Below are 72,089 nucleotides of genomic sequence, written 5' to 3' on the forward strand. Positions count from 1 at the left end.
AATGGTCAGCATTTTGGGGGGAAGCTGGGACACACCAGTCAGGCTATGAGTCTTAAAACATTTACCAAAGCTCAGCTTCAGAATGCATAAAGAAGTATATAAGAATATGGGAATAGAGCGAAGGAGAGAATTGTAAGGAAGATTTATGAGAACACAGATGCCACTATATTTTCTGTGGGAAATCAAAATAAGATAACGAGAAAAGAAGAAGGGAATTCCATTTGATTTCAACTTTATCTGAATTTCAGAGATTTTGTTCATTGTGATAAATAAAAATTAATAATATCCTAACCATAATCCTAGAAAATGGTAATTTCCTTCAAAACATCAGGCATTACAGATTTTAGTCTTATTGGTTGACCTCATCAGCTGGTGAAAATAGATATCTATGAACTCTAAGGAGTGCAAATTCTGTACTACAACCTGCCACGAAAAACAAATTCAATTTTTCAAAGATGCAGCTACCATTCATGAAATAAGTTGCTTGCTGTACCACATTTTAGCAAGAATTATAGATAGAAATGACATTTTGAAATTGGTCATTTATCTATGACGTGAAATGTTTCTTTTTTTTTTTTAAGAGGAAGCTGTACAATCTGTACAAACTATAATCTTAAAATACTCAGAGAAAATTATGACACTAGTGGGTAACACATGAAATATTGTTTCTGATGATTGTTTCTGATGTTTCTGATGATTGTTTCTGATGATTTTATTTCTTGGTGCTATTCCTATTTTTAGTGAATGGCTCAATAAAGGCAGGTTGCAAACAGTGTTCATTCATTCATTCATTCAGGCAGTCATTCATTCAATCATTCAATCATTCATTCATTCATCTTAACAACAACATCCATTACTGAGAGTGTGAGAAATGTAATGAACGGAAGAAAAATCATGTAACAAACACATGTAAAAAGCTGTCTTTTTATAGCACTACAGAAGACTGTAGACATGACAATAAAAGTAAATCTTGATTATTATAATCACTAGGTGATGCGTGACTCATTACGACAGTCATCCGAGGGTCTCTTATGAGGCTGTGAGTGTCTGAAACCCCTCATGTATTCACACACTGTGTCATCAGTTATGGATGTGTGCACGCAAACCACACACCACTACACATATTTAATGACATTAGATTATGTTTTGAATCAGTGGGATAAAGATTTTTGTTTTATTGCATAAACCATCGGTGACTCACAGTGGAGCACAAACAAATAATGCTATAAAGAGAGCATGTTGGTGCCTATGGCAATGAACTATGGTTAAATACATCTGTTTATATTGAAAATTCAGTTAATTATAGGATTGGGAACTCCTTCAAATAACTGTGTACATATTATGGACATTAGATACCCCATCAATTTTGAAGTTGAATATTTAAAAGATAAAAGATTCTCGTTGTGTAAACCTGTCATTCTGAATTCCTGAATGGTGGTGAAAAGTATTTCTGTTGTTTCATGTTTATTTCACAGTCTCCTTGTAAAATAAACACTTTTTTAGTTTGCTCCCTGACATGTTAATATAAGTAACAGACATTTTTTAAATTCTGTATATCTTGCTGTAGAATTTTTTATATTTATTTTTTTGCTGTATTCCTTCACCTGCTTTTTAATAAGTTCTTCAACTTAATGAGAATGATTTGAGCAGCAGCTATGAAAGCAAGAGTAAATTTTATGTGTATCAAAGTATCCGTGAGACATGCTTATCATTACAGGACATAAGCAAAAAGCTGCAGACAGAGAGTGCATCCTGTGAAATGATGCATCAGCATGGAGATGACACAGTGAACATTAGGTTGACCACCACGAGGCCTACTGTGCCACCTGCTTCCTTCTTACCCTGTGGCACCTAACAGATGCTGCGGGGGCCAAAATGCTGCAGAGCATGGGTCACAATGAGCAGATTTAAAGTGAAAAAAATATTTACTGACAAACCTTTTAGAGTTCAACTTTTTGAACCAAGCACATTTTTAAAAAAATTTGAAAATACAATATATTTTCACTGAAATTTGGATGAGAAATTTGATCCTACTCTCAGTTACATGCAAGGGATTTAGCAAGGAATCAATTGGTAGTTACCTAGGTGTAAGGCAAATAAAATGGTTAGCAGTAAATAACTGCAATATTTCACAGAGGTGCTACAGTATGTTTGCTGTTTCCCTATAGTTTCCAACTTTTTTTTTTCTTAAACCTAACTAAATCTTGAGTCTCTTTGATGTAGCTACATCAGGATATATAAAGTTTATAAAATCTAAAAGAAACAAAGGTACAGAAATGTTAGTAAAACAGTATTCTAACAAAATCTGTGCTGTCAATTAATGATAGCAAACTCCAAATGGAGCAAATGTGTATTTTTCAACAAAACTATTTCTTTAACTTGGTGACGTGTGTTTTAAGTTTCATTCCAAAATTGCACTCCACTAGTGATTCATGATAGGAAGAAGAGATGAGGACAAACAATAATTAAAATGGTTTATACTGAAATTATAACCTTCTTTAGTACCCAAGTGGATGCCTTAGTATTATTATTCATATTAGTTAATTTCCCTGATGGAACCTCCTGAAGGGATGAATAAACTCCTACTCTACTCTCTCTAGTTTAACTTTAAGGAATGAGCTCATTCATTTGTGAAATATTCAATGTCTGCTTATTCCAACTAATCGCTGTACTTCACATGTGGTCCTGTTAGCTTGTTTCCTACGATCGTAGAATAACTTCTCTTGCTACTTCCAAGCTTTTCCCTGAGTTTAATCATGTTACATAGTGAATGATACTCAGCAGGTAGCAGTGCAAGTGGAAGCACTTAGTCTGAGTGCTTTGACTGAGAAATCACAAGCTCACCATGCATCATCCCCTCCTTACAATCAGAGTTAAACCTGATTAGAGATGATTGGTGAGATTGGTTAGGAAGCACCGGTGAGAAAGAGCCTCCCAAGCTCCTCTCTTCCCTGTCAGCAATAGTTTCTAATTAACCCACGAGAACCTCGTTGTGTGTGTGTGTGTGTGTGTGTGTGTGTGTGCGTGCGTGCGTGCGTGCGTGCGTGCGTGCGTGCGTGCGTATGTGCGTGTGTGCCTGTGTGTGTGTGTGTCTCAGGCCATTAGGGAGGGCTCTGAGGCTGGTTCGAGCTGAGACTTTACTGAACTCTTCTTCGTGGCTGGGTAAATGCACTGCACTAAGCAGGATTTAGTTTGCATTTATTATTCTTCATGCACCGTGTCTAGTCCAAGGAAAAGCTTTGTTTGTTTGTTTCCCTTTTGTTTGACAGTAATTAAGGCTAAGCAGACTATGTTCAGATGACAAAATTTGTAAAAGAGCTCTGAGTATGTTCATGTGGGAGAACAACAGAGAGGACTGTCAGACAAGGTTTATTCATGGTTCAGCTTTTCCACTTTTGTGTCAAATATCTAGGCCAGAGTTGGTCTTCCAATACCTGGTATACAGCTGACACCAAATGCTTCAAATAGTAATGATCACTAAGTTGGCCGTGGATGGCTCCCTTTCCACTCTTACTCAAAGAACAATACTCATTATTAAAGACTATCTCTAGACAAGCTTTGAAGCCCATAGCAATACTTTGATGGAAATCCGATATATTCTTTTGCACTGTCAGACAGTGACATAATTGTCACTGTCTGACAGTGAATCGGTGACAATATGTCACAGCTTTGAAGCGGTGATGTATTGTGATTGTCAGTATTCATGTGTTCGTCCAGCCGTTTGTCTGTTTGTTTGTTCGTTCGTTCCAAATATCTTCACAACCGTTGCAGAGAGAAAGATTAAACAAAAAACACATTACTTGGGCAGCAAAGGGGATGAAAGTGAGATGATACCCTTGACGTTGAGAAACCTAGGTCAAGGTCCATGAAAGTAGGTCAGACCACTAGCTTTGATCATTGACAAATGCAAGTAGGTCAGGGTAAAATTTTGAATTCAGGGGTGTCGCGGGATGTTGCAGTCTGTGACTGCCTTGTTTAAACTGCAATGCAATGCTAGATAAATAATTTCTGAGTACAGCCTGAATGTCAAGCATGCCATTATTTACAGAATGTGCTGTGTAGCTAATTTTAAACAGCAGAGCATCATGGGCAATGAAAGCACGGCGTAGGATCTCCAACTGTAACATGAAACAGACTTGCATTGATAAGGCAAACTCCATTGAGTTGTGTCACCATTTGGAAAGTATTGTGGGTGACCAAAAATAAATAGTATTTCTACACCTAAATCTAAAATATAGTTATAAACTGTAATAAAATAAAATACAGTATGTAGAAGCTGCTACCAAGTTTCCGGTGCAATCATGATAAAAGTGCTCTTAGGTTACGTGTTCCAGAAACAAGCAAGAGTTTAGCATGATAGCTTCTGTGAGATAGTCTACTATAGTACAGTACCAATCCTTAGTCTGTCAGTCATCTTCAGATTACCACCGCTATATCTGCCACAGCGGGTCGCGGGGAGCCGGAGCATAGGGCGTGAGGAGGGGGACACTCCGGGCATGATGCCAGTGCACCGTGGCCAATCCTTAGTATTTTGTTCTAAAATAAGGCATGCATGTGTTCAGTTTACAAGACTTGCTTTTTTTTTTTGCCTTTTTTAGTTTGTAAATAATATTGTTGCCCTGACATTTGCATTAAATGTTAAATGGACTGTACTCATATAGCACTTTTCTAGTATGATTGACTACCCCAAGTGCTTTGCAATACAGTACTAGCAAGCATTTACCCTTTCAGACAAACATCCACGCAGAGGTGGTGACAGGCACCACCTGCTATTTAGGAGGAGTACTCATTCACACCTTCACTCACACACCAGTGGATGGGACACTGGAAGTAATTTAGGGTTCAGTAAGTTGCCCAAGGATACCTCGACATGTGGGCTACAGGGCTGAGGGTTGAACCACTGATCATCTGATAAGCAGATGACAAGTGCACCACTGAACCACAATCTGTATTTTTTTGATCTAAAGCTAAATTAAATGAATTTGTCTGAACGTTTATCACCAGCTTCTCAATTTGTGTAGTTTCAAATAACTCACATAGGAAAGCATCTAAATGAGAATACAGAATTCCAACTGACAGTCAGGAAGGCAGCCAGCCTTCGACAATCCTCTCTTCCCTCTGTACCATTGATCCTCTTGATCTGAGTGTCAAATCCATAATAGGTTTGCTGTCCATCATTCTTGTCATCTGCAGTCATCTAAGTCAGGAAGATAGCAACCAGGTAGCTGTTATCTTGCTGAACCACACCCGGGCCCAGATAGACGACCACCATCGTCTCCAATGGCAGACGAGGAGCCATCGATAACAACATCTGTGGTGTTGTCCATAGCTGGGATTTTATAATCTCTTACGCCAAATAATGGTTTTTAATTTGGAGTCATCACAAATTGTTAATTTAAACAATGAAAAAATTTGTATGACTCAAAAGCAAACTAAGGAGACTGAGTAATAAATATATCTTTGCATTTTCTGTCTTCAGTGGTGGACTCTAACTCATTACCAGGTTTGGTTGTACGGCATTGCTTCATTTAGGAAGAATCGGTTTTGTATTTTAATTCAAAGACAGTCAATCTGTCATGTACCACAGATGTGAAAGTATAATGAATATGAAGTGGTGCTCTGGAATGAATGAGGTTTGTGCTTTCATATTGACAGAATGCCATCAGGAGGACGTCACCTGTAACGAACCATTTTATAGTCCTCGTCATACTTGGAAACCAAGTACGGCCAGCTGGCTGGCTGTTTGATGAATGTCTTCTGAGTAATGTTAGAATTTTTATACCACACTGATAAAGTTATAATCTCAGTCTAAAATTAAATATGATTAATTTATCTCCTTTATAACAACTGAGGCACCAAGTGTTAAAACGCAAACATGACTTCCTTGAAGAATCCACTTATTGACTTCACAAGTCTCTCAGATAATTGTCCAGTCTGACTAATTTGCAAAAAAGAAACTTTCAAGTTTTTTGGAATATATTGATATCTATTTGAGATGCATCCTAGCCAGATGTAGAAAAGCTTCAAACGTGTCATTAAGTAAACAGTTACTCCTCAAATTTGTGTAACTATATCAGTAAGCAGTTTTTAGAATCAGTCATTTCCTGTCTGATTTACTTAATAAATCTTGTTAATCTTTGTGATAACAGCAGCTAAAGTTTTACAGCAGCACTGAAGTTAACTATTGTTATCAGTCTCAAAAAAGGAAAATTGGCTGCTCTTGAGGAGCATGAACTGGTACACCAAAGGAAAGCTCTCGATAACAACTTATACCTTCATAAATGTTTCTGTTATTGCATTTAAACTTTAAGTCAAATGACTTGGTGACATAATACCAGTGTGTAAATCTCAGCAGACTGGTGCTAAATGACTTTACTTGGTGAAATAACAAACATGATGGCAACCTGCAGCTCCATCAAGGTCTGATGAACGCATGAAATGGGTTTCATCATCTGGCCTTTGGGTTTATAGGGATTTATGCCCGCTTCTCCACAGATATAAATACAATTACACTGACATTAAATACTACCACAAAACATAGCATAAGGCCGAAAACCCTACATGTCAATACTTTGAAAGACTGTCGATGTATTTGTGGCACGAAAGTCAAGATATCGCGTCTGTTCATCCTCTCTGGTTTTTCCTTTTCTCTCCTTTCCTCTAAAATGTTGGTTCCATCAGCATCAGGCTTCCAGGGATTAGATCAAGAATGTTTTTTTTTAAGTAATACCGATTCATTCCAACAGACGAAAAACATTTAGTTTGTCAAAAAATGAAAATAATTGCATTTCTGACCAGCTTAGCTCTTGTGGCCAGTGTCCTGATACAGGATGTGGGCAACAGACCCAGGGTTTCTGGAAATGTACACCAAGTCCAACTGTCTACCAAGGCTAAATTGTCCAATAATCACAAATTGTGGGAACATTTACAAGCTCAAACATGGTTAACATTATCACTTGTTATCTATTAATCATTGCTAAATTTAAATCCTAATTATTCAGCATGGGGCTGCAATGTCTGCACACATCACTGGAGTAACATCCCTGACATTCCCAGATAATCTCTAGTGACCAGTATCCCAGACCAGTTTTCTCCTCCAGTTGTCAGGAGTGGTGCACCTGTCATTAGAGTCAGTTGTTTGGGCTCCATCCAGAACTTGTGAAAAGGAAATTTGTGGCTTGTCTAATCATGAGAGGCAAGAGAATATATGTAAAGAAAAACCAGTGTGATCATACATGCATGAATTATTTCAAGTTATTAAACCTCAACTTTGGAACAATGGATATGTTGTAAGAGTTTGTGGATGTTTTTCTTCATTTTATTTGTCTCATAAAGTAGTGAAGTGCAGAAATGTAAGCCCCTTACCCAGACCTCCCCAGCCTTTACTCTGGCTGTCTCCCCATTTGTAAAAATGTTTTAAGTAATTTATCTACATTTATTCCTCACTAGAACCACAAAATTTAAGTTTAAAATCTGAAAAATTCACTTTTTAATGGACATGAAGAAAATACTATAATGAGGTAAGGTTCATTAGAGGATAAATCATCCCATCGTCTCCCACCTGTAGCCATCTTTACTTTCCACAGTTTAGCCTTCCTATTCAGTGAACCATGAGGAAGTTTAACAAGCACTCTGTCATGGTTATTCCGTAGGGGACTGGGTGTGTTTTCGTTAGCACTATTTGGTTGTCTTCCTAAAATATCGGAGGAGCATTAAAATGAGACAGGCTTTTCCTCGACTCTTCTGTGGCCCATTTCCATGCAGCTACTGCTATGTCATTAAAAATGTATCTTCTCCCCAGAGAGTGTCACAACTGCTGAAACTAGTAGACAGGAAAAAAAGGACTTAAGAAAGTGAGCATTAGCTGAATGCATGACACCGGCAACACACCAGAAACATTTAACAATCTGTTCCATGGTAACATTTGATACAAGCTTTTTGACTACGATCACTATAGTTGTCTGTTTTCACCATTTATGAGCTTTTTAATTCAATATATCACTCAAGTTGGGATTCTGTACTGGCTTTACCTATGTGTGCTTAAAATTAATGGTCTCAGAGCCGGACATCACAAAGTTTTAATTTTAGGTCTTTGATTTAATTCAGGACAGATTGGCTAATCTTGAGTTCATATTTTCTTGCACTGTCTTCACCATTCAATTTTCATTTGTTTTTCTTCTTCATTTGTGCTACTGTCTAACTGATATGTAAGACTTCCAATTGTGGTATGCAAACATTTCAAAATTTCACAACCCCATTCAACCTCATGTTTGCATAGATGTCTGATTCTCCTGTTTCTCCATGTAATTTTGACTGAGAAGTGGGTCAACACAGACAATTTTGTAATTTTATTGCATTTTGCACTGTGTATATGGGGCTACTTTAGGTCAAGTTCCTGACTCCCATCTGTGTTTCCAACACTATGTGACTAACAGTAAATATGGGAAAGGCAGAAGCAACGACTTCCAAAGTTCAACCAGTGTTTCTGTGTATCAGTCTATGACAGTTGGGTATGAAGCCCCCAACCCAGAACAGTATCCAGCATAGTGTATAAGTTACAAACAATCAGGTAGTGTGCTGTTTTGGCCCCTCAGTTCACTGTCTGTGGCATACAGCTGTTTATTGTGCACTTCATCTCTATTCACAAAATGCAGCAACCTTCCTACAGGGTTATGCAGATAAGTGGGAGTGTTTATTTGTGCTTTAGAATATAACCACTCCAAAACAAGCATGAAATAACTGATTCACTATTTTATTGTACTTTGTAGCTCAGCTCCCTCTCTTCAACTTCTAGCACGGCCGCCCACCCCTGGATCTCTTGAGCCTGGCAAGGGCCTAACTCACAATTAAATCCTGCTCATTTCAATTGAAATTAAACTGGAGAGGCTGACCTGTTATTTGGATCCACTCCAGGATTTAATGTGGTATTGTTTGACTTGTGCTCTACCCCTCTTTTATCAAAATCAGTCCTTTTTACACAATCCTGCTAATAAACAACCAAAACAACAGAAACAAGTGGCAGCGGAAATTATTATCATTATCGTGTATTGTGAGGGAAGGACTTCCTGCAGTCAACACACTGTCAGGCAGGTTACGCATTTGCTGGGCTCAAGTCTAAACCTTAAAGCAAATACAAGTTCATTTTTTGAAACATTTGTTAATTATCATCATTATTACCACTTCCAGTCTCTCCCCTACTACCCAAACCGCCACAATTGTTTGAAATGGCACACACTCCTCTGAACAAAGTTACATGTTGCAGTTGTTGAGTCACTAAATTAAGAGATACTAATCTATATTAATTTTAATTTTCTAACCCACTTCTTTATTCTGCTGTGAGAACTAAATCAATTTATTTCTTTTTAAATTACTGAAGCGATGCAACCTTGTCAAAGAGTAAAGTCATGTTTAATTGCTGATATTTATAAATAATTTGGTCAGTGCATTGTTGATCAATGAGTAGCAGTTTGCATCACTTACACTTCAGGTCATTTGTTTGAATTCACATGAGAACATTTATACTAGGTGGATCTGTGTGTTTCTAATACAATAAACCCTCATAGAATTAAACCTTGTTTTATTTTCTGTAAATTTCTGCCTTCATTATGAGTCAGTGTATTGTTCTTGTTTTTTTCATTTTCATCTTTACTTTTGTTCGAGTGCTGAATAAACATTCAATGACCATAAAAGAAACAAGTTGTATATTGTCTTTGTAATGCAGCGATTATCAAATACACATTCTTATATCAACATCCTTATATTCTGGCATTTTACTAGGGCCAAATTTCTTACTAAATCTCAAAATTAAATAAAGAGAAAAAGAACAAAGACCCTGTCAATTTATAATTTTCTTCCTATTTCTATGGAAAAGAAAACAACAAAGGATAAACTGACAGATATCGAAAAACTTGTTGTGTGTGTGTGTGTGTGTGTGTGTGCGTGCGTGCGTGCGTGCATGTGTGTGCGTGTGATTGTTTGCCTGACACATGTTGCTTCCATGTGCCTTTCGTCAAACAACCACCTTTAATCACCAAAAATAAAGCACAACAGTTACTTAATTAAAAAATCCAATCAATGGATTCCCAATGCAGAGACCTGTCAGTCATCTCATCAAACACTGTGGGGGGTCTGAATGATGGCTGTATCTATTCTCATCTTCTTTCTCATTTTATAGCACTGAGATCTAATCAGCACTGAAGAAAAAAGAGCCAAACAACAAAGCCACCAAGCTAAAAACAGCAACAGATTTGAATATGGCAGATGTGAGCATTTTCTATCTTGTAGTCTAACCACTCACTGTTCAGTATTTGATCTAAAAATGTCATAACTGACAACACAGATTGCATGTGATCACTGCGATGCTCTTCCAGGAAGGCAAATCCCCCATGCGTTCCTTCAAAAGTGCATTTGAAGGAAAGTAATGGGGAATACACAAGGCTGCTCCTGCAAACTCTGAGGAAGAGATTTATTAGATCGGTTTTTGGATCTCCTGGTTCAAAAACAACAGATGACGAGCAGTAATGAGGTCCCACGATGGCTGGTCTTACTAAGGCCAACGAGATGCCAGGGTACCTGTCTGGAGGTAAGCCTGCTTCTCAATCTCTGATTTAGACTTCACACAGACATCTCAGTACTGTACAAAGTCTGCAAGGAGTTCATGAATAAAAAGTGTAAAAGACATTTTGCACAAGGGGTTATGGACTGGATCATTTCCCGCAAAGAAAAACTTCCTGAAGTCTCCTCTGGTAACAGGAACCTCCTAGTGTGATAAATACTTCAGAAAGTGGTCTATGAAGTATATAGCAACTTGCTGAGCCTCAGAAGGGGGCAGCAAATTGGCATTGTGGGTAGTGTCATGGCTCCACAGAAAAATCCCAGGTGGATTTGAACTCTTCCTCGCCTCACATGTGTCTGTTACTTTCCTATGTGGAGTTTATACTGTATGTTGTCTCTGTGACTTCCCTATGCCCACGGTGGCTGGCAGGCTTAATAATTTGCAATGTCAGAGGATACTGAGAATGTCAAATCATACACACAAAATACTTCCACCAGTGAAATAGAGATGGAGGTGGTTTCTGTAGAAGATCGAAGCCACCAACGAGGCTCATTGTCTTAATGGTTTTGTTTGTTGCTTTCTGAACCTACAGGAGTATAAGTATCTGGACTCTCCACTAGTCAGCTAGAGCTGAAGAAACCTCTTGGATGAAAGGTGAAATGTCTTCAACCAACCGAAAGCAAATTTATGTAATGCTTTTTTTGCTCTTCTTTATTTACCTCAACCTGAATAACTGGGAAATTCACAGAAATGTGAACTCCATTAGCTGAAAATCAAATTAAACCAAAATGGTGAAGCCTTGCACAATCTAATTTTTCCAAACAATACTATTGTAGTTCTCATTCAGAACTTCTTTTGAGAGACTAAAAATGTCAGCTTGTACAGTAAATCTTCTTCACCTTATGTCAGCACCACAATACATCCCATATTTGCTCTTAGTGAAGCGAAAAGACAAGAAGCTTACATTAAAAAGCGGAAATAGGTCTTTCACTCGTCTGCTTACGACAGGCAGACAGTGAACTCTGAGGGAAAATCACATAAGGACACAGGAGCTAGGGTTGGTAAACAAATCAAATACATCATGAATATTTACTAAAATTGACTTTCTTTGAACTTAATGAACAAGTGAAGTAGAAAATACCAAACTGTCAATCATTCTGGAGCTGCCTAAGCCGGATAATAAATGTAAGCACATAATTAAACAACATCTGACAGTTGTTACTGGAATCTCTAAGTACATAACAGGCAATGAGGTTCAAGCCAGTTGCTGTTTTATGTGATTTTCTGTGTACAACTACAATTTAAACACACACACACACACACACACACACACACACACACACACACACACACACACACACACACACACACACACACACACACACAAGACACATCACCTTGCTCCATTACGGGGAGGGAGTTAATTTTCTGTCGACAATGGACTGTTACTATTCATCTTTGCTCTGCTCTCTTTGATAGAAAAAACTAACAAAGTACTGTATTTTCTGCATGATTGGCTACATAGTGATAAGGATCAGAAGATTACATATCAGACGGAGGCACAATGAGATAATTGATGTGATTTCAGTGCATTTCTGATCCCGATCTTCACACTGTGAGACTTTTGACGAGCAGCAACACAATGACAAAGCCAAGTCCGCTATCAGAAATGATGTCAGAAATGATACTGCACATAAAAGAGAATAATTAGACCTGTATCAAAGAACTTCTTAATGGTCATTTGCTTGAATGCATGATAAATTGTCCATGTGGTCTAATACTGATCCTCATACCATGAAAGTTTGTTTTTCTAGGGGTCACGATGTCAGTACACTGCAACTTTATCCAAACTGATTCGCAGCTAATATTTGGACTTCCTCTAGGCCTCCTGCCTGGCAGTTCAAAACTCAGCATCCTTCAAAAATATATTCATTATCTCGCCTCTGGACATGTCCAAACCATCTCAATCTGGCCTCTGACTTTATCTCCAAAACCTCTAACATGTGCTGTCCCTCTGAAGTACTCATTCCTGATCCTGTCCTTTCTGGTCACTCCCAAAGAGAACCTCAGCATCTTAATCTCTGCTATCTCCAGCTCTGCCTCCTGTCTTTTACTCAATGATACTGTCTCACCAGTTTTGTAAACCTTTCCTTTCATTTTAGCAGTCCTCATACATGTCCTGCACTGCTCTAACATACTTCTCTGCCACTCCAGACTTCCTCATACAATACCACAGTTCCTCTCTGGGCACCCTGTAATAAGTTTTATCCAGATCTACAAAAACACAATCCAGCTCCCTCTGGCCTTCTCTGTACTTCTCTATCAACATCCTCAAAGCAAATACTGCATCTGTAGTACTCTTTTTTGGCATGATACCATACAGCTGCTAACAAATGCTCACTTCTGCCCTTAGTCTAGCTTCAACTACTTTTCCCCATAACTTCATTGTATGGCTCATCAGCTTTATTACTCTGTAGTTGCCACAACTCTGCCCATCTCCCTTGTTCTGTACCCGTGTACTCACTTCTGCCGCTATCATACTCTGTAAGAATTAATTCTCTCTTCGAAATAACACTCTCATTGCCATCAAAATGATATCAAAAGTCATAAAAATGGAAATCTATCTCCCTGTAAGTTTTCCTCCCACATGATGTAAATGCAGCAGTTACAACACTTGTTTGAGGCTCCACCATCAGATTTCAGCTGGGGCCCGTCTGGTTCCACCCATGAGACAAATACCATTCCATTCTCTTCCGCTTATCCGGGGTCGGGTCGCGGGGGCAGCAGCTTAAGCAGGGAAGCCCAGACTTCCCTCTCCCTAGCCACTTCGTCCAGCTCCTCCGGGAGAATCCCAAGGCGTTCCCAGGCCAGCCGGGAGACATAGTTTCTCCAGCGTGTTCTGGGTCGTCCCCGGGGCCTCCTCCCGGTAGGACATGCCCGGAACACCTCACCAGGGAGGCGTCCAGGAGGCATCCTGACCAGACGCACGAGCCACCTCATCTGGCTCCTCTCGATGCGGAGGAGCAGCGGCTCGACTCTGAGTCCCTCCTGGATGACCGAACTTTTCACCCTATCTCTATGGGAGAGCCCGGACACCCTGTGGAGGAAACTCATTTCGGCCGCTTGTATCCAGGATCTCGTTCTTTCGGTCACAACCCTCAGCTCGTGACCATAGGTGAAGGCAGGAACGTAGATTGACCGGTAAATCGAGAGCTTTGCCTTTCGGCTCAGCTCCTTCTTCACCACGACGGACCGAAATAGAGTCCGCATCACTGCAGACGCTGCATCGATCCGCCTGTCGATCTCCCGTTCTATTGTACCCTCACTCGTGAACGAGACCCCGAGATACTTGAACTCCTCCACTTGGGGCAGGATCTCATCCCCAACCTGGAGAGGGCACTCCACCCTTTTCCGACTGAGGACCATGGTCTCAGATTTGGAGGCGCTGATTCTCATCCCAACCGCTTCACACTCGGCTGCGAACCGCTCCAGTGAGAGCTGGAGATCACGGCTTGATGAAGCCAACAGCACCACGTCATCTGCAAAAAGCAGAGACGCAATACTGAGGCCACCAAACCGGACACCCTCAACGCCTTGGCTGCGCCTAGAAATTCTGTCCATAAAAGTTATGAACAGAATTGGTGACAAAGGGCAGCCTTGGCGAAGTCCAACCCTCACTGGAAACGAATCCGACTTACTGCCAGCAATGTGGACCAAACTCTGACATTGGTCGTACAGGGACCGAACAGCCCTTATCAAGGGGTCCGGTACCCCATACTCTCGAAGCACCCCCCACAGAACCACCCGAGGAACACGGTCGAACGCCTTCTCCAAGTCCACAAAACACATGTAGACTGGTTGGGCGAACTCCCATGCCCCCTCAAGGACCCTGCGGAGGGTGTAGAGCTGGTCCACTGTTCCATGGCCAGGATGAAAACCACACTGAATCCGAGATTCGACTTCCCGACGGACCCTCCTCTCCAGAACCCCTGAATAGACCTTGCCAGGGAGGCTGAGGAGTGTGATCCCCCTGCAGTTGGAGCACACCCTCCGGTACCCCTTCTTAAAAAGGGGGACCACCACCCCAGTCTGCCAATCCAGAGACACTGTCCCCAATGTCCACGCGATGTTGCAGAGGCGTGTCAACCAGGACAGCCCCACAACATCCAAAGCCTTAAGGAACTCCGGGCGGATCTCATCCACCCCCGGAGCCCTGCCACCGAGCAGCTTTTTAACTACCTCGGTGACCTCAACCCCAGAGATAGGAGAGCCCGCCTCAGAGAACCCAGACTCTGCTTCCTCCTGGGAAGGCGTGTCTGCGGGATTGAGGAGGTCTTCGAAGTATTCTCCCCACTGAGTCACAACGTCCCGAGTTGAGGTCAGCAATGCCCCATCCCCACTATACACAGTGTTGATGCTGCACTGCTTCCCCCTCCTGAGACGCCTGATGGTGGACCAGAATTTCTTCGAAGCCGTCTGGAAGTTGTCCTCCAAGGCCTCACCGAACTCCTCCCACGCCCGAGTTTTTGCTTCAGCAACCACCAAAGCTGCATTCCGCTTGGCCAGCCAGTACTTATTAGCTGCTTCAGGAGTCCCACAGGCCAAAAAGGCCTGACTCCTTCTTCAGCTTGACGGCATCCCTTACCGCTGATGTCCACCAATGGGTTCTGGGGTTGCCGCCACGACAGGCACCGACCACCTTACGGCCACAGCTGCGGTCGGCTGCCTCGACAATGGAGGCGCGGAACATGGTCCATTCAGACTCAATGTCTGCCTCCCCCGGAACGTGAGTGAAGTTCTGCCGGAGGTGGGAGTTGAAACTCCTTCTGACAGGGGATTCCGCCAGGCGTTCCCAGCAGACCATCACAATACGTTTGGGTCTGCCAGGTCGGACCGGCATCTTCCCCCACCATCGGAGCCAACAAACCACCAGGTGGTGATCGGTTGACAGCTCCGCCCCTCTCTTCACCCGAGTGTCCAAGACATGCAGCCGCAAGTCCGATGACACGACCACAAAGTCGATCATCCAACTGCAGCCTAGGGTGTCCTGGTGCCAAGTGCACATATGGACACCCTTATGTCTGAACATGGTGTTCGTTATGGACAGTCCGTGATAAGCACAGAAGTCCAATAACTGAACACCACTCGGGTTCTGGTCGGGGGGGCCACGTGAGCATTGAAGTCCCCCAGCAGAACGATGGAGTCCCCAGTGGGAGCGCTCTCCAGCACCCCCACCAAGGACTCCAAAAAGGGTGGGTACTCTGAACTGCTGTTTGGTGCATAAGCACAAACAACAGTCAGGACCCATCCCCCCACCCGAAGGCGGAGGGAGGCTACCCTCTCGTCCACCGGGGTGAACCCCAATGTACAGGCGCCAAGCCGGGGGGCTATAAGTATACCCACACCTGCACAGCGTCTTCACATGGGCTCACCACCTGTGGGAGGGGCCATAGGGGTCGGGTGCATTGTGAGCTGGGCGGTGGCCGAAGGCAGGGACCTTGGCGATCCGATCCCCGGCTACAGAAGCTGGCTCTTGGGACGTGGAATGTCACCTCTCTGGCAGGGAAGGAGCCTGAGCTGGTGTGTGAGGTCGAGAAGTTCTAACTAGATATAGTCGGGCTCACCTCCACACACAGCTTGTGCTCTGGTACCAGTCCTCTCCAAAGGTGTTGGACTCTCTTCCACTCTGGAGTTGCCCATGGTGAGACAAATACAATCAAATATATAGAAGTATTCTCACAAATTGTGCAATAAATGAATAAAAATGCATCAAATTGCAAAAACACACTTGGTTAAAACTGTAAACACACAGAATAATTAAATAACCATACATACACCTCTCCCTTTGCTTGCATGTACAGACATTATACCCCTTGCCCCGTGTTGACCCCCTACAGTAGCTCCAGATGGAGAGACATCCACCTTGATGTCATGTAGAGCTGGAGCACAGCATGAAACAAAGGAGGTCACATGGACACCACCTACGACCCTGCTGATTTTTATAGCTCTGTCAGATAAAGTGAGAAGAGTGCTTGAAGGAGGCTATGCCATCTTCAGAGCACTATTGCTTAAGGGCAGACATTATTTCTATTACTTGTCTTACTTTTCTTGTGGTGCTAATGTTTTCAGTGAAATATGTATAACTGGCCTCTAGAACCTTATATATATATATTTATCCTAAATAGGGAGGAAAGATTTAGTTTGTAGATTTCATAACACTATGATGAATTGCAGCTTCTTTGCCCACTTGTGCAGCTGCATTGTTCATCCATTTGAGTAAATATATGCACATGATCAGCACATGATGAGGTGTGGCCAACAAAAGGAACATTTGGCCAGGCTCCTGTTCTGGTGCATGCTTACTGCCTGGTGAGTGTCTGCCTGTCTTCTCTGTTGAATAATGTAACAAGTGTTGAGTGGTGTGGGTGTTGGAGAGGGATGGCCTCTATTCAAAATAGCCTCCACTGCTAGAGTGGAAGATCTGCAGTAAGTTCATTTATTTCTGAAAAAACTTGTGACACAACTGGCAGTATGCAGTAATTCACAAAGTTAAAACTACTGTTGTGGTTTGAACAGAGTGGCTTTGCCGACTTGAAAGCACTCCTCCAATGCCATTGTCACTCAAACATGAAGAGCTAGAAAACGGTTTTCTCATGTAAGACGCTGTTCCCAATTTATGTCAAAAAAGAGCACTCACCGAATAGTATTTAACGACAGCTGCTTTATCCTGGAAATTTATACTAGTATTTGAATCATGCATTTGAAATGGCAATTCTTTGTCCAAATATCTAGTTTTACCTTTCCATGACATCCTTTTGAATGACTCTGAATCCGCATTAACTCAGCTACTGGTAGCTGAGTCATTTGTCATATGACCCATATTCAGTCACCTGGATCAGGATTATGTTCCTAATCTGAATACAGTTGGTGGATCACAAGTTGTTCATGCCAGGATATATATTTTTTATTTTGACTGGCACATTTATATTCATTTTTCATGTTATAGACCAAATTACACAAAAACGAAAAGAAAAAAACAGCTGCAGTGTTGAAGAAAGATAATAATAAAGATTTAGTATGCATCTGAAATATTAATTGATTTTTCTTTGGCCCAAGATCATGAAATGAAATCAAATTCTCTAGTCAGCTTATCGAGCTCTTGTTTTTATATTATTTTTTTTAAAGTATCACATGACCTCATCCAACTGATGGGTGAATATTTCAAGAACTCAGAGTTTTCATGTTCTCCCCGTGTCTGCGTGGGTTCTCTGCAGGTTCTCCGGCTTCCTCCCACCTCCAAAAAACATGCGCTTCAGCCGGTACAAATTGCCCATAGGAGTGAGTGTTGGTGTGCGTGGTTGTCTGTCTTTGTGTGGCTCCGCAGTGCACTGGCGTCATGCCGGGAGTATCCCTCACCTCACGCCCTATGCCAGCTGGGATAGACTCCAGCTCCCCATGACCTATGGCGGATGCAGCGGCAGAAAATGGATGGATAGACGGTTCATAGAGAAAATAAATGAGAGAAACAATAAAAATGCACCACCAGCAGGACTTCAGAGTGGATTAGCAGAGCGTTATTTTTATTAGAGATGTAACAGCTGAAGAGATCAAAGAGAGAGAGAGAGAGTGTGTGTGTGTGTGTGTGTGTGTGTGTGTGTGTGTGTGTGTGTGTGTGTGTGTGTGTGTGTGTGTGTGTGTGTGTGTGTGTGTGTGTGTGTGTGTAATTCTTCCCTGGAGTGAGCAGAGGAGGTGAACCATATAACAGGCATGATAACAGCACCGAGTTCCAATACGTCCCCTCCGGCCATGGAGGCAGGAGGGGTCACCACCCCACCCCACCCCAAGACACACACACACACACACACACACACACACACACACACACACACACACACACACACACACACACACACACACACACACACACACAGTCTGTTTTTCTCGCTGTCTGTGTGTGTGTGTGTGGGGGGGGGGGGTGCGTGGGGTTCGTAGGGGTGTGCGTGTGCCATCTGAGTACACGGAGTCCCACTCGCTTTTCAACAGGGAGTGAACCAACTCCAACTTTCTCTGGGCGGGCGGCGGTCAGCACTCCGTGAGGACGGAGAGCCAATAAATAAATGGAAGAGGAGTTAGATTACATGTCAGGAGCGGGGGGGCACTGACGATGGCATGTGGTAATAATAAATTCGCGGGTATGTTTTAAGACTCTTACATTTCTGCGCGCAAGTCTTTCCACTCTGTGTGGAGCGGCGGAGGTACTATTTTTAGACACAATGTTGCGGTAGAGGATTTTATCAAACTGGGACGAAACCAGTGCGTGTTTGACAACCGATGCTTTCAGTCCTTAAATCTACTGATATTCCCATCTCCGCTCAGCGGGTCATGAGATGGCATGATGCATTTCATGTCTTTCTGATCTCAGATGATGTAGAATGATGCCTTCTCCCCTGATGCACGCCGGCGGACTGCAAACTTTTGCACCATGGAAATCACTTCACTTTATGACAACAGCGGCTGCGATCTTTTTTTGGCAATTCGTCTAGTTTAGCGTCTTTTTTTTCCAGTTTCAGAATCTCTACAGATCGTCGCAGTTTGGAATGGGAATTTTTTTTTTAAAAATTGAATGATCAAACTCAGAAGTGTGTCTTTCGGGAGGGAGGTGCGTGTGTTTTCTCGTCCTCCGTACTTCTATCAAGTGTGAACACATTCCTGCCGGCTCTTATGGGAATCAAGCACTCGTCCCGCTGCATGCTCCTTAGGAGAAAAATGGCCGAGTCTGAGAGCAGTGAGGTAAGTGAAGGAAACATCTTTTGATTTCCCAAACTTAAGTGACACACATCAGCTTCTCTCTGTTCCGGGGGCCTAGATGCGTCTAGCAGCACGTCTCTATCTTTAGAAGTTGCGCTCCAGCGAAATTCAGGATGCTGACTGTCAGGTTTTTTTTTGCAGCTCCCCAGGTTACGGCGGTATGCACGGAATTTGGCAGTGTTTCACTTTCAAGATGACTGAACCACGATAAGATTTTAGTCAGTGTCTTCAATTTTTAAAAAAAAGGGGGGGGGGGCAGTCAGTATAAATATCTTGCGTAAATGGAACCGAATAGCGCGGGAAAAGAGGGATCCTTGCGCTGTCCAAGGTGCTGCAGCACCTTTGCAGAGGAAACGGCGCCTGGGAGTTAATGTGTGGATCTTTTTTTTCTCTTGAGGACAGTGGGGTGAGCTAATCATTATGCGTCAGCTAAGTTGGAGTTTTTATTTTTGGGTCTTCAAGGGCCCTGAATGGAGATCTCCAGGATTCTGTAGGATCCTGGGTCACATTATCATATCCTTTATAGCGGTAAGAGACATGGCACTGCTGCCAATACTAATACCAGTTCATCCCTTTTCAAGTAATGCTAAAAAAGGAAGCCTGGAGATGAGACAGCATTATGTTGCTTAAATATTCACCAAATGAAGGTCCCTCTGAACCAAGGATGATCCTCTCTCTCTGTACTTCTATCATCCCTGTGCTCAGCTCTGATGACCTCGTGCACCGGATCCATTCTAATGAGAAGACACTGCCCAGATGGATGGGTCTCTGTCTCTCCTGTTCACTTTAACAATACAGTACATGTATCCTCTGAAGCTAAGTGCCGGATTGGCAGAAAGCCAAAGTGTTTCACTTTCCTGACTTGAAGAAGTTTTTCCATGAATTGAACGGTTAAAATTCTGTTTTCCTCTGATCGTATCACAGTGCTTAAGGACTTTGATTCATCCATCTGGTATCATTTTCCTTCCCATATATGCAGCTCTGACTCCACAAATGGAGCGAAGCCTTTGAGCAATAGGTCAAGCAGTCAAACGGAGCTGCACTGTTGTGTTCACAAGACGTCCCTCATTCTCAATCATCACAAACGCACCCTCCATAGCTGAGGGTCTATTTAAGCTGCTGAGGTTTCCCCATCTCTCCCTTTGCCTTTCATTGTTTTGCAAGGCTCATTTCCATCAACTTGTATCAAATATTAAGATATCATGAAACTGAAATGTTGAATCAGTCCATTCCCATGTAGACCTCCTCTTTACGCTTTGAAATGCATTGACTTTGTTTAAATCTACATAGAAAGCTTCATTAATACAGTTTGTAAAATAATAAACTGTGTGCAGTAAACTAGCCTACTTGTTTTATGAAGATACATCCGAGGTTCACGTGTCTCATTCACTCAGATATTTAGATGTTATTACTTTAGTTCTGTGTCAACTTTAACATATTCATATACCATTTAAGATGTAAATGCTGACATAGTCTAAACTGAACTTTGGCACCAACAACATGAAAACAAATGTTGTTAAAAGGTTGTTCAGGCTTTGCTTACCTCTGAGAGAGATTTCATGCGGTCATGATGTCACTTCTGTAAGCACATGGCAATTGTGATATTTTCTTTATCCATTTAATTTCATTTGCATTTCAGTTGATTAGCATTGAGACAGGATATATTTATGGTTGCTTTGTTGCTTCTTTACGTGGTTGTTCTTCATGAAAGAATCCCTGCCAACCTTCTAACGTGCCACCAGAGGATGCTTCAGCCCATGAGGTTATAATAAACTCAAATAAACATTTATTAACATGGTCACCTTCAGATTACCACCGCTATATTTTCGCTGCAGCCGCAGTGGGTCACAGGGAGCCGGAGCCTATCTCGGCAGCATTGGGCGTGAGGCAGGGGACACTCCAGGCATGACGCCACACACAAAGACATAGAACCATGCACACACACTCATTCCTACGGGCAATTTAGAACGGCCAATGAACCTGACGTGAATACTTTTGGAGGTGGGAGGAAGCCGGAGAACCCGGAGAGAACCCACGCAGACACGAGGAGAGCGTGCGAACTCTGCTCAGAGCGGGACTCGAACCCAGGTCCCCCGTGTTGTGAGGCGGCAGTGCTAACCACTGCGCCACCGTTATTCCATGGATTGGAATTGCATTTCATTAATTAATCAATCAATCCATTTGTGCTGCTGTATGTGTGTGTAATGGAATAAGGGCCACCACTATGCTTGGTGTCATTGTAGTGTACAGTGTAAGAGGAAGCTTCTCAGAATGCTCGTACTGTATGTTAGAAAATTTAATGTACTGATCATTTTTGGTTATGTACTATTAATGCATCAGATCTGATATATTTCTTAGTTTTCTTTTATCAATTCTGAATGTGTACATTGTAGATAATAGTATTTATTTTTTTGATTTTCTGAAGTCCTGTCATAATCAGCTTTTTTGAAACAGTAAACTGCTCAAAATGTGTAAGTTTGTATTTACCTAGCTTAGCCAAAATGCCAGCTCTTTCAGAAGCACTTGTTACATTTCTCTCCAAAGTTTTATGCAAATGCTTTTTTGACAGTCGAATTTAACTAGCAAATTTATTAAACTAAAGAACAAAGCAATACTTTTGTACTTAACACGCCTTAATCTATCTCCCTCCAGAGCCCTTTATGCATTTTCATGTAAGTTTAGCTTTTAATCATGGATGTAAAATAATTAATTCATTCCATTATTCATTCTTGGATTTTAATTCAGAGATAAAACTGAGGGTTTTTTTTTAAATAAATTGTTATTCAAAAAACGTGAGGTTGAGTCTGTAGATAAGCGCAACGGTGCTTTGAATGAAACGCTAATGTCAGCATGATGATATATGCTAAAGATTAACAACTTTTAATGCTCATCCAGTTGATCATATATCAGCAGGCTAATTAGATATTAGCAAAACCCACATTACTGAATCTGTTTGGTCAATTGCTCATTAATCAAAACGATGGATAAATGAAATCCTTACGACAAGGACAAAGAGGAACAAATTAGAATTTATCCACCCTAAGGGGTATATCTGACTGAAAACCATCATGGTTTAAAATTATGTTCGTCTGTCTGTCGGTGATGCTGTAAGACACACCAATGTAACTTCATCTATCTGTATTTAGTTTTTCCCTGACAATCTGAAATCTTCCAATCAATTTATCTGCCATCTATTTTGGTTTGACCTTGAGAATCAGTTGTAATTTTCAGAAGCCTGAGAAACATCATGGGGTCTTAAATGCATCAGTATTTCTCCTGGTACAACTCAGATCACATCAGGACTAGTCGTTCCCAGTGGACATCAGTGGTGCTAATCTGACATTATGGCTCTACCTTCTGTTCAAAGCGGAGTCTTTTTGCCGTCTGTGCCTTGTGACAGACTGCATGACTTAATATCAGAGAATTCTCTTGACTTAATTGGGCTTTCTGGACTCGATAAACACACTGAATTGCTTGTGACAGATGAGCTGAGAGGCATTCGAGTAGATGAAAATGGTAAGGTTAATGGCAGATAAGTCAGAGCCTGTCCCTTGCCCTGCATACAAATGGCACCATTTGCTTTTGTTGATGCAGAGTTGCAGTTACATTCTTTTTTTTGTTCTTCTTGTTCCAAAAGTGATTTGACTAACAAGTATCAAAAGCTTTGATGAGCCATTTTCTTTCTTTTTTCTATCAACCACAGACACAGCAGACACAGCCGATCCGAATAATTACATCCCAGTCGGTGCAGCCCACCTCATTGCCTAAGCCTGTGCCTTCCATCCAGCACACGGAGCATCCACCTCTACCACCACACAGGCCCCATGCTGCCACCATGCCCAGCTGTCCTGGGAGGGGCAAGATAGCCAAGTTCCTTAGTCCAGAAGAGATGACCTCACGAGACTACTACTTTGACTCTTATGCACACTTTGGGATTCACGAGGTGAACACAGGCTTGACACAGATGACTAACCCTGTTTGGAATTGGTTGATGTAGGCCTACTCTAAAACATTTTAATAATTAAATCTAGTCAGTCATGTGTAGCATATTATTTGACTTTGAAGATTCAAGTCAAACAATTACATTGCAATTCTCGTGCACAAGGTTAACTGATGACACTTTAAAGAGACCTAACTTTAAACCTTGAGCTAGCCACTGGACACATTTGTGAAGAAAAAACTTTAATAAGCAGAAACTTTGAACATCCCATTTAAATGCTGCATGACCCTTTGAGTTATTTCTTCTCATTTTTGATGTAGGGCAACAGTATTTTTTATCATTTCTCTACACTCACACAGGCATACATTCCATAAAAGTGTGAGATTCAAGGAGACTCAGCCTGCAGACTTTTTTTTTCAGGAACACATTCTTTTGACTTGAATATAAAACCATATGGCTGAGAAGCAATAGAGCGAGATTAGCTGAGCCTGTGTGATATTCGTCATTGCTCCGCTACAGCTACAACAACAAATCCAGGCCCCTATCAACTAGGCAATGTTTTCAATTCAAATAAACTGATTCTCGTTCTCTCCTGGGTTTGGTGCGCCAACATCTATCTGATATTATTTGTCATATGCTGAACCAGGAGATGCTAAAGGATGAAGTGAGGACGCTCACCTACAGGAATTCCATGTACCACAACAAGCACATCTTCAAGGACAAAATAGTGCTGGATGTGGGAAGCGGCACCGGAATCCTGTCCATGTTTGCAGCCAAAGCAGGGGCAAAGCATGTGTATGGGGTAAGACATGTTTCTATCTGGGCCTAATCACACATGTTCACACATGTACTATGTTCATGTAACTGGTTCTCTGTGTTTCTCTCCATTTATTTTAACTTTTAGTTTGTCTTCATATGTTTAAAGATCTTGGGAAACAATCTTGTCTGACAGGCAGATGGCAAACGAATGATAATTTGAAATCTGTGTTATTGTGCAGTGATGGATGAGTAATTGTCAGACAATTGCATGAGCGTGTAATAATCAGAATGTTTTTCCATCTTCAAATGCATCAGTTTGTTTAGTCAATTGTTGCTCTTCTCTTTGTTTGTGGTTCAGTGTTAAATCTATTGTTTTACTCACTACTTCTGAATGTCTCTGCCATATTTTCCAGGTAATCTCAACCCAGACAGATTCCTAAATAGCACCAAGTCAAGCATACTGTTAGTCTTTGAAGCCCTTGGCCAGGTAGCTGGGTTTAGTTGGGTCACACACTTTCACTACAGAAAGCTTTGATCAAACAGAGGAAACCTGGTAGATAGTGGGAAAAATCACCCAAAAAAGGAAATGTAAATGTAATATACTTTATTAATCCCCGTAGGAAAGTTGTTAGCACACTCTAGCACACAGTTTCTTTAATAGCATGCATATATAGTGTGTACAGGCCCGTAACACACACACACACACACACACACACACACACACACACACACGCGTCATGTAGGCATACAGTGGGGGAGGGGGGTAGTGGCAGGCAGCTCCTTTGTGGTGCACCCCTAATGAGCAACTTATAAAGGGGACGCTGCCTTGCTCAAGGGCGCCTCAGCAGTGCTCGCTTCGGAGTGTGAGCTGACACCTCTCGCTGTCAGCTCACACTCCAAAGTGACTGGCCCTGAGCGGGAATCAAACCAACCCTTACATAAATAATTTTGCAAATCAAGATTGCAAATGACATCAAACGAGAAACGAGAAGCAGAGAAATGAAGACGTGAACAAGCAAACAAGGAACAAACAATTGTCCGTGTTCATCTGTTCGTTCATTCGTTCGTCAGTTAGTATATCCACCAAATATCTTCACAACCTTTGCAGATAGAAATATGAAACAAAAAGCACATTACTCGGGCGGCAAAGGGGATGAAAATGAGATGATGACCTTGACCTTGAGAGAAGTAGGTCAAGATAAAATTTTAACTTTTGTACCCTCAGGAACTGGATAAGATTGAAAGATGAGGGAGAAGGCCAGTTTGAGTAAGACCATAGATCAAAGCTACTGCTTGATATAGAGGACTAGCTTTGATCTTTGACCTATGTGTAACACCACTAACTGCTACTGGACCAGTTCCAGGTTCTAAGGAGTGGGGAGCAATAATGAATACACCAGAGACCGTTGTTTAGAATAGAAAAGGCTGGCAATTTTTATTGATTAGAACACATATAAAACACAGTACACAAAACCAAATGCCCTGCAGGTTAATAATAATAAACATAAATATTTCACATTTTAGTTCAGTTCTTTAGTTCACCTAAATTGTTTTAATAAAGCTAATTTAATTAAATCTAATCTAATTTAATTAGATTGCACCTATTTTAGGATTCCTGCTTTTCCTAAGTTAACTCTTTTCTTTTTCCGGTAAGCAATTACTTCCAAAACTCAAATGAATCAAAATGGAGCACAGCTTAAATCACATTCCGAAACTCAAGAAACTTAAACATTATGAAATTAAAAGTACGACACTTTCAATTCAAATTAAAGTCCAACGGTGTAATCAAGTGTGTTTAGAGTCCAATGAAGTTCAATTCAGTTTACATACTACTCCAACACTCCTACCGCTCTGCAGCAAGTTACGAAGAGTCGAAGGTCCGGCGCGCCGTCTTAAATCTTGTCTGTATAGCCTGTACAAGCCACTCATGTCATCTTCTTAACCTGCTGAATCCGCTGGCGCAGGTCGTGGGGTCTCAGGGCATGAGGCGGGGGACACTCCGGGCACGACGCCAGTGTAGAGACAATCACCCCCAAACACACTCAGTCCTACAGTCAATTTGGGACCGGCTAATCAACCTGACGCGCATGCTTTTGGAGGTTGCAGGAAGAATCCGGATAGAAGACACGCGGAGAGCATGCGAATTCCGCACAGAGCGGGACTCGAACCCGAGTCCGCCGCGTTGTGAGGCGGCAGCGCTAACCACTGCGCCACCGCCACCATGGAAAAAAAAACAAAGAAAAGAAGAAAAGACAAAACAAAACAAAACAAAACAAAACAAAACACAAAAAACAAAAAAACAGAACAAAAACAAAACCCTGACCTTTATAACAGGCCACAACACAAGAAAACTCCTTAAATCTCAAAATCATCACACATTTGTGTGAATTATTTGCGTAACGGAGCATTTCTTTGTCAACTTTGTTCTAAAGTTAGCTCTCCGCCAGAGAAAGATGAACATGCCACTGTGGAAACGCATGAAAATAAACACAAAACTCACCAAAACCGATGTGGCTAAATTCTCAGAATCACTGCTTTTCCTGTTAATCTGTTAATCTCTCGTTTCTCAGCCCTCCTCTGTTCCCTCCTTCCGGTCTTTGCCGCAGCGTCACACAGGTGTTGTTCACTAATCCCTTAAAGGGGCAGCGACGTTATTTTCTGTCAATTTAAATACTAAATATTAAATAATTGCCAAATTAACATTTTTAACTCAAATTCATTTACACAGCTTCTGTTCAACTATTTATTATACTATTTACTATACTATATGGTACTATATTATACTATTTATTATACTATTAGGTACTATATTATACTATTTATTCTTATTTATGTCTTAATTTAACATGGGTTACATATGCAAGTAGGTCAGGGTAAAAGTTTGAATTCAGGGGTGTCGCGGGATGTTGCAGTCTGTGGCTGCAGTGGTTCTTGTTTTTTTGTGTGTTTGCTTTGATTTTTTGCCACATCAGATGTTAGCAAATATTGACTTTTTAAAAAAACGGTAGTAGCAGCGACCTGTGCTGTCCAGCTACACCAAAACTATTGCTTTTCATGAACGGTTGAAGATGGATAATATATTGAGCGCTTTTGTCATGTAATTTTTAAATATTTGTGTGGTGAATAATATGTGTGGCATTAAAAAGTACGACTAAAATGATAAGATAATAAAATAATAAAGTCTTAAGACAAATCAGCAGACAACACCTTCGTTCTCATGTAATCATAGAACTATAATGTCTCATGTATGTATGAACAGAGCATCAAACAACGTGTTCAAAATGCACCAAATACAGGAAATTACATCCACTGTGTTGAAAATGTTCTTGGAGAGTAACCTCAGACCGTTAAATTGTCCTTCCCGCATTTGCAACGCTCCCGTCTGTGAAAATAAATGCACACTGCAAATTTGACCGCAGGGAGCTTATTTCTGCATTGTGGCTGAAGCATAAGGGAAAAATCGTTACCATTATGTTTATGCTGCTTTATTTATGTGAGTGTGACTTCATTTCAGGTCTCCTGTTTTGCTTTGACCTCACTTTGTTTCAGCTCACTCACTTTATCCATCATTCTCTATATTTAGTTTGTACTTTTCCCGACACTCGTGAAACTGCCATCCGCCTGGTATTGCTTTATCCATATAAATGCGGTCAAGATTTCAGGGATCCAGATCTCCTTATGTCCAGATGTTTTGGGGCTCTGCACTAAATCTTAAGCCCGAAACCTCTATCATACTCTGAGCTTCTGAAGCTCCATGTGAAAATGGACTTATGAAGTGGAAGGACTGGGCACTGGGCCAACAAAAACACTACCCATATTATCATATGAACCTTGTTATAAAAATGAAGTGATAACATTTTCTGAATCCCATAAAAACTAATTTATGCTGAATTCCATATTTATACTGCTGTGTTAACATGAGTTCACATTTATTATCCCTCATGTCTGTTATATTAAAGCCTAATTGGGCAAAATCAAAATGAAGTATAACGAAAAACATTCATTTTGTTTGTGTTTATATTAGCCATTAAACCATACCCACTGATGACATTGTAAAAAATATCCATGAAATTAACCCATCAGACGAGAGAATAAAATTTGCGTTATCAGAGAGCAGTCAGAGAAGGGTTTCAAAGAGGTGGTAGGATTTCAGCTGTGTTAAGTCCATAACATGAATTGCTCTAGCTTTCAGCTACCCAAAGGGTCATCTTGTTCAGGTCAAAACATGCAAATCATATGCCACCTACTCAGCATGAACTCTAAAGATTTTTAGATAAAATGCTGCACACTGGTCCGTACTTAAATATTGACCACAAGTGAGAGGTCAGTCTGTATAAAGGAGTCCAGCTCGTGTTAATACCCGGTCAGAAAATGCCCTCACTTTCTGGCAGGAACCAAAAATGAGAGCCTACAACTATAAAGTTAACAAAAAATCTTTAAACCCAATGTAAGAGTGAGACAAATAGGCTTTAATTGCTTTTCGTATAATGCCAACAGAGAGAGCCTGTTTTATGGAATGTATCAGGAGCTGATACATTCCATAGAAGACTTGTATTGTATTGTGCTGACTGGAGCTCTGACTCATCTCCGAGGGGGATTCTCATGTTATTGTGTTGCTTTAAACGGGACTGCAGGAATTCACTTTGTAGAATTTTAATGCCTGTTTACATTACAGTGCTATCTTTATTTTCATCTTCTATTACTGATCAAAAAATCTCTAAAGGTGGCTTTCAATTTTAACGAAGTCTTACCGAACTACTTTCAAGCTTCTAGTGCCACGACACCTGGGTGAGGTTGAGAATAGTACTTGCTGCATCTCCAGAGAAGAGGACAGATCATCCCCGTGGGCTCTCTCCAGGGATGTCCACAGTGACAGGAGCTCTTTGTGACAGTCGTGAGAGGTGCAGAAAGCAGCACGTAAGGGTGCGTTGACTCAGAATGTGCCTCGAGGCCTTACTTTCGCCATGAGGCATGAATCCGATGGGCATGTGTCTAATGACTCACAGACATGAGAACCCATTGCAAATTAGAAGGTCGTCATTGGTGACTATTTAGTCACAAGGCAGCAAACTTATGCCATCATGTCCAAATGCCTGATTCAATATGGTACGTTCATGTTAATTTGTGCATGTGACACAGCCCAGCTTTTAATGGCAGGTGCACCAGTGTGTGATTGCAATCTGTGGGCACTGCCAGCAGCCTGCAGGTTGGTCCTCCACTAATAGGCAGCAGAAAATAGGGCTGCTTCAAGGAGGGAATGCTAATGCCAGGTCTGGATGAACACTCAGCGGGGAAACTGAAGAACTCAGCTAGAAAAAGAGAAAGTATTCCAAATCATATCTTGCAATTTATCCATCTCACAGTTGCTGCGTGGCTTACAGAGCATGAAAAGTCAGTTTCTGCATCTGAATGCGATTCTGCACAGACCGTCTATAGGGGTTTTCAAGCGGCCCAGACAAAGCTTTAGCCTGCTCTCTCCATGAGGCTCTGGGTCTGGATTTGCTTTTTAATGATCCAGAGCACATAGAGTTCATTCAGGACTGCTTGATTGTGACCAGATGGGTCCATTCCAGCATGAATGAGTCTGCAGGGGAAGGTGGAAATAGAGTGCTCACCCTCAGGTGAAAATCTATACTCTGAGACACTGCAGGAGGTTGTTACTGACAAATGCCTCCATCTGAATTATGCTCTTGTTTATTTGTAGGAGCTGCTTACAAGAAGTTTATTCTGATGAATGAAGGACCATTATTATGTTGTAGCTGGCACCTCATTTAATCATTCAGTGTTGCTGGACAGCAGAGTGAATACAAAGTGTGTCAAGCAGCAGCTTAAGGTGCTGAAAAGGAGAAAAGATACAAAAGAGAGGCAATGCTGTGAATGTGACAGAGATACAGAGCAGAGATGGGACCAAGGAAACGGGAGAGAGGTTATGGATAAGAACTTGAGGTTCTAAAGAGTAATGAACCTAGATGTTGGACATACCATCTGATATAAATGACTGGTTGCAGTTGAGCTGTGACTAATATTAACCCTAATTATAAACAGTGAGCTATGTGGCTGGGAGAGGTACAAAGGCTGATCACATTGAAATTTCTATACTTAGATATTCCTAATTACCGTCCTCTAGTTTCATCTTGGTATGCTAAATTACTAATTGCTTTCTGCTGTCAGATTAAGTCATACTTATTGCTCTGGCATGCTGCAGACAGAAAAAAGTTACCTTAGCAAAAGGCAACTTTGGATTTCAATACATTTTTTAAAGAAATAAACAATAAAAGAGTAGAGCATGAAGTCCAATAAATAATGCAGAAGGAGAACGTAAAGATAACCTTGTTTTCCACAGGACGTAGCACCTCATGATGGCAGGAGCATCTGACTTTTATTCAAGGAGAAAGAGCATGAAAAGAAAGATTCCTTTCTGGGATTTGTCTTTGTTCCAGATTAGATAATGAATATCAGTGCACTATCATAAGTCTCTGGTGAGTGAGAGGGCCCGCACACAGATGAAAGAAAATATTGCTGTGGGACTCAGAAGGTTGTCATTCTTTAAAAATTTTTGTAATATTTCTTGGGACCTTTGCCACATCTTAAATGTCCATGAGTTAGTGGCTGTTTTATTGAAAGAGACAAAACAGGTATTATTTGAGTAAATCCTCCAAAAGCTAACTGTTAAACGCCAAAAAAAGATTTATCTGTGATTTCCAAAAACAAGTAAAAATGACCTCCACTCAATGAATATAAATGTAGATAAAATGACTTTATTTTGTCTTTTTCCTTTCCCATTAATCTTTTCATGACAATGCAGATTGAATCCTAAACACTCACCAGGGGCATCTACAAACTAAAGCACACACTGATAAATCAGTGTTAGCAGTCCAATAATGTACATAATTATGTGAATACCAAAATAATAAAGTTGGTAAAGTTAGGGTAGATGCACAGCTGGACTTTAATCTACTCCAGGCTGTAACGTTTAAAGTCTTATGAATATGTATGAAAGACAAAGTCAGGAATTTATTTCAAATGACACTTAATTATTAAAAGATATCCCACCACAACAGTCCATAATTTTTTTTCTAATTTTTTCCCCTCCACTAGATTGAATGTTCCAGCATATCGGAGTACTCGGAGAGGATCATCAAGTCAAACCACCTCGACAGTGGTGAGAGCTGCAGCTGTTTCTCTCTCCATTCCGATGACTGTGCATTTCATTCACAGAGAGGGGTAGCAACAAATCTGACTGTGGACATGACAGACAAATGAATGAAGACGAGGGAGTGAGGGCTGCCAGATATGCATGAAGGGAGGAAGATGGCTGTCATGTGCATCTGCATGATGGCCATACTGCACTGCAGCTCATTTATATTCCTTTACACAAACATAGTCTTTACACTTATGTAATTTCAAATGGTTTTTAACTTTTATCATAAAACCGGCTCCAAACTTTGAAAGCAAATTTACTGACTGTGCAGTCCCCCGAACTCTCCATGAAATACACTGCTAACGATTGCTCTATCTATGAACGGAAGAAGAACAATATATCCCCTCTGAGATTTAGACAGTAAATAAGCAGGAAGCAATCATCGGTTGCACCTCTGTCACCATCAGTTACTTTTCCCCCAGGCAGTACGAAGCTGAAGTCAGCTAATTTCGGGCAGGGTAAAAAGATACACTCCTTGCTTTCACACCCCAGCTGGTCTGAAATAAAGATAATTCTACATCTGCAGCCCGCAAATATTTTGATGAACCCCCTAATTTTACACTCAGATTTGCTTTTCAACACATCCTACACTCTCATTTACTGTATGGTAAGCATCATTATTCCTGAAACAGTGTGCTACCAGGTTTAGAAAGATATCTTGCAGCCCACAATGAAAGGATCAATGAAGATTTGTTTGTTTCAGTGATCACCATCTTTAAAGGCAAGGTGGAAGAGGTGGAGCTTCCTATTGAGAGTGTTGACATCATAATATCGGAGTGGATGGGCTACTGCCTTTTCTATGAGTCCATGCTCAACACGGTCATCTTTGCCAGGGACAAGTGGCTGGTAATGACTTTGTATGTGTGTGTGTGTGTGTGTGTGTGTGTGTGTGTGTGTGTGTGTGTGTGTGTGTGTGTGTGTGTGTGTGTGTGTGTGTGTGTGTGTGTGTGTGTGTGTGTGTGTGTGTGTGTGTGTTTTGATTTTTCTGTAAGCCATCTGCTGATTTTCAGAGGAGTAATTTATTATAAATCAAGAAAGAAATAACTTCCAGTCTTCCCTCCAAGGGAATATAACCTCCATAATTTATCCCTGTACTAGGCTGGGGAATGAAATATCACCAACACTGTAATGAAGGTTTTTTATAACACATTCTGGATTAATTGCTGAAATATTTCCTCACCTCATTTGTTTAACAGAAACCCGGTGGGTTAATGTTTCCTGACCGTGCCTCTCTCTACGTGGTGGCCATAGAGGACAGGCAGTACAAAGACTTCAAAATACATTGTAAGTACAGTATGACAGTTTGATTGTAGGAACAGACGTGTGTATTACCAGAATTTAGTTACTCCCCACATCTGCCTTATACTCATGTTAGTGTGTATCCACTCACACATTCACCATTCCACCTCTGCAAATGATTTTGAACTTTTCCTCAGGCATAACACCGGGGGTAATTATTGATATTACAAGTCAACAGGCCTTTCCATCTCTGTAAAGCCGCCAGGAGGACACAGGGAAATGTTTTGCCAGCGTACACAAAGCAATAAGAAGCTTCAAAGTTAGTGTGAAGTCAGTGCACAAATCAGACCACAAAAGACCTCCTGCTCATGCTTCTTTATACATCTGGGAAATTATACAACCACACTGCACCAGAAACTATCCTGAGAGCCACACCACATTGGTTCTGTGAATTGCAGCACTTTTCCTAAGGGTATGCACTCTCAGTCTGCCATTATTCTGAGTGGTGAGATGAGTGCGTATATTGACAACATCTTTCTATCAAGACAGATGAGCCACGATGACCTTAGACTCGGTTTGAATTGGCCCTCTGAAGCACTCCAGTCCTCTAAGAACATCCTGTGTTCATTAGCTGAACACTACCTTTGTCAAGGCAGCAGCAATAGTTACAAAAACAATGCATTACATTGCAGGTTTGTGACCTGTTTATTATCACCAGGTCCCTGAATCACTAGAGTAGCTCTTCTCTTTTGGGTCACGACAGAGATGTTTGCTGCAAACTACCTTGAGGAGCTGAATGAATAATGCATTGAATGTTTCTGCCTGAGCAGTAAGGATATGAGAGGAAAAAGCTGCATTCAAGGGTGCTCATGTTTACACATCACTCCTGAACACAAGAGTCTTCATCTGACAAAATAAAAGTTTATGTATGAAAAGCAGGAGGTTTGACTCCAGGCAGGCTTCATGCTATTCTGGTCAGTTCACAGCAAGTATGAGACAAGAGACGTTTTACAGCTTCAGCCCACCTGTTTACACGTCCTCCAGCAAAATCCTAAATGAAAGAAACAGAACAGAAAACATGGTGGAAAAGTAACTCAAGGATGCTGAATTTCCTAGGGTGGGAGAATGTGTATGGCTTCGACATGACCTGCATCCGTAACGTGGCCATCAAGGAACCACTGGTGGATGTAGTGGACCCTAAGCAGGTGGTGACCAACTCCTGCCTCATCAAGGTTAGTAAAATGCTGGTAACATTATTGCTGATGCCCAATGAGCAGTTCATCAGAATGCCTGAGTGGATTTAGCTCCAATGCAGTGCAGATGATGCACTAAACTAACATTAAGCTATGAAGGAAACAATGGCTGCGTGACACGCTAACGTGGTCATCCTATGGTCCCGTATAGAGGCAGCAAAGTGTTAGAAACCACGTCGATACATTCAGCCTGCATGTTGTGTTGATGGCCAGCGGTTTAACAGCCTGTCAGAAATCATCATCTTCTTGACCTTGGGAACAGCCTTTGAGAAGACATCCACAGCTTCATTCATAAGTTGTTCTGGAGCTTTTAGTCATCAATATCAACCACAGCTGCTGCCGGTGGGAGGGCTTTACTGGAGAGGTTGTAGTTTCCCATTTCATCTATTGTGATGTAAAAACATCACAGAGTATAAAGATTTTTCTTGACACTTCTTACCACAAAGTCCATTTACTAACACATACATTTTTATCCAAAGTATCCTCAAGTGCTTCAAGTTTTCCAGAAAACCTGGAAGCATATTATGTATCACCATGACAACAGGATAAAACTTACTGACTGAAGGTCATTCGATGTGATCAAAAGGAACAGTTACCTTCTTTACACTTTATCACCAAATACAAAGGGTAGATCTGAGTATTACCACAGTTTTTTTAAGGCCAGTCTAAAAATCCATGACAAAAATTCAATGTGTATATTTACCTTTGCCCAGGAGTTAATGGTTTTTGCTTTTTTTTCTTGCTGGTGTTTTTTTCATCTTCTGTGTTCAACTTTTCATTGTTTTTTCATTGACAAAATCTACAGGTGCAGACAGTAGGTGGCAAGGTTGAGGCCATGTTTGTCAGTCAAAGGAGAGTGTATTGCTTTCTCCAGGTTAGGCATGAGTTCCTGCCCCATGGGGAAGAGTTCAATCTGACGAATCAGCAATCGATCTGTTGTGTGGAGCGAGCTAAGCCGCAAGGTGAAGCTCTCGATTTACTGCTTACTCTACATTCTTATCCTCATCTTTGGTCAAGAACTGGGTAATGTCCGAAAAGCACCAAATGGGTTACAAATGACTGAAATCGGCTTCTTCCACAGTGTGTCTCGGCTCAGCCTTAGCGATAGGGTGAGGAGTTCAGTCATCCTGGAGGGGATCAGAATCAAGCTGCTGCTCCTCTACATCAAGAGGAGTCAGCTGAGGAGGATAGAATGGCCTCACAGACATATTTAAGGCACCTTCCACTGAGGGGGGACTCTGGGGTATGCTAGGTATACTAGGACCTGCCGGTGGAATCATATCCCTTGGCTGGTTTTGGAATGCCTCAACGTACCTCCTTGAGAGCTGGAAGAGGTGGCTGGGGAAAGGGAAGAGGATGGATGGATGGATAATGGATGGATGGATGGATGGATGGGGGAAATTGATGAATAATGTTTTCAGTACAGCATTTATTTTTGCTCCATACATCTTAATGTCCTTTCAGATGTGTGGAGCATCTACTCTGTTCAGAACAGGTTCATCATTTTTGCAAATTATTTTTATATTGCAAAATTGATTTCCTTCCCAACATCCAAACTGATTTCCACTCAAAAAACATATTGAAACAAAAATCCTTTGTGTAGCCATCAGTGCATGTCACGTACAACAAAAGTAACAAAAATGTATATTGAAAAAGACAAGCCTGCTCGTCTGCTGTTGAATATTGATTATTGCTGTCGTTCCAATGAAAACATCAAGCTGTCCACCTTTTCTTCAAATATTTCTGTCATGGAGAAAATTAAGTGTTGACTGGTGTCATATAAGTAGGAGGTTTCTAATACAGTACTATTAGTCCTTTATGAGTAAAGTAACGTGTATATAAAGTGTAATTATTGTACAGTGTCAGAACATTAGTGGTTGTTCCACTGAAAAGGTCAAGTAGTCTGGTTTTTTAATAATTTGCACACGTCAATTTGACAACCACACACACACACACACGCACACACACACACACACACACACACACACACACACACATACACACACACACACACACACACACACACACACACACACACACACACACATACTACAACTACGGACACTGATGCATAAACATATTGTGTGTAGTTATTTCTTGTATGGGTATGACCTTGATGTGTTGAAGCTGCCCTTCTCTGCCTCTCAGTGTGTAGACTGGAGGGCTCAGGCTGTACCATGCATGTCAATAGCAGCCGGTCTGGTCCTCCTGTCATGGTGACTGGCATTAATTACAAGGCTGTGCTCTTTCTCCCCTCTGTCCCGGGGTAATATTGCCTTTTGATCACTAGGCTGTCTTTAGTATCACTTTTCTTCACGTTGCTGCTTTTCAAGCACCTTCTCTTTTGCCTTTCATTTAAAATGAAGAGAAACATAAAACTGGCAAAGAGAGCCATCATGAGTTTAATGAAAAAAAAAAAAAAGAGGCCAAATTTTTCTCTCTTTAAATGGAAGATAGAAAGCCCTCATTAAAGCTGAACAAATGAGTTGTGGTACAAATAGGCCCTAGTGCTGTTCAACTGAAGCACTGATAGAAATACCCAGGGAGGATTACACCAATCCTACAGAAAATTATTCAGTTAACGTAAACAACCAGCATGGTAGTGCTCTTAAAGTCTTCAATTTTTACTTTTTAGGGATAAACATTGTGTTCATCGTAATATTGTCTTCAACTTGTGAAATGTGACTTTCAAAAGTTTCATGACCAGTAAATTTGTGTTTGTAGCAGTGATTTTTTTTTTCTAACGACAGCAGGGGGAATCTGACATTAATGTCGTATAGTTTTTATTGCCGGCAAACATAAGGCTCATTCCTCCACAGCAAATGGGGCATCTGGTACCACAGCCAGAAGCAAGCAGTCAATATTTATTGGCACCAATGGTACATAACAAGATTATAAGACTTCTGCCTACTGTTTGTCCCGCAGCGCACTGCAGACTTCAGGTGATATGCACTCCCATTTATTACCCAGTGATCAAAGCAAACATGATATGTCTGTGTGGTGGCGTTGCCGTCCGCATGACGGTAAACCAGGATCTGGAACAGCATGTTCTCCTATGAACGCAGCCTAGAGAGGTGACGTAGTATCTGATAGCCTGTTAAACTGCCGTGGGACAAATGTGGCATTACTAGCAGGATATATGAATAACACCTGGAGCCTGACAACAGTTACAACTCCCAGATGACTTCAGGTCCCCAATCCTTGTCCTACATATGCAAGGAGTACTGGCCTTATTCTAGGTAGTTCTTGGCGCCATGCTGGGGACCGCTATCCTTTACAGGTAAAAGCAAAAGGACTTCACAAAGGTCTCTCTGTCTATCTGTCTGTCTGTCTATCTGTCTGTCTGTTTCTCTCTCCCTCTGCTTAACGTTTTAGATTATTGTCAAATTGCAAGATCATTAGATGGTGGTTTGGATTAATAGTGCTAAGCACATTCTGAAGGGACATTCTGACATTTTTGGAAATTAATTTCTTGGCCAAAAGTTAAATGTAAAGAATGATACTACATCATAAACAAACGGCAATACTGCTAGCAGAACTTCTGATTCTGGTTCCAGAAATAAAGCACATTTTAATCTTTTTTTTATTTATTTAATTAAATGTGAAAAGGGGGAATCTTTATGTATAGTGACTTGTTCAGTCATATTTTTGTCTACGTGGTTCAGAATAGGTCCTCTCTTTCTATTTCTTTAGGAGGTGGACATCTACACAGTGAAGGCTGAAGACCTCTCATTTACCTCAGCCTTCTGCCTGCAGATCCAGAGGAACGACTACATCCATGCACTGGTCACCTATTTCCACATCGAGTTCACCAAATGTCACAAAAAGACAGGTTTCTCCACCGGTAAAATGCCCCGTACCGCCACTTCCCTCACATTCGTTGCTGTAGGTGATTACATGTGTGCATGAACATCACAACACGTTCATGTGCAACAGTTACATTACAGGAAATGCATGGTTTGCCCATAACTAGATGGGATAGGCTCCAGCAGGTGGATAAGTGACTCTAGACAAGATGATTGCAATCATTTCATCTAAAAGAAGATGGATGGAAATATTGATCCATTTATCCATTAAATCTTTTTATATTTTCCACATTACATATACATTTTAACTTGACAAGAATTGGTCAATTACACTTAAATTAATCAAAAGTCCATTAGGAAAGTATGGAGTAAATTTTGAAGGTTATGGTTCACTCTGGGCGGCACGGTGGTGCAGTGGGTAGCACTGCCGCCTCACACCAAGATCGTTCCAGGTTTGAGACCTTTCTGTATGGAGTTTGCATGTTCTCCCCCGTGTCTGCATGAGTTCTTTACCAGGTCTCTGGTTTCTTTCCACCTCCAAAAATTTGCAATTTAGGTGAATTGAATGTACGTGAACAAACATTAACTCACAGAATCAATTCAAACCATCCTAAACATTATTGTCCGTCAAACTGTCCATTAAACAGGTACGTAGCAGAAGGAAATTATCTTACATCTGTCTACACAAAAATTAAAGAATAAAAACAATTAAACAACACTGAAAATACTGCACAAAATACATTATTGCACAGAAAAGTTTGCAAAGTAGCATTTTGTTATTATGCAACTCAAACCTGGAATGATATTTTAGCTGAAATTAGACAAGCCCAGACTCAGAATTATTAAACCAAAAACAATCTTATTTGCACTGCCAGCTTTACCCACTTAAGCAGATTAAAAAAGTAATCCTCTTACCTTTGCTTTTAAACTCCTTTAATTTTATTTGCTTTAAAATTGTTTAAATTCAAATTAAATTCAAATCCTTTGCAATCTCGTGTATTAAACTGTAATACACTTCACATACAGTTTGCATGACTGTGAGTTTTAAAATTTGAACCCTTTCATCTTGGTTTTGTTCTATTATCATATAAAACTACTAATAAAATGTGAATATATGAACAAAATTTCAAATAAATGACGCGGTGCACGCCTCGAGTCCAACATACTGTATATCAATCAACAAATATATTGCATTGTGAGTTTCTGTCAAAACATGTACAGCCCCTTATTATGTGTTATAGTGTATTCAAACAATTATACTAATTATAATCTCAAAGATCACTTGTCTTCATTTTCCAGTGTTAGCAACGTTTCAGCAAAGAATCAGTGCCCCCCCACATCAGTCCAATGGAGTTACCTTGCTGGGTCCCCCCAACAATTAACACCTAAAATGAGTAAAACTAGGGGAAAGCAGGGAAGTGACTTTTTATTTTGTTAAACAGCCCAGATAATATTCACCAACAAACTTTTATGTTGACCTGAAAAGCTCCCAGGGGCCTGAAATCAAGATCCACAGTTTGAAGCCAGCTTTATTAGGCACTATTTTGATTTTAATTAAAAATTTCAACACGACTGCAGTAAAATTTAAAAAAAACTCAACAACTTCAAAACATTCCAGTTCAAACAGTTACTCAAAACTTTCAATTAAAATCCAAGTAGATTTGGGGATTTTCTATGTTCCAGATTGTTTTTAGAAATACCTCACTTCCCTGACAAGAGACCATTTCTGTCTTTTATTTGTCTCCGAGAGTCTGAAGACATTCTTGACACTTTTAAGAGCAGTTTAGAAAAGACTGATCGACAATATCCAAGAAGTAATGAGTGGATTGAAGTGAATTATCGGGGGGATGTGACTGCAAAAATCAGTGCTTGACTGCCATCTAGTGGTAAGGTTATGTATCGATAAATAGGAGGCAATCGAGGGTAAACTAATACAAAGAGTCTTTTATATATCAAATGATTGTATCATCATTGAAATCATATTTTACTTAAATGAATACGAGATTGTATTGCAAATACAATTTTTAATGCCCTGCCAGCTTTCCTTAAATTGATTTTCTGTATATTTGTCAAGTAATTTTTCCAATGTCAAAGTCAGACTCAGCATCGATTCCCCAATATGCAGTCCTGACAGACACTCACATCAGACAAAAGACAGACTCTCGTCATAAAATAAAAAAAGACAAGTAGATGTCAAAAATTTCAATTCATGCCAGTCAGCTGAGATGCATATAAACTAGCATTAGAGAGATGATTTATGGTGATAAACATTTGACTCGAACAACAGAGGATTGATCAAGAATACAGCTATACATTTATTTTGTGTTACTTCATGTTGTCATCTTGGACTAAGAATGACCTACATGCTCTTCAGGCACATCCTGTCCACGGTGTGTGTTTACCTTCTGCACAGTGTACACTGTCATGCACATCAAATTTTTGGTAATACTAGAGGAGATTAAATAAATGGAAAAAAAACTAATAAGGACTGGATGACCTCTGAATGAGATGACACATTTATGTGTCTTTGAAGTTTAAAGTAGTGTGTTAGATTATTATGTCCCTTATTTATAGATCATTACAATTGCTTCATGCATTGGACATAAGTGATCGATAATAATTGGGTTGACAGTTTAAGTAAATTTTGCCTTGAGATCCATATTCACAACTGTCAGAGCTGATTTAAGCAGTGGTTCCCCAGTGGGGTTGAGGGTACTCTTTGGGGTTTTTAAAAAGATTCAAGGATTCCATTGATTAATGGGGAAATCATTTATATTCGCTGTGATTTGATTTGATCTCTATTTTTTTTCCAGCTCTAGAAATCTGTCAATGTTACTTACTGATGACTTATAACTGATATAGTATAAACATACATACTGTAAATGATTAATTAACCATTGTTTAAGTTATTAGAACAAACCTGACACCAATCCAGTATAAGATTATAAGGCTAAGACTGATGTTCTTTTGTGTGGTGTGTGTGTGTGTGTGGGGGGGGGGGGGGGGTCAGCACCAGATGCTCCGTACACCCATTGGAAGCAGACGGTGTTTTACCTGGAGGACTACCTGACGGTGCGTAGAGGGGAGGAGTTAACCGGAATCATTGCTATGAAGCCCAATGAGAAAAACACTGTGAGTGCTATTCTCCTGTCCATTTCTTATTTCTTTTCTTTGAGTAGTGTTTGGAATTTGAACTCCATTGTGATGGAATCTACCTTTAGGTGGTTTATTACATGTCAACGTATGTGTAGTGGCCATAAATTCTACAGATATAGAATAAAAATCCATGAAAGACGTTTTGCTGAATGATTTTAAGTGTTATTTTTATATCTTCACTAAGAAATGATCTCATTCCCGAGCTGCCTGCCTACAGCAGACTGTTTTTTTTTCCTTCAGTATTGGATGGTGTTCAAACTGGCAGCCGTGCTGCAGTGACTTTCAGACAAACAACAACAGATTGCACTGTTGACCTTATTAGAGTCCTCTCTTCCCGTTATTGGATGGCCGAGCGGGTCTTGCTTATTCCTGTGGTCTAACACAAACAGTCTGTGCTTATTTAACACAACGTTTTGCTGCCATGTCAAACGGGGAAACCTCTCCTCTCTGAAAACCATCTCTCTTTTGTTCCCTTTCTGATCTGCAGCGTGATTTGGACTTTACCTTCGAGCTGGATTTCAAAGGACAGCTGTGTGAAGCAGCCATAGCTCATGACTACAAGATGCGTTAAGTTTAACTGGGGGACTTTGGTGGCCCATTGCGTACAACCCTGAGCAACCGGAGGGAAACAGAGACACCCCAGTGAACCCAAATGATCAAAGAGGGGCATGGAATAAGAGACCAGACCACAGCGCAGACAGAGGTGGCCATACTGACAATTTCTCTATTGTCACTGAGCTGTAGCACAAGAGCAGGACAATACAGGTGCTGACTGTTGAACAAAACTGAACGTAACTCTAAAAGAGACCACAAATACTTTTTATTGTTGAAGAATGTTAATGCTATTGATGTGCGTATATGTGAGATGGAGTAATTTCCTGTGTGTTTTGTTCTGCATTTGTTTTCCACAGTAACCTGGAATAGAGCTCCCTATTCAATTATTGCTCTTCCATATTTTCCCGCAGGCAACCAACCAACATAAAATTAATTTCTTATACCATATTTCTACTTCAAGGAATGCACTTTATTTAAACTTCATATAAAGTCTAGAAATGTTGGAAGGCTGTCAGTCAAGGACGAACCTGTGTAGGTATGTGTCTGTGTAATTTGACAGTGACACGTTTGATTAGTCGGTGTAATCGTGGCTTCCTGTGAGTGTCCAATAGAAGGTGTCGAAGCTGACACTATAACACAGCTATGATGTGGAACCGAGCAGAGGTTACCTTCAAAATGTTAGTAATAAAGGAAAACATCACAACCATGGTAACACACTATCTTTTTCAGATTGTAATTGTGTAATCTGTGATATCGCCACGTCCAGAGGCCACCAAGAATCAAAGGGCCCTGTTGCCCATATATATTGCACAGGGAATCCAATGTATTTTAAATAAAATGTATGAGCACTTGGGAAAAATTAGATGCATTATGACATGCAATCAATGCTGCTTCCTGAGACAGAACCGCTTCTTTGATGCTGAGTATGATGAGGTACAATGCTTGACACAGATATGCTATACAAAGCCGGGGTTCTTCATGCTTACAAATGATTGCCTTTGAAGAGAACTTATTCTAATGCCAGGGGGTTTGATCAAATGATGCTCAATAGTAAACGTTGTGTAGTTTATAATTCATTAAAACGTCTGTTCCACATTACTTGACTATCCCCTGTGGAAATATATTCTATTGATTCACATATCATGTCAACATCAAAACTTAATAAACAGTGTCCAAACTCATCCACTGGCTGATTGTAATGCTGAATTGAATGCTCTTTTATTCATGACATGTTGGTGCAGGAAACAGAGGTGATGAGGAGTTGATGGGCAGGTTTGGTATCCAGGAGAGGAACGCAGAAGGACAGATGGTGGTTGACTTTGCAAAAAGGATGGAAATGGCTGTAGTGAATACTTTCTTCCAGAAGAGGCAGGAACATAGAGTGACCTATAAGAGTGGCGGTAGGAGCACACAGGTAGACTACATCTTGTGTAGACGGTGTAACCTGAAAGAGATCAGTGACTGCAAAGTAGTGGCAGGTGAGAGTGTAGCCAAACAGCATAGGATGGTGGTGTGTAGGATGACTCTGGTGGTGAGGAAGATGAAGAGGGCAAAGGCAGAGCAGAAGACAAAATGGTGGAAGCTGAAAAAGGAAGAGTGTTGCATGACTTTTAGGAAGGAGTTAAGACAGGCTCTGGGTGGTCAGGAGGTGCTTCCAGATGACTGGACAACTACAGCTAATGTGATCAGGGAGACAGGTAGGAGAGTACTTAGTGTGTCATCTGGAAGGAAAGTAGATGAGGAGACTTGGTGGTGGAATGAGGAGGTACAGGAGTGTATACAGAGAAAGAGGTTAGCTAAGAAGAAGTGGGACACTGAGAGGACTGAGGAGAGTAGACAGGAGTACAGGGAGATGCAGCGTAAGGTGAAAGTAGAGGTAGCAAAGGCCAAACAAGAAGCTTATGATGACTTGTATGCTAGGTTGGACAGTAAGGAGGGAGAGACTGATCTATACCGGTTGGCAAGACAGAGAGATAGAGATGGGAAGGACGTGCAGCAGGTTAGGGTGATTAAGGATAGGGATGGAAGTCTATTGACAGGCGCCAGTCGTGTGATGGGAAGATGGAAAGACTACTTTGAAGAGTTGATGAACGTGGAAAATGACAGAGAACAAAGACTAGAAGAGGTGACTGTTGTGGACCAGGATGTAGCAAAGATTAGTCAGGATGAAGTGAGGAGGGCATTGAAGAGGATGAAGAGTGGAAAGGCAGTCGGTCCTGATGATATACCTGTAGAGGTATGGAAGTGTCTAGGAGAGGTGGCAGTAGAGTTTCTGACTGGGTTGTTCAACAGGATCTTAGATAGTGAGAAGATGCCTGAGGAATGGAGGAGAAGTGTGCTGGTGCCCATTTTTAAGAACAAGGGAGATGTGCAGAGTTGTGGCAACTACAGAGGAATAAAGCTGATGAGCCATACAATGAAGTTATGGGAGAGAGTAGTGGAAGCTAGACTAAGGGCAGAAGTGAACATTTGTGAGCAGCAGTATGGTTTCATGCCAAAAAAGAGTACTACAGATGCAGTATTTGCTTTGAGGATGTTGAGAGAGAAGTACAGAGAAGGCCAGAGGGAGCTGCATTGTGTTTTTGTAGATCTGGAGAAAGCTTATGACAGGGTGCCCAGAGAGGAACTTTGGTATTGTATGAGGAAGTCTGGAGTGGCAGAGAAGTATGTTAGAACGGTGCAGGACATGTATAAAGACTGTAAGACAGTGGTGAGGTGTGCTGTAGGTGTGACAGAGGAGTTCAAGGTGGAGGTGGGACTGCATCAGGGATCAGCTCTGAGCCCCTTCTTGTTCGCTATGGTGATGGACAGGCTGACAGACGAGGTTAGACAGGAATCTCCATGGACTATGATGTTTGCAGATGACATTGTGATCTGTAGTGAGAGCAGGGAACAGGTGGAGGAGAAGCTAGAGAGGTGGAGGTTTGTCCTGGAAAGGAGAGGAATGAAGGTTAGCCGCAGTAAGACAGAGTACATGTGTGTGAATGAGAGGGACCCAAGTGGAAGAGTGAGGTTACAGGGAGCAGAGATCAAGAAGGTGGAGGATTTTAAGTACTTAGGCTCAACAGTCCAGAGCAATGGAGAGTGTGGAAAAGAGGTGAAGAAGCGTGTCCAGGCAGGATGGAACGGGTGGAGAAAAGTGTCAGGTGTGATGTGTGATAGAAGAGTTTCAGCTAAAATGAAGGGAAAGGTGTACAAAACTGTGGTGAGACCAGCGATGTTGTTTGGTCTAGAGACAGTGTCACTGAAGAAAAGACAGGAGACAGAGCTGGAGGTAGCAGAGATGAAGATGCTGAGGTTCTCTCTGGGTGTGACCAGGAAGGATAGGATCAGGAATGAGTACATCAGAGGGACAGCACATGTTAGAGGTCTTGGAGATAAAGTCAGAGAGGCCAGACTGAGATGGTTTGGACATGTCCAGAGGAGAGATAGTGAATATATTGGTAGAAGGATGCTGAGTTTTGAACTGCCAGGCAGGAGGCCTAGAGGAAGACCAAAGAGAAGGTTTATGGATGTAATGAGGGAAGACATGAAGGTAGTTGGTGTGAGAGAAGAGGATTCAAAGGACAGGGCTAGATGGAGGAAATTGATTCGCTGTGGCGACCCCTGAAGGGAAAAGCCGAAAGGAAAAGAAGAAGATTCATGTAGGGGTCTGAAATGTCTTCACACCAGTCTTAGCATGAATTGGGATTTAATGACTACAACTGAGATCAGTAATGCTCATTTTTTTTATAATGTGAACTTATGCATACACACATTTTGGAGCTGTGGGATGTTTCCAGTACTGATGTCAGTGAAGTAGTGGTGGAAATGGGATTGACTGTAGCGCTACTGCTACCATCACGTCGTAGCATTAACAGTACAGTTTGTACTGTTTGTAACAAAAGTAATTTGGAATGCAATGCGATGCAAAAACTGTGATGAAACACGTTCACCTTTCTTAACACGTTCACTGTCTTTTCTCGTGTTTCATCCTTTCTTTTCTTCATCATCTGCAGGAAAGTGACAATCTGGATCAAATTATGTTAGTGAAGATATTCCCAATGAACTTGTCATTTATGGTCAACACCCCAGTGGCACTGTCTAAAAGAATCTGTGCTTTCTTTTTCAGAGAACATTGATGATGAGGTACTTTTGTTGTGAGTTTTCTTGCACTTTGCAGTTCCCTCTGTAAATTTTGTTTTCTATATTAGAACCCTGCTGGAAGAGCAGCAGGCAGCCCTTATGGTGCACAGGGAGCAAGTTGGCATTGAGTATCTTGTTCAAGATGCTGGACAATGATAGAAATTAAAAAATAAATTCAGGCTCAATTCTGACCATCAAACCCATCCTCCCTCCAACACTAATCTGAATCCATTTAGTAGTTTTCATGAAATCTTGCTCACAAACTGACACAGATGAAAACATAACCTCTTAAGTCGTGCAATTAAATGTGTGACAGACATCATTATACCAGCCAGCTTCTCGTCACCACTTCACTATCTGTGAAGCCTATTATATATATGCATTTGTTTGTGTGCTCACATTATGATGCAATTTCTGAAAACCAACTCTTGCAGGGGAGAATACCAGCTCTGTCCATCATGAGCTTTGAAAGTAAACTCTTAGAAAGCAAAATTGTGAAAAATAATTTTCAAGTGATATCCCAGCGTTGGATCACAGATTGTTGAGGTCATTCTGGCAAACAGTAAAGCAGTTGGTCTGATGCTGTAAACAAACACATCCTGGTCTCAAAGATAAAGACTATTCTTTTCCATAGGCTACATTTGTACTTCTACTCAGGTTTGACATATACAGTATAGTCAGAGTGTAAAGATAATTTCCCCATGGGAATGATTGAAGTGAATTTCTGTCTTTCTTCTTTCTTATTTGTGCAAACATTTATCATATGAATTTTATGCAGTTTTATGAAAGAGAATCACGTTCTTTACAAGTAATTTTAATATCAATAATCATTTGTTTTGTGAATTTTACTGTAGAAAAACATGATGTGCAAGACACTAGCAGTAGTGACTCACTGACTGTAGTGCAATATGATATAGTAAAATACTTCTAAAACCTCAACTTTTAATTGTTCTGTAATATACAAATTAAATACCTCAAATATTTTCATTTGGTACAGAGTTTACAGACATAAAATACACATCATCTGCATTAACTTAAATGTTAAGAAAAAGATTAAGATCTGCATTATATTTTTTACTGAAATAGAAAACACAGCTTAAGAAAAAACTTAATGTAACCAAACAAATGCCTCTAATATGACAGAAATAATAAGTAATAATAACAGAGGATAAATAACCCAAACACCTGGGAAATAAATATTAAACATGACAACCCTGGAACAAATTCTATATTTTTAACTTATAATGTTCTGTTCAACACAAACACAGTACATCTGTACTGAGCTGTTTGTGCTGTTTTCCAAGCAGTTGTTCACAACAGCACAATTTATCTCAGCACCAACTGGAAAGCTATATTTACTGCAAGGCTGTTTGATCATTCAATGGGCTGTATTTGTTCGTTACTGTGTCCATTGTCATGTATGCACACAGAAAAAGAATCAAACACACACACACACACACACACACACACACACACACACACACACACACACACACACACACACACACAACTACTGAATGAATATATTGATGCATCAGAAGCCTCAAATGTGAAGAAATATTTGAGAGCTCTGCTTAAACTTGAAAAATTAAACATTTCACTAGCAAAAATCACAATTTGAGTCAGAATCGCTTTAGATTTGTTCAGTTACATTTATTTACAACCAGCAAAGGGAACCTTTGGATTTTTTACCATCATCTTTATCATCGTTGTTTTTACATTAATAGCTGTGTTAAACACACAGCCGACTGTTTACAGCAGCACAACATGAACCATAGCGCCACAGTGAGATATGAGAAATGCTCTCATTCAAAATAATTGGTTGTGTCTGTGGCACGTTTGGCTCCATTATCACTTTGTGTACGTCAATAAAGGGTAGTGCTGCAGTTTTCATGCTGTTAGCAGCAAGACTTCTTCTTATTGAGGGGGCTGTCCGCCAGCTGGACCGTCTTCTCCTTCTCTCTGTCCTCTTGCTCTTTCAAAATTCTAAAGGAAATATACAAATTAACCAGTCTTTAAAGTAAGCCCCCCACTGTAAGGATATTGAACATGAAACTTCGCAGTATGGGTGTTGGACAGAGACGTGTCCATGACGGCTGAGTGACAGACAGCGGTGATATTGTGCTTGGAACAAAACATCAAATAAGGCACAGTTGTTACTTTACAACATAAAATAATGTTGAGACAATGGAAGCTAAGAGAATGTTCTTGGATAATCCAATAAAAAAAAAGAACAAACAAAAAATGACTGTGACTGTCCTTGTTATTGCCAATATTAAATCTACATAGAAACAGGTTGTTACTATATAAACATTCTCATTACAGAGTTTTTATGTTCTTTGTCAGAAACAGAGAAAAAAAAATTTGCTCACCTGGCTAAATGAATCATGGATTCAACAACGCTGTGCCCAGAGAATGCACTGCATTCATAGAACGTCATCTGGCAATCCTAGAGAAGAGGTAGATGATGACAAGGATATTATTCCCTCATAAAGAAAGCCATCGTACAAAGTTGTTTCTACATTTTGCTTTTTTATTTCAATTGTAGAAGCAATAATCAGTCTGCAAAAGCACATAAAGTGAAAAAGAAATCTCGTTAGTATCTCAAATCAGGTAGAAACTACAATTTACATCTGAGATTAGAAGTATAACAGGTTTTATAGGATTCATTCAATATGCAAAGTTTTGTCCTTGATATGAAATTAGTCAGAAAACTGACAGTGATTTATTTGCTGAGAACCTTGATTTTAGCCGACACACATAATAAAAAAAACACACTTTGGCGAGACTTTCTCCCATTCTTCTCTGAACTTGTCTGTCAATTTCCTTGTCTGTTTTGTTTCCCAGGAGCATGATAGGGATGTCGTCGCCTGCACTCTCCTGTTAAAAAGAGGAAAATAAAAGATTAGAGGTTCAAAGAAACTCAAGACTTGTTGTTCAAGGACTAGGTCCTCAGCTTGTCTGCTGCCACTTATTCTCCATCGAGAACACAACCAGCAATGTAGAGAAGTATTTATGACTACATATTCCACATCTTTACAAAGACGCCACTGTAAGAATGACATCAGGACAGAAATACTTTTTGCAAAATGCGTGCAGCGCAGCAAGTTGCCGCTATCGTACCTTCACACTAGTCAGCCACTGTCTGACGGCTGTGAAGCTCTGCTCGGATGTGATGTCATACATCACAACCACGCCATCAGCCTTACGAAAGAACTGTTTGGTGATGCTTCGATATCTGCAGGGAGAAGAGGAGGGATTTGGATTTTTACTGCAGCTTAAAAAAAAAACAATAGCCGATCAAGCCTCCTTGGGTTTGGTTTGGTGTGAGAAAACTCTAAGAGACAATAAAAACCTTTTCAATTGAGGACTTGCTTTAGTTCAAAGTGTTCAATTTTACTGCCATTCTGTTTTGTAATGAAGAAACCAATGTGAAAAAGTTAGGATGTTACACAAGACTACAATCTTATTTGATGTTTGTTTGAAAAATATCTGTTAATGAAGAGCTGTGAATGAGTATATCAGATGGAAAGCACATTTTAGAGGTTTTGGAGATAAAGTCAGAGAGGCCAGACTGAGATGGTTTGGACATGTCCAGAGGAGAGATAGTGAATATATTGGTAGAAGGATGCTGAGTTTTGAACTGCCAGGCAGGAGGTCTAGAAGAAGACCAAAGAGGAGGTTTATGGATGTAGTGAAAGAGGACATGAAGGTAGTTGGTGTGAGAGAAGAGGATACAGAAGACAGGGTTATATGGAGGCAACTGATACACTGTGGCAACTCCTGAAGGGAAAAGCCAAAAGGAGAAGAATGAAGAGCTGTAAAAAACATTTTTTAAAAAGCTACCTTTACGTGCAGTCTGGTAACAGTGTTTTATCACCGTGTGCTGATTCCTCACCTCTCCTGACCTGCTGTGTCCCACATCTGCAGTGCCACATGACTGCCATCAACACTGATGGTCTTTACACTGTAATCTATACCTGTCAAAAAGAAAACAATAGATGTCAACACATCTTATAATACAACCCATCATACAAAACAGGAATCTCAAAATGTAAAAAAAAAAAAAAAAAAAGAAGACGTTTCTGAGATTCTTATTCACTTTTACAAACTTAGATGAAGGATCTTGCTGGCTCTCAACTACGTGTCATTGCTCAAAACACCTGAATACATTTCTCACACTGATATTTCCACAGTGTAAATCCACTAATACATTTCCCGTGACAGGACAGGATTTCCTAAAGTGTATGCACAGCAATTATCACCATTGATAATTTTGCATATTGCTAAGTAAACACATGTCGAGCCTCAAGCTACGGACAGGGCTTAGTGTTGTTATCTTACATTTGCAAACATGTGCTGATGAGTATAAGCTGCAGTACTCACCAACAGTGGCACACGCGCCAGGGTAAAAGCAGTCATCGCAAAATCTTCGGAGGAGTGAGGTCTTCCCAACGCTTGAGTTTCCCACCATGACAATCTTAAAGAGGCGGTCAGGAGGTGAGAGACCGCCTTCCTCCTGAAAGAAAACCATGCAAACACTCACTGCTGCATTCCTGTAAATTCTCCTTCCTCATGTGTTTTTCTTATGACGCCTATGGTCGAACGGTTGTTGAGCCTCACTGAGCAGAACGATGTGAGTCCAAGGTGAAACGGCATCAGGCTGTTCTGATATTCATTGGTACCGTGTGCATTTTCTGTACTCAAGTTTAAAAGTAAATCTACAGTTTGAAAGTTTGTATATGTGGATTTCACCAACCAATTACATTTCAAGCATTTACAAATGTGACACGGAAATTTGAAGATTCCATTGGACACACAGATTTAATGTATGTGGATGATATCCGGTGTGAGTTAAACCGCATATCATGTTTGTATATCTGTACATTCTGGAATTTTTAAAGAATGAAATGAAATTTGTACTGTTTCAATTTTCATCGGGTAATAACGATCAGTTCTTTGAACTTAAATCTTTACATATGGACTAGTAAGTGTGGTTGGGATCTTTAGTCCATGTCAAACATGGTTTACATACAGTTGGTAACTCAGTGTCCATATGCTTACATTAATGCTGGTCTCCTTGCCAACTGGTTGACCCCTTGGGGATGTAGGAGTTTCACTTTCCTCAACATGTCCAGTTGACACCTGATGCAGGGCAGAGGATGAACACGGGCTAACACTGCTCATCACCAAATCTATATTTTCTTCATAGTCAGAGGCTTCCTCTTCCTCACTGCACTCCTGAAGCGGGCTTTGGGTTTCACAGTCATTCTGGAGTAAGTCGGGGAGGTGGTCCTCCTCAATTGAGATGAGTCTTGGAAGATGTCCTGTTGTCGTTGGTGACCCATTGACTTGGCTCTGCCTCACAGAGCAGATGGTCAGCTCCTCCTCATCCTCACTGCTGAAAGACACAAATTCAACATAAATAATGATAACAGAGTCTTGACATAGACTAATGACTAATTTCATCAGTAGGTGGTAGTTTACCGTTTGAAGACACTTGAGCTTATGTTTTTTGTATCACTGAATGAAGACCTCTGTTTCAGATCTAGTGTTTTTCTTGGTGTCTGTAAAAATAAAACATGTTTTTTACTTGAGTTGCAGCATGAGAACCAGGTTTCATATCAACACTGGTAATCACTGTTCTGCTCATCTTCAAAAAGAAGACATACCTGATAACTCATGTCCTTCTCATCACGTAAATGTTTGTTCATTTCCCTACAAGAAATGAGGTTTTAATGACAACACCTAAGAAACAAGCGCTTCACAAAGAGTACTGACTGATGATTCAGTTGTCTGCTTGACAAGGTAGCAAGCGTGAACTCTGCACTAAGTTTAAATTCATCAGAAGCCTAATAATAACAAATCCCCCACATTGAGCTGGCATCTCATTTCGGGTGTTAATTTTTCTGGTATTGTGCATCCCTGTTAAATGCCCATGTCACATTTTGGTATTGTTGTTACTCCTTTCTGAAACTGGGGACAGCACCGCTGTACCTGAGGGTCCATACCGTAAAAGGTCCAGTTGTTTCAGGAGACTTGCTCGCTCTCGATGCAGTCCTTCACTCACTCTGTAAATTTCGCTGTATTAAAAAAAAACAACAATACTTTGAATGTTGCAAATGTCCTGTGAACCAACAGACACAGAGTGTACTGTGGTTAGATTTCATTAGGAATTATTATTGCAGCAGAAAATGGACTGGTTACACAAGTACGAGCATACAGTAAATAATAAAGACACAATGAGTTTTCCTGTCTGTCTTGTCTCTCTCTCTCTTTTATAGCATCGCTATCATGTGGTGCATTGTATTGCTGAAATGGGAACACAGTGTGGTTTTTTTCCTCAGAATAACTACAGTAGTACGTGCAGAGCATATATGAGACATATCCCTGAAATTAGCTTGAGGAAGAAGATAAAGACGGTAAAGCAGGTTAGCAAACTATGTAAATGACCTTTACAGCTTGATGAGAGATATCCAAATTTGAGAGGCCAACTGATCCAGTTATAACCATGTCAGTGCTTACTCATTGAGCGTATCATTTGTTTATGGACTATGGATCATGTAACTGCTGCTCTTATTAAAAAGTCCAATCACCAAGAAAGACAAAGGAGAGGCCAAACAATCAGAGATGGAGCTGGCGAGTTAATGTGAATAAAGAACTCACATCTCCTTCTCCTCGTGGAGCCGTGTGGATTGTTCCTGGAGCACACTTAACTGCTCCTGAGCTAACAGCAGTTCCTCGCTGGTGTGCTCCAGCTCCCTTAATAATTCATCATTGGTCTGCTTCAGCTTCACATTCTCCACCTTGGTCTCATACTGTTCACTGTGGAGCTCCTTGTATTGATTCTCCAACTGGAAAGAAGCCAGTGATTAAAATGAAATAAAGACGGGATATCTTTAGTCAGTGACATATCGATCCTTCCCTTCCTCCATCCATCCATCCATCCATCCATCCATCCATCCATCCATCCATCCATTCATCCATCCATAAACAGACACACAAACACACATCTATGACTTTTACTTTATATTACTTTTATTGTGCGGGAATTATTTTATGTATGTAGCATGTTGCTGCTCTGACAATGTGTGCTTGTGTGTGTGTGTGTGTGTAGGCGCACGATCTTGCTCTTGTACTACTGGCACCTCAGTGAACTTTGAAAGAAAATTGTTTGCTTGCTCTCACGCACCCCTCTCTGTTTTTGAAAGAGTAGTTCCAGCTCTTTCTCTTTACTGGACAGCTGTAGCATCATGTCTTGACTGCGAGAAAGAAAGCGCTCATAGTCCTTCAGTTCAAGAATTAAAGAAACAGATGCAAGAACAATCATTAAAACCGTGGCCAAAGAGAACATTTTAATTGATATCACATCTAGATTTTACCTGCATCTCAATCTTGTCTTTTTCATTCTTAATTTGCTGCTCCATTTCTTCGTAAAGATGCTGGATCTCATTATCATGTGTAGCTACTTTCCTTTACGGAGAAAATTCAGAAGCATAGAATGGTATGGTGTGATGGTATGGGGTGTAATAGCATGATGTGACAGGGAATGTTGTGGTATTATTTGATAATGTAAAGAATGACACAACAAGACAATGACATCACTTAAGAGTACATGACACAACAATGACCCACAGACCTTTGCAGTGCGCTTTCCATCTCCCTCTTCTCCTGGTTTGCTTCTAGAATCTGGGCGGTCACTCTGGCCAGGAAGTCCTCAAAATTAGATAGAAGGTGTGGTTCCTCTCGACGCAACTGTACCCATAAACTGCGTACGTCAGCAGGACTGTTAGGATGAACAATGGTGTAGACAAAAGTACTTTTGAAATGATGTGTAAGCACAAAAGTATAAAATAAAGCTTTGCAACAGCCCAAAACATTCCAAAACATTCCAATCCTATCTGTAAAGGCAGCAGGTCAGGTTAAAAATTTTTTTTTTTTTTGTTCCAAGGTCCATTATGTTTTGACAAGATAAACTAAATAAATACACTAAATGAACAATGATTTTTAGCATTGGGATTTGCACTAATCAGGTGTTAGACAATTAACGTTCTGCGATGAGGGAATATTCATGGTTTAACTATGAATCCATATGTAAAAATACTAAAATAAAATGAAATGAGAATATCAAATGTATTCCTAGAATACTTGTTAGAGTTAACAAACATTCATAAAGTTAAACAAATTAGAATCAGTTAATTATGCACAAAGTAGTCTGATCTACAATGTCAACAAACCAGACAGACGGGAAACAAGAAGATGTGTGAATCTGCTATCCTCTTCAGTCCTGTTTCCTCTCATTGACCTGGGGTTGTTTACTAAAGGTGAGTCTAGTTTTGCATTTCATAAGATCCTGCCATTAGACATCTGTCGAACAGAGCAATGTTTAAACAAACCTCAACTAGTGTTCCCAATGATAAACTTGTATGATATAAAAATATAATAAAGATTCAATTTATGATTCAGAAAAGCTTGTTGAGACTATTTAATTGTGACTTTGGCAGTCGCATTTAGTAGGACACACAGTGCAGGAACTTTGTGTAACAGAGCTGGAAACTTCCAACACTTGCTTAGTTTACTCAGCTGATTATGGTCTCAGGCTAAGTCGCTAAATGTACACTTACGATCAAGGGTGAGAAGATATGAAGGTGATGTCACAACACACTGTAATCAAAAACACACACACATTCAGTACTCACTCTTCAAAAACACAGTTGGCTCCTAGACTCTCCATAAGCCTGCCAAAGTGTTTCCCCTCTTCATCCTCATCTAATCTTTCCAGGTTCTCTTCCCAGTGATTTTGGTACATGACCTCTTCTGGGCTTTTGGACGGGGTTTCCTCAGCCATGCTTTCCTCCATATCGACCCTCTGGCCAAATAAGAAGTCACCTACAGAAATCAAGAGCTTAAGGGCAAAAACTGAAAAATCAAACTACACCTACTGGTGATACTGACAGGCTTTGAATAAGACGAAACTGACTGAAAACGTACTGAAACCAGAGGAGAACTCATCAAGGGTGAGGTATCCGTTGCTGTCAGAGTCGAGGGTATCAAATACGTTCTCTAATTCTTCCACACTCAGAGGGAGCTTGCCGTTTAGCCTCTGTTAAAGAAGACACAAAGCTTAGCTTCTACTGCCAAGAATAAGGGACCATAATTCCAGTCTAGTCTCTCATTGTTATATGGACAGTCAACTGTACAGTGGATATCAACCTCTAATTTCACAGATAAATCAGATTCCCACATCACACACGGTAAATGACATTAACGCGTAGGATCTTTCCAGCGCAGCCTCAACGGCTGACAACTGGGCAACGCCCTGCCTCCCTCAAAGTTATTAAGAAGCTTTTATCAGAGCCTTTTATGACGACTGAGAAAGGAAAGGCACATGACAGAACGATAACCTCCCAAATAACCTTCTGAGAATGACAGTGGCTTCCAGACCATTCAAAAGAAAGACCAATGCAGCCACACCTCTATAACCAGCTTGGTTTTTATATGTTTACACTGCTGTAAATGTTGACTGAGGCAACCCTTAAAGTCCTGTGGACTGACAGGGAAAGACGCAGCATCAGCCGGTCTTGTAAAATGTTATCGGAGCAAACCATAGCCCCTATGTCAGCAATCAGCAGAATAGAAACGTGTGTCTATGGTGATGGTGAGATGTTCTCTGAAGCTGTCAGGATCCACCGACGACATTGTGACTCATGAGCAAGAATAAATGTGAGGAACTTATTCCTCATTTAAAGTTGTCACATGATCTACAACCCTTGAATGTTGGAATATAATAATGACTAATTGTTTAGTAGAGACATAGAACTGGAATACAGTTCAGCAGAACATCTCATTTACATCCTATTAAGTAAGTCTAAATCAAACCTTCCATTTTTGTATTTATGCTCCTCTGAAAAAGGGCCCAGAAGTGCTTTATCAAAGGATTGGACATGGCAGGGATGAATAACTGAAGGGCAAGTGAATCTGCACAATAATATGAGTGGAGGAGATGCATGACAAAGCTCCTACATGGCTCTTTATGTCTCAGTCTCTTTTATACCTCCATGAATGAGGAGCGCATCCTTTCATGTCCTGTTCTGCACCATTAATGACAGGAGACAACACTGCCTGTATTTTATACTCAACAAAAATTAAAAAGATGCATTTGTAGTATTTTCTATGGCTTCATCCTGCCCATAAATCACTAAATTTCTTTTAAAACCATTACTTTAAAGCAACAGAAGTCTTTGTATTAGTCATAAAGTTCAGTAATGGTCATCAGCAAACTCACCTGCATTTCATGTCGGGTGATGAAACCCTTGTTCTTGATGTCACACATCTGGAAGAACTCACGTGTTTTCTCAAAGATAGTTTTCTGTCCCACATCATCCACATTCTCACATTTGCACGCCTCTTCGACGATCCCTTGCCTTTGCTGTGCAGTTTTGGACGGCGTGCTGGTTGTGATGTTGGTGGTGGCACAAGGGGCAGTAAAAGCTGCCATAGCTTTTGAGAGTCTGTCACTACAAGAGAGTTTGGTGTGTCCTTCGCATGTGCAGATGGAGGTTTGGTGCAAAGAGATCCTGGAGAAGCTGCATTTCAGGGCGTTCTACATCGGTGGCTCTTAACAGTGTCACTGGTTGTCATCTCTAAGCAACCACCTCTTCAATAAACTGATGATACCTGGGAGGGAGGACCGCTCCTTGCCTGGTGAAAAGAGTTAAAAATGTTATCATAAGTGTATGAACTGCATTAAATCTGTTACAGTAAAGTATATTAAATTTATGAAAATAATTGTTTGATTTTAATTAATAGAAATACTCATAAAAAAGAAAAAAGAATAGTCAATTGTCTGCATAGCAATACCAATTTCATCACATTGCACCTTTGTTAAAAAAAAACAGTCAAGTTGGTAACCTTAAATTAAAGTGTTAATTAATATTTTTTCCTCTTGAAATTTTAGGTGGTGGGCCTAAAAGTTTTATTATAACTTCTGGTTAAATATCTGAGTTTGATGTCAAACATTTTGCATCCAATGCACATAAACTTTATAGTGATTAATTTCTGTTCAACAGATAATTAGGTGAAGAAAAATAAGTTTACATTAACACTGTCATTTTCTGTGAGAGTAAAGGTGTAGAAGTGATTTTAGATTTTAGCAGAAAAATTAAATTTTTTTGTCAGTAAAAAAAAAAGAAGTCACAGTTGGTATTAACATGTCTGGAGGGAAATTTTAAACTATCCCCACTGCCCAAAACACACTTATAACAACTGCTGCTCCTTTCATTTATATGGTGCACATGGCCATCGCTGAAACTAACTTCATCTGACAAGAAAATTCTAAACTGAGTATAAAGTTATGAGATGAAAAGAAGGCTCTTATCTTCCTGGAAATATCGACAGATATTACTCATCTATTGGTGGGTTTTGTGCAGACCACACTTTCATGTGTGCTGGTTTGTAAGACTGCCTTCTGGAAACTGTTGTGTTAGCTCAGTGGATTGATGACTATGAGCAACAGGCACTTTGGTTCTTTGTGTGTGCAAATGCAGCTATGTGGGACTGACATGTATGAAAGCAGGTAAAAAGACTACAGACAACACACCAACAAGTGGTATATTCCTTATGAATCTTTTGGTAGTTATGAACAGGACGTGCTTGGAAGTTAGAGCCTAAATATTGTGCAACGTATTACAGGCATGACAAAAGGAAAGTGAACCCACAGTGAGCAACAGACAAGGCTGCAGCATGAAGGAGGAAATAAGAAAAGGAACTAAAGTGACTTAAAAGAAAGAGTGATGTACTGTTTCTGTCCAAAAGCTTGAGACAATTCACTTATGTAATTGTTAAAAATTACAGAAACTCTCTTATCCTGACGTCTAACTTCTGAATGTGGGAGCCCACTGCTCTGCATTCAGCTGCCTTATCTGTTTCAGGTTTCGGTATGTAACAGCTGTTAGAGCCGCATTTACTACCAACAAAGAAAACATCAATCAGGCAGGAAAATAAAACTTGATTGTAAAGCAGCACAAATGAGAGAAAAACCATAACAATTAGAAAAACAGTCCCTCTTTAAAATTAATGATCAGGATGACAGAAGACTGTGAAACAACACGAGTTAAAAGGAATAGGTGCAAAAGAAGTGTGGGTGTTAGTTTTTCTTCTGTAGCAACAATAGTAAAGATGCACAGTGATCAGGAGAAAAATTCAAGGCTAGTTTGTGTATGGGACCAAAAAGAGACTTGTTCAGTTTGTGGTCAACAATTAGGACCACAAGAGGCATTTTTTGCATTGACTGAAACTAATAATAAGTGCACAACTTGAAAAACTCACAATTATAATTGATTTTCTATGAAGTAACGCAGACCAGCACAGTTCTAAAAAGGGATCAAATAAGGATATACTTTCTGCAGCAACATATAATAAAGTTGCTTTTTAGTGCACATGACAAAAATACAAAAAATATTTCCAAACAGTATGCATTATGTAGATAGATCAAAATAAAACAAAACTTTATGATGGCATAAGCCAGCCAACAGCCACCAACAGCTACCTTTAAAAAATAGATTGAAAATCAAACTCATAACCCTATAATTAAAATTCAAGGGTAATACATTAGTAACAGCGATCACACTTTAATCTGCTGGATACAGATAGTTGACACACATGAAAACATAACCTCCCTCCACCTGAGCTGGTTTGACACGTCTCTTGAAATCATCACCAGGCACAAATACATGCTGAATCTTTAAGCTGTTGTTGTTGTTGTTGTTTTTATCAGACCCCTGATCATGATGTGTCATTTCTCCTCCAAAGCCTACTGTTAAATCAATCAATGCAACGTGCTCAGATCACGGTAGTTCTGCAACAGAATGTGCATTGTTGGAGTTGCCCCTTCATCTGAATCCGGACCTAAAGGTAAAGTATTCTTTATTATAAGGACAGGAAGTTGTGAAGGAATCCATCCAGTAGAATTTGTGTTGAACCACCCGATCAACCAACCAGACTAACACGAAGCCTCCTTGGTGGAGGTCACGTCAAGTTAAATTTCACTCCACTTCCTGAAGAAAGGTCACTTCACCACCGAACACGTACCTCCACACAAACACACGTGTTGCAGGACAAACACACCCACGTCCTTCCTTCTTCAGGTCACGTGTCACAGTTGCGATTTCAAACTTTCTGCAACGGTGACGTCACGCTGCCGTGTGAAGTAGCGTTCAACATCACTTTTAACACTTTCCGATAAGAAAGTTGGTCGTAATGCCGGCGGTTAAACACAGAGCAGGTCAATTTCAGCTAAAACCTGTTAGCAAACGGGTTGGAACAAAAACGCGTCACGTACCGGTGAACAGTAAGTGTCATCCAGGATGGAGGAATCCGTCGACTCAGTCGTGTCGACCTGAAGCAGCGTTCAGTTCACTGAGCCCTGACGGGGCAAACCTGGGGGGCGGGACTTCGACACATCGTGGTAACCATAGCAACAGTAACACGGAAGTCCGCACGCAACAGCCCCTCCCTTTCGCTCTATGGCTTTTCTTTTGGACAAACTCGTTAAAAAACACGTATTAAATACAAAGACGACACATAAAATCATATCTTTTGTCGATTTAAATTCAAGTTGGATAAGTTTTTAGAATAGAACTATGAGGAAATTAAAATAAATTAAAAATAATTATAACCAAAGCTGCATGAAAGCAATGACTTTACACTGGGACTTATTTCTCACTGGAACCTCTGGAGGACACTCCATTTGTGGGTGACCAAATCCCTAAAACTGAATCGACTGAAATAACAAGGATTTCAATCAAATCCGTACAATCAAACTTTTTTTTTTTTTGTACAGAAGCACCATTCTGCAATCAAATGTTAAGATCTCTACCACGACATTTGACTGAAAATATTGCATAACAGGTACTATCTTTTAAAAAAAAAGTCAGTAAACATTTACAGAAGAGGATAATGATATTTAGGAAGGGACCTCATAACTGAATTGATGGCTTACTTCATTCACCTGCAAGTTTAGGTCTATGAAAAGTTCACGTCTGTTGTAAGAAAAAGTCAACTATGCAGAGAGAACGTCACAATTAGTTCCTGTTACATACTAAGATTCTTGTCTACTCTTATCTACTTTTAAGATCAGCGGTTCGATCCCCCCCCCCCATCAAAAAAAAATACCTGGAGGTAAGCTGACAGTGGTAGGTGTCAGCTCACCTCTGGAGCGCTGCCGAGGCACCCTTGAGCAAGGTGCCGTCCCCTTTACAAATTGCTCATTTGAGGCGCACCAAGAAGGAGCTGCCTGCCACTCTACCTCCCCTGCATGCCTACAGCCCCCCTTGTGTGTGTGTGTGTGTATGTGTGTGTGTGTGTGTGTGTGTGTGTGTGTGTGTGTGTGTGTGTGTGTGTGTGTGTGTGTGTGTGTGTGTGTGTGTGTGTGTGTGTGTGTGTGTGTGTGTGTGTGTGTGTGTGATATAGGGGCCTGTACTCACAAATATATATGTATGCATGCGTTTGAATCAGTAGCTAGAGTGTGCGTTCTTAATTTCCCGTCGGGGATCAAACCAGTATATAAATTTTTTTTTTTTAAATTAAAAATTACTCCAAGGACTGGACTGTTTCCTGTTATTCTTTTTGTAAAGTACATCGTTTTTTTTCTGCTGTGACTGTCCAAATATCTGACGTGCAACCAGTCTTAAATTGCATCTTAACCTTAACTAACTTAACTTGACGTGCTTCATTTGTAAAATCTTAAATTATAAGTAAATCAGTGGTGGTATGTCATTTGATGCTTTTACACCACCACTGCAGTTACATCACATTTTATACTCATACTTTTTTTTTTACAGTCATTTCCATTTTTTTGTGTGCTTTACATTTCTTCACATTTAATGTTATTTCTGTATGAGGATCTTCTCATCCATTTTTCTGGATGAATGGAAATATACTAATTTCTTACTCTTCTAGTTTCTTGGTTTACCGTTGAGTAACATCTAAGTATTTTAGTTTAAATGTCCGGTCAGTGTGTTTTATTACGAGACATGACAGTGATGTGGAGTTGCAATACCAATGCACCTCAGGTGATGGCAGTGTAGGATGGCAGCATCTCAATATTTGACGTTCCACGAGGATCCAGTAAATTTGTGTTAAATCAGCTGGAGATATTATACTTATTGATTTTCCAACATACCTTAGTATGTTTTATGCAGTCCATATGGAGAGATATATTTAAATAAATGATACAGATGAGATCAGACTTGTCCTTGTAACAAATGGACCACATCTACAGGAAGAACTTCTCAAAACGAACCATAAAAATGTGTCTGCTTCATTGCACCACAGCCAAACAGTTGTAAAAACTCTCCCAGGATGTCTGTTGCAGTTTACTACTTCACGAAATGAAACTACGTGGATCTTCCACATGAGTAGACCCTTGAGCATGAGTTATCTCCTCTTTTAGTTCTTTTGAAAGGCTGCAGCAAACAGATGCATGTGGAGCAATGCCCAGGCTTAGCTCTCAGATCTAGATGTGTTTACACTTTGAAATGTTGGATTGAATAGTGCATTTCTTTCTTGTATAAGTGAAACCAGGCAAATAAATAGTTGTTAGAATTCTTCAGTTGGTTTTATAGGTTTTTAATTCTATATTCAGTGACTGTGGCATCGCATTATATCTACAATATCTAAAAAATTACGGTCAATAGTTTTTCATTATATCTGCACAATATAGAAAAATACAATAAAGGAGTTGGTATTATTTGCTTTATAGAATTTTATTGATCATCTTCACAATGTTTCTCAGGGGGTTCGAATTCTTGCAGTCATTCGGTCATTCCTTTAACTTATGAGGATAGAAGAAGGTACAGAAGCCAAATAGATGTGTAATACTACAATACTACTGGCCGTTGGGGGCCATTTCAATCAACAGAAATGCATACCGAAGCGAAGCGGTGAAAAGAAGAGGAGAAGGAAAGACCTGACATTGTAGGTAGTGTCGCCATACTGCTCTGGTTTAAGACCTTTGGAAGCACTGACATCACATTTGGAGAAATTCATTCTGTTCTGCAGCAGGATTACAGGAGGAGTGTGTGGTTGGGGGGCTTGGAGATATTTTTTTTTGCTATGTGGCTGTGATCAGAGATACACCAGTGGATGTGGATGTAGCTATATGTGTCACAGTTCTTTCACTCAACATCTTAGCTTTTTCTGGATCACTGTTTATCATTGTGGCTACGGGTTTGGGTTAGGGTTGTCTATAAGTGATCTTTTTGTGCTTTCATCCTTAGATTTTGTGCCAGGGAAAACTGAAGAACTCATTTACATTTTTGGGCTGCAACGGAAAGCCTGTAAAACTTTATGAAGAATACTTGGACCTTTGTCTTTGTGTCTCAGCAGTCTGGATAAACAATTGAAAACTTTCATATAGGTCAGACCTACTTTAAAGAGTTGCTGTCATCTCCATGGTTTCCAAATTTAGACCGTCCTGACAGATATGGTACAGAGTGTCTTACTTTCTGCTGAAGACCCCTAACTAGCAGCCCTGCTTCATTAACATCATTGCCATTGTTCTATTGTTCACTGGCAATTGCTCTGCAAACAGCCTCAAGGCAACTTTTTAAATGACTTTTCTGTACTTAGACTTCCATTTGTGCACGAATCATAAATTATTCAAATGGTAATTTCAGCCAAACAAACTTAAAACATTTTCTGTATTCTCTACTTTTTAATAGCCTTGAAAGGAAGCAGTTATTCTGGCTTCATTTTTTTTTCTCCAGATACTTGATTCAACTAGGCACCTGTGGACTTCATGAACTGATTGCACATTGGACATTTTGACTTGTCATAGCAGGAAAAAAACGAATCCTCAGCAATGACAGCAAAAGAACTAAGTAACAGCAAAGGAGCTCAGTCCCGTTAAACATACCAGTGACATTGAAAGTGAACCACCTTGTAAAATGGCAGAACCTCCTCTAAATGGAATACAGCACTTCATTTCGAACTCTTGGAATATTATGTGTGATGTGAGTCTTTGGCTTACTCAAAAAGTCTGTGCAACCAGTTAATTAGCAGCTATGGTGCACACACTAATGAGCTCTGGATATGGATCAAGTGTCAGGGTTAACTTATTGCTGCTAAGGAGTTGAAATTACTTTATGGAATATGTCAGTTCCACTTTATGCCTACCTATTTCTGCAGAAGAAAGAAAACACTTCATCTCACATGAAAATGCATTATTTTTGAGAGTAATATCATATGAAAAAAGTTTATTTGTTTTGAAGATTTTGTCTAGGAGTTATGGTTAATTGCTGTTATAGAGAAATACCCCATGTGGCATACTTGTGTCACAAACAACTCCATACCTCATGCTCTCCTCCTGTATTGTTATTTTTTAAGCATTTCTACATTGCAGCAATGAAAAGCCTGACCAAGTTGACGTTTTTCCCCAAGAATGTGGTGATGGTTGGTGCACAATGATGTGGCAACCTGCCCCTGAAAGTTGAAAGCGTGGGTTTGTGTGCAAAGCATACATGCTGCTGCTATTGATTCTTCAGACAAAGTCTTATTGTGTAAGACAAGCCAGTGCGTGCTCCATTTAAAGGATGGCTGCAAAAACAGTGGGAGCCAGATTATTTAGTCTAATGTGTGACATCATGGAAAGTTTTCAAAGCAGTTGTTTCACACAGTTGAACCATCCAGCTTTGGTGGATTTCAATAAAGTGAACAATTATTTACCATTGATTAGGGAAGGTGTTATGGTGACCGGTGTTGAATATCTGTACTAACCTTTCTGTCCAGTTGCATGCAGGATTTCTTTTCTCCCCTTAAAACTGAATTCATGCCACTAGACATGAGTACATGTATAGTAAGCACCACTTGTCTTAGGTCCCTGCCTTCAGGAATATAGGAACATGTGTTTCCCATTGTTTCATGGGTTGTGTCATATGCTCACACTGACCGCAAGGACTTTCCAGCTATCTCACGGCACTTGTGTACCTAAACCGACTGTCTCGCTGTCTGCAGATTGCCTTCAGATTATCATCATCTGATGAAGCTACAACAGAAATGCAAACAAGTGAATAAGATTCATTTACTGCCTACAGATGAAACTATTCTCATATGCACATTTTAACATATAGCATGCTTGCAGAATGACGAGGATGTAATTGTATGCTTTCATACCATCTACCTGGACACATATTGAAATAAATTTTACTTCAGGCTGGATCACATTACACATAACTACGGTTTCTATTTGTTTCTACTCCCTATGCCAAGTTAAACTAACCACTTGCTAGAACTAGATTAAATTTTTCTGTACAAAAAAGAGTGCCATCATTCTTGGTTAAAAGTACATTGGGCAGGATTTTCCCGGAAAAAATAGGCGTAAGAAAACAATCATGTTCCGACTCAGTTATCTCATACCACTCACTATCAGTGACTGGCTGTGTATGTTTGTACAGTTTGACTCTACCCTCTGTCTGTATTTATTTACCCATCTCGAAGTGCTCAGAAAGTTTCTGCACATCAATATTTGAGCAGTGGATGTGTTCATTCGACCATACGGAGAGGCTAGGGAGCCTGAAATGAAGGGAAAAGTAACAAAGTAAGAATAAAATGGAAAATATTGGACACAAAGTGACTGAACTACTCAGTATCAGCAGGGTTGTGCTGAGGCGTGGGGAAAATTATTTTTCCCTAAAATGTAAGTGCTGTGAAAAAATTTTGTGACTGATTCTCGGACCCATTGTGAAGGAGGGGCCAACTTTAAATGGTGTGTTTCGAACAGCAACTGACATGTCATGTAGACTGAATTTGTGAAGTATTCTTCATATTTTCATGTTTAAAGTACTCCTTTAACTTAAAGGTCTTACTACCCTTAGATGATTAATGTTTTTTAAGCCTATAAAGGCTAGCATGGTGACCTTTAACCTGCGTACTTAAATAAACCTTGGGCTTTACAGACCCATTTCTCCTGAGTTACTTCAGAAATTGGAGGTTTTACCCAGTAGCTTTATTTCCAAATAAATACACAATGACTTATTTTATTATTATATTTTTGTCAGCCCAGGCAAAAAAAAAGTTTGCTTTTAAAATCCACAGGAGTCAAAATTCTGCACATAATTTATTTTTATTTTTTGCATTTTATTAGTCTTCACTGATTCATCTGCTTTATTTATTTCCAACCAGTGTGTTTCCAGTTATTTTCTTCTCATTTTTGGTCTGTTTGGTTGTAAGATGATGATTTTGTGCCAAAGAGTAACATAACATCAGGGGTTTTCATTTGTAAAATGGACCTTTTACAAGTCAGTTTACTGTTGTTTGTGACTTTTGGTCAGTGATAAAATAAACCGGGCAGTGGATGTATAAGCGAAATGAAACCGTCTCTGGTATCACTAAGAACACACTACATTTTATTAGTTAATCTGAAAACAATGTTATATGAAAGCAATTAAACTCATGCATGCTGGCCCTTGGCTTTATGTGTATCCTGTAATGAAAAGTAATTCCATGTTTTACACCATTTTAACAACCGGTTTCTTTTTTTAAACTTGACTTCAACCTTTGACTTCTGACAATAACATCATGCCTCTACAGATTCAACTGTGTCAGAGCAATACACAATGTGGCAAAAACACATTCTAACTCTATCATGCTTGTTCCAAACCTCACCATAAATACACAACTGATTCATGAGAGTGCAGCATTTTAGTGTGTCACTTCATAGGCTATATACCCTAAGCCCATTCCTCTATTTAAGCTGTTCTTACTGTACTGTATACATTCACTTTTTACTCTGTTTGACCATATTTTGTTTTTCAATATATTATCTAACTTCTATAAGGAACACATAGAGTATGATATTGCCTTGTATATGTCCAGGTCAAATTCACAAGCTTGAAAGGTCATGGAAACAAAGTTAAATACATGTCAATATAGCATGCAGAGCATACTTCAGACTGCGTTGCACATCTTGAAATGGTTGTGTGGTTCCCTATAGTCAGCAGTGTGTCAGATTTGTCTGGGTGTAGCAGCACATGTTATCTGGTCAGCCAAACCCTGGTTGTGACAGTCCTCTCTTTGAAATAAAGTATGTAAGTACAGAGTCATTTTTCTGTATCCACAAAAGAAAAAGGAATATGACTTCTCGGAAGTTGCGTGTATGTGTTTTCTTTATACATTGTGTAGCCTCTTTTGGCAAAAATAAAAGTTTTGTAAGATTCTCCGTCACTGTGAGATTCACCTCTTTAAATTTATGTCCTTCTAAGATCATATGTGAAGAAATGGCACAAATTTGTTACCCAACTACAAATATGTCAGCTGGCTAAATATGTATTTACTGAGACACTGCCAAGGTACAGAAGAAGTGAATTATGAAATGTCTCTTTATATTTAATGTTTCAACATTTTACTCCATTTTGCACCTAAACTGCAGAATTTACTTCCTACAAACTTGCTAGGGAAGAGTTGGGGAGAGAGACATGAACCAGGCTGGCAAAACATGCATGTAGGATAAGTTCGTCTTTTGAGATATTGGAGCTTTATTGTGTGCCATTCCAGTTGAGTTAGATTTCGTTGTCATGGTGTAAAATGTATTTTACTTTGTATCATTTCAATTTCTCTTGGATTACACTAAATGGGATTGTGTGTTTGTGTTCTTCTTTTAAAAAGAAAATTTTATCAATTAGAAGTTTAAGGAGGTGTTTTTCCATCGTCTATATTTTGTAGCAGCTATATCATTACATTCTCAAATAAAAAATGTCATAATGTAACTGTCTTCAAAGCTCTATTTAAACCTATTTAAATTTAATATTGGTTTAATATTGCCCTGAAGCTCTGCATTGTAAGAGTGTGATGAGAATTGTATCCTTCTCCAGGGATCAGGAGGCTTTCGTTTAGGGCTGCAGCTTCTTTTCTGCAGCCAGACACATGCTGATACTTTCCATCCTGGCCCTCTGTCAGCACTCCTGGCATAAAAACCTTGCTCTTATAGTCTGTGCGGCAGAGAACAGAAATGGCTCAGTAGCCTCGGACACTTCAACTATATGCAGGAGGAAATTGATTTTAAGGTGTGTATTGCATTCATATGGACATTTAGATTGGTTACCGTGATCTCAAGGCTGCTGTTCTCATTGCCATCAGTACATGTGAATTTCAACATTGAGTCATAAAGATACATCTTCAGAAAGAGGAGTAGACAGAGAGGGAGGGAGACACTGGACCTCCTATAATAATCACTGTGATGAATGGGCATTGCCTTCTCACTGGGTGGCACATCTCGTAAATGTCTGATCCGACCAGAAGGCAAATACCGCAAAAGTACCAGGCACATGTTTGGCCAGGTCTGCTGAAGGCTATGGCATCCTTCAGACTCTGGGGTAGGCCAGATAAGAAAGTTTTCACGACCTTTTCCAAGGCTGAGCACAGCTGCTGATGAGGCTGTTATTCTGAACAGCCTGTAGGAGGATCAAATGCTTGGATTTCTGGGCACAGAATGACTTAAATAGGTCTGTCAGACCTCATTAATAGAGGAATCACATTAAGTTTAAGGTAATATTAATCTGAATATGATTAAATGATTGTTCTGAATTTTAATTATTTTAATTGTGTTGTATTTTCTTATGTTTCCCATTCCTTCCTTACTCGTTTATTTATCATAAATCACAGCATTCTATGACACCAGTCTACTTTCCAGAGGGATATTTTACACCAGAAACATGCTGTTTTCCAGGAAAGTCGTGATTCAAGATAGTGTTCTTTGGTCCAACTTGTAACCTTGAAGATAAATTAAAACAATTGGTCATATATAACGTTTTGGCTCAGGATGATAACAGTCAAAGTTGGCCAGATGGTGATTTAAAGATATTTTCTGTAAGCTGGAATGTACAGTATGTGGTAGGTGAGCGAGCATTGCTATTAGTCATTTTTAATGTATCTGTTTTTTTCTCACAATCAGGAGATTGTGTTATTGTCCTGTTCAATATTTTCCAAATGTTTATGTTTAAATGGATCATTAATTTTTTTTGGACCTGTTGCAGATTTTTTTTTACTGGAATTTAAACAATAGGAATCTATTTATTTAACTTATTATTTCTCACCTCCATTGTTGAACAAGCTATTTATGTTACCGATAATCAAACAATGTATTCCATTGCCTTACTACTTTACTAGTTAGTACTTTAATTAAGAGATAATACCAAAAAAATTTAATTCATCAGCCTATATACTGACAATCAGTCAATGCATAGAAACCAAAAGGTGTCAGAATTTATTTATTTACTATTACATTAGTTAGACCGTTATAAATAAATAATCTATATTTCTTAGCATAACATATAGAAGTACCGTTAAACAAATTAAGAGCAACACATTAGATTTAAATGAGAGAAAAAAGACATTGGTAGATGGTCTGGGATAACAAGTAAACTGCTGAGCAGACAAGACTATTAGCAGTCTACTTCTTATCTCAGAACATCTACCACTTCTCTCTTTCTAGGTTAACATCAGCTGTGCTGTCACTTTCTCTAGCTGTGGTTTGACACATGATAAGATGCAGTCTAATTATAATTTAAAAGCCACAGTTCTCATCTGTACACACCTCAGTGAAAATATCTATGACATCTTTATTTTTTACAACTTGCATCCAAGTTGACGTAACATCAGGGATCCTCAGTAGCTAGGTAGAAATAACACTAGGCATCCTTTGGGGAGGTGTTGAAACATTGCTGTTGGCTACATCTGTTGCATGGACAAATTATTCTTAGAATATGTCATCATTCAGGCTATAAAAGAAAACTATCCTTGTACCAATTTTTACACATAATATTTACATGGTTGGAGCATTTACCCTCAGGGTTAAGGAGCCTTTTAGAGTTTTATATTCCTAATGAGACATACCACAAATGAAAAAGTCTAACTCTAGCTGTCTGTGCTGGACACTTCAAAATATGAAGTGAATCAAATCTATCTCAAAACCAAGCCACTTAGCTAAAATTCCATTCTGCCATGAAATAAATCTAACTATAGTACTATTTTCTAGCCCACATACTAGAGCATTTGCAGATGTTCCCCTGAATAGAACTGCTTGTGAAGTTTTCTGGTGCTTGTATTATTTCAATAGATTACCATGTCCATGTAAGCAGAGATTTATAGGTATGCAGGTTTTACGCAAGTTTCTGATTGCTTCTGGTAGTTTCCTGATGTGAATGTCCACCTGACAAAGTTCTGGGTGAGTCATGAATGTAAACTCTTTCGTACTGCAGGGATGTATTAAACAAAGAGGCGTTCTGTGCACGATTACTAAGCCATTCTCATAACAAAAACAAAACACCCATGACCATGATGTAATGTCAAGAGAAATGCACCCGCTCGCCAAACAATGAGTGTTTCTATCAATTGACTGTCAGTTCAAAAATTGCATAGGTTGTTGTCTTGCATTGCAGAGTGTAATGCAATCAAGTTTGCAGCCAAGACAAAGAAAATTAATTAAGTGTTTTCTACAAATGTATAGATCCTTGATAATATATCTGCCACAAGTATGCAATGTGTTGTTTTTTTTCTTCTTCATGAAATGATTTGATTTCTGGTGACGCCACAATTCAATCTGTAAAGTAACAACAATATTCAGCAAAAAAATAAAACAAAAAAAGAATGCATATCCAGATGTCATTACTTATAACTCAATCTACTGCAAACCTAATCTTGTGGCATGATGAGGTAAGTTGTTTTTTCTGTCTGTGCTCAAGCAGTACTACAGTTAGTCCACAAAGTGCAAGACAACCTTGAATGAATAGGGTTGATGTTCATCCGACAGGACAGAAATCACCTGTACCTCATCATGATTTTGCAGATTTCAACCTCAGCAACAGCTGACATTCCTTTTCTCCTGCTTTTAACTCTGATCCAACCTATCAAGCAGCATATTCCAAGCATACTGTACTTCTGACTGTAAAAGAAAACAATGAGGATGCATGTAATAAATGGTGGGGGGAAATATGTTCAGCCATCCAGAGCACACACACGACATCCATCCATGTAATCACCTAAAATGAAGTCATTTTTAATCCTTGATGGATGATATATTCTGGGATTCTGTTCTTTTAGATTTTTTAATGACAGAACTATTCTGGCCAACCTCCATATTATCTTTTTGAGTGTTGTGAATACCAGGAATACCAACTTTAAACAATCTCTTTGTCAGGATGAAGAAATCGGAAACACTGTCAGGAAATAAACTACAAGGAATGCTAATCTCAATGAATGTGTTCTGATTTCAGTCAGCAGAATTCATTGATTTCACTAAGATGTTGAGTTCGGGAGTAAGCACTAAATGGCTGAGGATCGATTACGTCACACTGGGCTGTCGGAGCTTGAAACACATCATGAATCGAAACCACTACCACATATCTTTGCATGAAAACAGTCACTTTTAAAAAAATCAGTACAGTGGTTTTTGAAAATCAATATAGTATTGCTTATTTTTTCAGTGCAATTTCCTCTCTCTGTCACTTTGCTGCATTGCTATCATCTGTCTCTTATGGTGGCCCTGAAGTACAAGTCATAACGACATAACTCCAAAACAAATCGCTTTGTGTATACGTACTGTATTCAATTAAAAAAGGAGAGATTACAACAAATCAGAAATCGCAATGCAGAAAACACAACATAGATGACAAAATGTAAGTAAGTACCTGCTGTTGACTAAAATGTTGAGGCACTGCTCATCTTTTTAACAATTGGGATTTTGGTGAAACTTCATTTAATGAGAATGTGGCTGCGTGGCTTCAGTTGCTGCAGCACGGGACAGAGTTGGAGTATAGGGGTTCAGAGAAATGGTTCCAGGGAGAGAGATATAATATTTCCAGGCGCTTGGTGTGGAACTGATTGCTCTCTTTGTCTCTCGCTCCGTCATCTTTCCCTTGTGCTGCAGCATGCCGGATGTGGACGACTCTCCCTGATAAACTCTGGAGAGGCAGGCTGCCTGTGTGAGGCGAGAGAGACACGTCTTGAGCTGGAAAGCATCTAAAGGAAGAAGCTGAAAAGAATTAATGTTTTGAAGCCTGCTGTTGTTTTTGAGTTTAAATTTATTATTTATTTGTTAAAAATGTCGACTATAATTAAACGCCAGCACGGAGCCATCACCGAGAGAACCCACACGACGTGGTAGCAGAGAGTTCACAGCTGCGAATGAGTTTTAAATCATATTCAGCAGCCTTTATAGGGCCCTCATCCAGGTTCCTCTGTCATTATAGGGCACATCTCCTTCCACACTGAGTACGTTTGTCAAGTCGGGAATGGATTACTTGTCAAAGCCAAGTATTCCACCTGTTCCAGTAGAAGTACACTTTTTTTTTTTTTTAAATTGTACTAGCTTGACTTTTTCCAGCAGACTTTCTGATTTCTTCTCATGTTTTCTCATTTGTCAGTTCTTTTGAATTTTGTTGTGAGGTTTTGTTGTGTTACGTGAGTTGTTGCTGTGTTTTGTTATTTACCCTTGTGTTCTTTAGTTTGTTATGTTGTCTCTTTTGTCGTTGTGATTTGAAATTTGTGTCCACTGCAGCCTCAAGCTGAGGATCACCTCAGTCTCCTTATACCTCAATCATACACAAATCTGATTGATTTCATCAATGCATTTAGAAAGCATCTAAAAACCTTTTTTAAAAATTTTTTTATGGATGAGCAATGAGAGCACAGCAGGTCGTTTTAGTTTCGTTCCATCTCACCATATGTTTCCAGGTTTTATTGTTTTGGTTTTGCGAAGAAAAAAAATGCTGTCTGAAAAAAGATAAGAGCTATCAAGCTGAGCAAGAAACCATGAATCAAACATTCTCCTTTCCACTGACTTGTATAAATCTGTGCACCACATGGTCGATTCATTTTTCTTGACTGTATCTGTATTCTGCGTGGGATCTCTGTGTCTTTCGTTACGGAGACGGGTCAGTTTCGTGAGGCTGCAGAAAAAGTGTTCCTTAAATCTTACATAAGTGTTGAATAGGGAGTTCCTCTTTTCTACTGCCTAACACGCTTGAGTGTTTGGAGCTTAGTTCATTGTTCTCTGTAGTTTAGCGGTTCTCCAGGTAGGTTTTCTCTGAGTTGTGTGCTTGGGTCAACCATTCTTGATATGCATTAGCATTAACAAAGCAACATAGAAAATAATCACCCCTATGAGGATGATACATTATAAAGACATTCAATATTCATTTGCAATATGTGCTGCTGCAGTTTATTTATTCTGAAGCAGAGTTTGATTGAGAACATCATCACTTCCATCATGGTAACGGGTGTGTTTGATTTGATAGATATGTTTTCCATACTGACTATTTGATTTGATTTGATACGTCGCACTCTTCACTACCTAAATAAACAGAATAACTCCTATTTACTCTAGATTCTAAGCTTTTCTTCACTAAAACCAGGATTCTTTGTTGCAGTTATCAACAGAAAATGTCTTTGGTTTAAAGCCAATGACTTTCAGATGGTAACACTAAGTCAATGTCGCTTCTTATGAGGTCCTCAGAGAACAGAGGAACGTTTTAGTTTGCATTGAAGCTCATACAGGCTCAACATACCTACATATCATGCTGTTGCTGTCTTACTTGAGGCTGTCGTCACCATCTGAGCAGATCATTGTAAGGTCGAATACATCATGGCAGACTGTTATGGATCAATGTTTGATGATCCCTACTACAGACATGAAGATTAG

General features: G+C 40.0%; 2 protein-coding genes across 10 annotated transcripts; one reads left to right on the forward strand and one right to left on the reverse strand.

The window, feature by feature from the left end:
* The first annotated feature begins 19,093 nt into the window (after window positions 1-19,093).
* Window positions 19,094-42,433, forward strand: LOC137594246 (protein arginine N-methyltransferase 8-B). Of its 6 annotated transcripts, XM_068313605.1 has the most exons (11): window positions 19,277-19,345; window positions 21,452-21,463; window positions 23,073-23,306; window positions 23,950-24,105; window positions 31,161-31,224; window positions 31,967-32,109; window positions 32,460-32,547; window positions 33,619-33,734; window positions 37,449-37,599; window positions 40,572-40,693; window positions 41,205-42,433. In XM_068313605.1, exons 1-11 carry the CDS (start codon window positions 19,277-19,279, stop codon window positions 41,286-41,288), a joined length of 1,239 nt encoding a protein of 412 aa, XP_068169706.1. In that variant the 3' UTR covers window positions 41,289-42,433. The 6 variants fall into 6 exon arrangements, with proteins under 6 accessions (XP_068169703.1, XP_068169706.1, XP_068169701.1 ...); XM_068313602.1 differs by lacking the exon at window positions 21,452-21,463 and having other exon boundaries at window positions 19,094-19,345; window positions 23,067-23,306; XM_068313600.1 differs by lacking the exon at window positions 21,452-21,463 and having other exon boundaries at window positions 19,277-19,349; window positions 23,017-23,306.
* Window positions 42,434-46,257: 3,824 nt separating this feature from the next.
* On the reverse strand, window positions 46,258-58,830 carry cracr2aa (calcium release activated channel regulator 2Aa). Of its 4 annotated transcripts, none has more exons than XM_068314209.1 (18): window positions 58,737-58,830; window positions 55,683-56,098; window positions 54,389-54,500; window positions 54,097-54,286; window positions 53,037-53,183; window positions 52,780-52,870; window positions 52,590-52,685; window positions 52,064-52,251; window positions 51,409-51,480; window positions 51,070-51,115; window positions 50,885-50,964; window positions 50,462-50,795; window positions 49,784-49,916; window positions 49,296-49,377; window positions 48,521-48,635; window positions 48,176-48,277; window positions 47,770-47,846; window positions 46,258-47,383 (listed from the first exon to the last, which is right to left on the reverse strand). In XM_068314209.1, the coding sequence occupies exons 2-18, from the start codon at window positions 55,893-55,895 to the stop codon at window positions 47,296-47,298; spliced, it is 2,166 nt and encodes a 721-aa protein (XP_068170310.1). In that variant the 5' UTR covers window positions 55,896-56,098; window positions 58,737-58,830; the 3' UTR covers window positions 46,258-47,295. The 4 variants fall into 4 exon arrangements, 3 of the variants coding, with proteins under 3 accessions (XP_068170310.1, XP_068170311.1, XP_068170309.1); XM_068314208.1 differs by having other exon boundaries at window positions 46,259-47,383; window positions 50,462-50,798; XM_068314210.1 differs by lacking the exon at window positions 58,737-58,830 and having other exon boundaries at window positions 50,462-50,798; window positions 54,097-54,302; window positions 55,683-55,823.
* Window positions 58,831-72,089: the final 13,259 nt, after the last annotated feature.

This window comes from Antennarius striatus, chromosome 4 (assembly GCF_040054535.1).
Source record: "Antennarius striatus isolate MH-2024 chromosome 4, ASM4005453v1, whole genome shotgun sequence".
Lineage (NCBI taxonomy): Eukaryota > Metazoa > Chordata > Actinopteri > Lophiiformes > Antennariidae > Antennarius > Antennarius striatus.

Excerpts from the sequence above, each read along its gene's own strand:
- cracr2aa (XM_068314208.1), bottom strand. The coding sequence starts at position 55,895 with ATGGCAGCTTTTACTGCCCCTTGTGCCACCACCAACATCACAACCAGC. Across the intron at positions 54,287-54,388 it reads TGAGTTCTCCTCTGGTTTCA|GTGACTTCTTATTTGGCCAG; the intron begins GTACGTTTTCAG and ends TGATTTCTGTAG. Across the intron at positions 52,871-53,036 it reads ATGGAAAGCGCACTGCAAAG|GAAAGTAGCTACACATGATA; the intron begins GTCTGTGGGTCA and ends TTCTCCGTAAAG.
- LOC137594246 (XM_068313600.1), top strand. The coding sequence starts at position 19,277 with ATGGGAATCAAGCACTCGTCCCGCTGCATGCTCCTTAGGAGAAAAATG. Across the intron at positions 19,350-23,016 it reads GTCTGAGAGCAGTGAGGTAA|TATCAAAAGCTTTGATGAGC; the intron begins GTGAAGGAAACA and ends TTGACTAACAAG. Across the intron at positions 23,307-23,949 it reads CACACTTTGGGATTCACGAG|GAGATGCTAAAGGATGAAGT; the intron begins GTGAACACAGGC and ends ATGCTGAACCAG.